At 42.5% G+C, this 72,089-nt stretch overlaps 1 protein-coding gene, 1 long non-coding RNA gene and 1 pseudogene across 2 annotated transcripts in view; 1 reads left to right on the top strand and 2 right to left on the bottom strand.

Annotated features, from left to right (window-relative positions):
* The first annotated feature begins 19,512 nt into the window (after window positions 1-19,512).
* Window positions 19,513-34,286, top strand: LOC130602682 (uncharacterized). Its single transcript, XR_008972959.1, has 3 exons — window positions 19,513-19,827; window positions 27,791-27,869; window positions 34,140-34,286. It is a non-coding gene; the product is annotated as an uncharacterized LOC130602682 (long non-coding RNA).
* Window positions 34,287-43,892: 9,606 nt separating this feature from the next.
* Window positions 43,893-45,238, bottom strand: LOC130602691 (hyaluronidase-4-like; annotated as a pseudogene).
* Window positions 45,239-65,698: 20,460 nt separating this feature from the next.
* LOC130602680 (hyaluronidase-1-like) overlaps window positions 65,699-72,089 on the bottom strand; it is a 9,765-nt gene continuing 3,374 nt past the window's right edge. The window contains exons 2-3 of the mRNA XM_057415815.1: window positions 67,349-67,438; window positions 65,699-66,321 (exon numbers count right to left, since the gene is read on the bottom strand). Of these exons, the coding sequence (XP_057271798.1) occupies window positions 65,893-66,321; window positions 67,349-67,438 (519 nt within the window). The 3' untranslated portion in view covers window positions 65,699-65,892. The remainder of the gene's footprint in view (window positions 66,322-67,348; window positions 67,439-72,089) is intronic.

Here is a 72,089-nt window from a genome sequence, read left to right on the forward strand (position 1 = left end):
GTGAATGAAAACAGCTACTCAAAGACATAAGCATGCACAGCTGAAAAACTGGCAAATAGGCACCTATAGCAAGGGTTCTTGGAAGATGGTTTGGCAGCAGAGAAAGACTTTTTCTTTAAAAGCAGAACCTTATAGTCCTGGAGTAGGAAGTGCAAGTAGAAGGAGCAGAAAGTACGTCCATGCAGTATCTTCAAGCATCACTTCAGAACTCACTAGCAGATACACAAAAGACAGGTAAGGAAGGGAAATAAAATGTAGCATAGGTGGCGAGGTGCAAAGTACACCAGACCTATAACTGCAACAGCTTCCTCCTACAAGCCATGGTAGCAGCTCCATCTTCCCAGTAGCACTGCTAGTCTCTAGAGCCCAATTTCTGACCATAAATCAAGCAACGTAAAGCACATTCTACATTCTCTAGCAGGAGTGTCATCAGCACTTCTCTTCCACAGACCTGCACAAACTTTCAGCTAGGATTTTGGCCCAGTCATCCTCTTTCCCCAGTGTTCACAGTGCTATGTGCATATCTGCAGAGAACTCCATATCTTTTCACAAAGAGCTGAGCTCTGCTCCAGTGTAGTTCTGCACTTCTTTATTTAGCTTAGCTTTTATTTTCTCCCTTACAGGAAAGCTTTTTGTTCATCTTCAATGGTCAAATTTTCATCAACATTTTGGAAGAAATGGAAACAAGTGCCTTGAAAGCTAGACTACCAGTCAAGAAGGCCAAGAGCTGTAAAGGAAAAGTGAAACAACAGATACTTCAGACCCTATGATCAAGAGGTATGTATGGTGACTGCTTATTGCTTTCAACAAGCTTGAATCCTCCTTCATGGTCAAGCTCTTTTGTTCTCTTGGGACGATGAATAAGCAGCAGTAGACAGGAGTTCTCACAGTTGTGTTTGCATTCCTTCACCTAGTCTTCAATTGTCCACTTCTTTTATCTTAAAAAGCCTTATCAATCACAGGAGGCAAACAAGTTCTTGGTATAGAAATAGCAGATGCATTGAAGTCTAAACATTCATACAGATACTTCATCATTCTGCACCTGCTGATGTGATAACTAAAGAAATCCTGCCAAGAAGCAGTTTCATAAGATAGGCTTATATTACAGATCTGATCACCAGGAAACAACGTATGGCTGTGTTTAAATTGCTCCAAGAGCAGCACTTCATTTACATGGCATCTGCTTGATGAGTCTTGTAGAAAACAAGGCTTCATGCACTTCCCCCAACTGCCCAGACATGACAACAGGAAAAAGCCATCTCTCCTCTGATCTAAACTCTTTGAGCCTCTCCTCATATGACAACTGTTATAATCCCTTATTCATTTTTGTAGCAATTTGCTGGACTTGCTCCAGTATGTCCATTTCCTTCTTGTACTGGGGAAACAACACCAGGGGTGGAGACAATACTACAGTGTGGTATCACCACTGCTAAATAGACAGATGAAGCACATTCCTCGTCAGATTATTCCTCGCCAGGTGCAGGACTTTGCTTTTGTTGAACTTCATGAGGTTCCCATCAGCCTGTTTCTCCAGCCTGTGAAGGCCCCTCTAAGCAGCAGCATGATCCTCTAGTGCATCAGCCACTCCTCCCAAGTTTGCATTGTTTGCAAACTTGCCAAGGGAGCACTCTGTTCAGCTAATTAATCAAGATGTGAAATGGTATTGGACCCAGTATGAGCCCTTATTGTACATCATTTGAAATGGGCCTCCAGCTGGACTTCCTGGCACTGATCACAACCCTTTGAGCTTGGCAGTTCAGCAACTTTTCAGTTTCACCATCCATTTATCTAGCTTGTACTTCATCATTGAAAATATCACAGGAGACAGTGTTGAAAGTCTTGCTAAAATCAAAAGAATCTGCAATAAAGACAATATCATCTGCTCTTCCTTTGTTCATCAAGCCAGTCATCTCTTTGTAGAAGGCTGTTGGGTTAGGCAGGAATGATTTCCTCTTTCTTAATACATGCTGACTACTTCAATCACATTTTGTGCTTAATGTTCAGGAATGTTTTCCAGAATTATTTGCTCTGTCAGCCTCCCAGGGATTGAGGTGGGGCTGGGCTGACCAGCCTATGGTTCTTTGGATCTCCTTTTTTTTGGCTTTTTTGAAGACAAGTGAAATTTGTTTTCATCCAGTTCTCAGAACCCTCACTCAATAACCATGACCTTTCAAAGATTATCACGAATGGCCTTCCAATGACATCAGCCAGCCAATTCAACACATACAGCTTCTCACGGACACATGAAGTCATGCCCCATAGACTTGCGTATGTCCAGTCTATTCAAGTGTTCCCTAACCTGATCCTTCTCCACTGAAGGCAAGTCTTCCCTCCACCACTCTTTTTTTCATTCCAGAAATGACTGAGGTGGTAAAGCCATTGAGTACCTCTGCCTCTTCCACGTCCTTTGCCACTGGACCTCCTGCCTGCCGCATTCCGCATTGGGCCCACATTTTCCCACATCTTCTACTGCTGACAGACGTGTAGAGCCCTTCATGTTGCCCTTAACATCTCTTTCCAGATTTAACTCCAAGTGGGCTTAGGCTTTCTTAATCCAATCCTTACACCTCAGGCAGTGTCTCTATTCCTCCCAGTTCACTTGTCCTTGCTTACCATTCACGTGTTCTTCCTTCTTATGTCTGAGTTTTGTTAGGAGATCCTCCTGCTTTTTCTTGATTTCCTACATGTGGACCATTTTTGAGCTTGGAAAAGGTGATTCTTGAAAGTCAATCAGCTCCTGTATCCATCTTTCTAGGGCTGTCTCCCAGGCAGTTCTTCCAAGCTGATGCCTAAAGACATCAGTGTGCTCTCCTGAAATCAGTGGTTGCCATTTGCCTCTTTTGGGGACCTTGAACTTCACCATTGCATAATCACTGCAGCCAAGACTGCCTCCAACCTTCACCCTCCCTGTTTGTAAGGTTCAACAGAGCATTTCCCCTTGCTCACTCTTTGCTGTATTATCCAAAGTGACATTTCCCAAGATGGTACAGACTGATACTTCAATGACAAACTAAAAGAAATCCATACTGAAATTCTGAGGGAAAGTATTTTCCACTTATGCAAGTACATCTTATTAAAATGGAATAAAACTATCACACATAGAGAGCTGAGATATACTGGTATTTGCCAGGACAGCAATCCTTCATGGGACTGGTTTTGTCCTAACAAAGTGGGATAACCTCAGAAAGGAGCTGTGGGACTGGTTCAGCTTTTACTGTGCCCCTGTCTCTGGTTGTATAAGATTTCTTGCACCCAAAGTCAGAAAACTGCAGGACACAAATTTTTTTCTTTGTTCCTACAGGCTTTTTTTTTTATGAGTGGATTTCAGCAATATGCTGGTTTGATGTAGAGGAAAAGAGGAAAGCATTGTTTTGAATCCTGTATTTGCTGGTTTAGCTAGAACATATTTATTTTTGGCTAATGTTGCAAAGTTTGATTTAACTGATTGTTGGGAAACGATGCTCCTCCAAATCTTGCTGTAATGTGCTCTGCTGGGTATAAATTAATACATTATTTTATGCAATAATTTCCAGTTAAAAGGATTGCCTGTAGCCCCACCTAACAATGACAGCTCTGATAAATGTTGCTCTTTTCGGTCTTCTTGAGCATCCTCCTGAATGAGCTGAGTCATAAAGCCACCCTTGTCTTTGTCAAAAAGTCAATATCTTTACAATATATTAACACTAATTGCTCTGGGGCTACCTGACCAGGAGTACATACTGATGGATCTAAATGCCCTTTGTCTAAGGAAATAGCTTCTGCTTTATTTTCCCAAATTTGGCATTTGTAAAAGTTAACTATTAGAGGGAATCATCTTAATTTTCATGGTTTAATTATTTCATCATTTTTCACAGCATGAACTGCACTGCAGAAACACACAGTTGAAAGTACAGCAAATGTGCTCCTGTATTTTGGTAGCTAGTCAGTCATAGATGCCAGGGGAGCCTGAAAAAAAATGCCTCACTTGGCCACAGACAGAAAATAAAAGGGAGGAATACTATACATACCTTTGGACTTCACACAAATATTATGCACCACAACCAGATGATGTATCCCATCAAATAAGCATTATGTTATTTGGCTTATATTCAAGAAGTGCCACTAAATATTAGAAGAATTCAGGTTTGGGCTTTTTTAATGAAAATTAGACATGAAAGTCCATGTTTAGCCTTGAAATGATTAGACATTGCTTAGTGAAGTCAGACCTGCTAACATTAAAAATAAACTTAAGCCAATAAGTACAACCAGTATCTGACATTGTGATTTTAGTAAATCTTAACCATGTTTCTCAGATTTCAAGAACAAAAAAAAAAACAAACCAAAAAAAAAAACCCCATGGAATCTCACTTTCCCTGGTTTAGTTTGAATGCTGAGGAAGCAGTGGTGCTCCTCATGACTTCTGAGGGAGAAGCTGGGTGTTACTGAGCTGCGGTATCTGGTTGAACAATAGCATGTAGAAATACTTTTAAGCCCTAGTTATCAATATAATTTTAGGTTATAAATGACATAGTTTAAATGTTTATTGACTGTTTCTTGCATTGCACACAATGTGTTGCTGCCTATTAATTAGTAATATAAAACAGTAACAGAAAATACCAATGTAAAAATTGGTTGGGCTTTTCTCCTGTGCCAAGGAAAATATGAATTCAGAAGTTGGCATGTGGAACTGTTTTGTTTTTGGTTTTTTTTTTGATAGGGCAGAGGAATCCAAGTCTTTAAATCCTTCTAAAGCTGTGGTGCAAGTCACATGGTCAAACATGCAGATGGGACCAGAATATTGAGGATTTAGTCCCTATTCTTTCATTTCCATATAAACACTATGTTAGTGTAAAAATAATTCCCAACAATAGAGACAAAACATGGTATTAGACAGTGTAACTTTATAAGTTCTTTGGTCAAGTTGCTTTATATCCTCCTTCATCTTGAAGGCTATGAAAACAAAGTTGTGAAAGATGTCTGAAGACTTCTGTGAACAGATCAGCACTGATCAAATCCTAAGGAGAAATAGAATAGACTCCTAGGATCTGAGAAACAGACTAAGGATATGTTAAATTGGTGTTAACAAACTTGGAACTTGAAGCAGAATCCTTCTGGATGAAGGGAACAGTATCACTGCTGGGACTTCAGCTTAGAGAGGGTTTAAACCCTGCTATATATTTGTTTATTTTAAGAGGCGCAGTCCTTGGGCTAGAGGCTGTTTGTTCCTTACAAAGAGGTTTCATAGTCATGACACAACCACAGAGGAAATGCAGAATAACCCTGCAGTTATATTGCATTCCCTACTTGGGTCATTTTGGCATTTCTAAAAGATAAGTCAATGATATTCGAACACACATTGATGTTGCGATGATAACATTAATATCTGGGAGGAATAGGATGCTCCTCAGAATGAAGGTCCTCCTCTAGGAGTATGAGCCATCAGTGCTGCACACCTGATGGCAAGTTTAACCCGGTGAGACATTAAGTGTGAAGGATGGTCTTTGTATAGCAAGATGTAACCGCATTGTTATGAAGTAACCTCATTGTTATGAATGCATTTAAGCTGCACTTACCTGTGAAGTCAGAATTTGCTAAGCACTTACGTTTGACAGTGGTTCCTAAACTCCACCCTCATTTCAGTGTAATCTCAGTTGAGTTAGGGCAACTGTTTCTGAGGCCACATAATGAATTGTTCAGATTAAAAATACCTCAGCCAAAAGAAGAGAAAGGAAGGGGGTTTTATGACTAAGTACACAAACCAGCAAAACTGGCTAGTTTAGCCAGCATGTCTGATTTAAGACATGGTTGTCAAACTACACCCCAGTGCTGTGGCTGTCTTTATCATCAAGAACTGCCAAACCACCTCTTTCATCATTGCTTACTCCCATTCTTGAGTTGTTTCCTAGTACAGGGCAATGAGTGTGTGAGGACCTGAAGTCTCAGAAAACTTCTAAACAGATTTCTGTGATGGCATGCCTGACCGTTGCCTGTGGAAGACAAAGCCAATGATGTAAAGGTCAGGAGATAAGCATTCAGGTTATAGACAGCCCCCCTTTAAAGATGTATATACAAAAGATTTAGTCAAACTGCCATTCAATTATTTAAACGAGTCCATGATATGTTTTTACTAATGTATCCCAATTATTTCTGTTTTATAGTCTTACAATGACTGCTGCAGCGTTCCATGACTAGTTTCAAATGTTAGGAAATACTATCCTCTCCATTCTTGGTTTCTTTTTCTTTTGCAAGTTCTAATTCTCAATTTCATAAAAATTCTTAATACCCTAATGACTTGTTTACTGATGTTCTAATTTTTAGCAAGTTAGCCAAATAAACTGTCTGAACACATTTCCAAGAGTATTTGGAAAATTTCCTGTGCTTTATTGTGCATACTTAGGTTTGTCATTACAGAGTCTGAGTTCTGCCAGTTCCATTGCACAGAAATAGCGGACAAGATAAAGAGTCCATCACTGTCACTTTGCAGAGTATTCCATCTCATGAAGGTTATTCTGCAAAATATTCACTGTCTGCTGAATCTCTACTGCTTTATGTCAAAACAAGTCCAAACATTTTTTGTAGCAAGAAATATGCATTACTAGACAAATTTTAAAATCATATCTACCGTTAATATCAATTAGCTTATTAGAGTACAGATTGACCTGGGGGTATATTTGTAACACATTTCTGCACTACACCGCTACAACTCTAATGTAGAATAGAGCAAATCACAGACCCATTTTTAAAAAGCAACTAGTGGTTTTCTTTGGTTTGTAATTAGTCAAATATTTTTCACTGTATTACACTGAACCCTCTTGAATAATTTTAATTAGAAGCATTCAAAAAAAGCCCCAAACCAACCAAACAAAAAACCCAATCCTGATTTCCTTTGGTTGAGCCTTTATGTTCAACCTGTTCTTCATCTGAGAACTTGACAAAGCTGTAGACAAATTTTCATAGAAGCATACAATGGTCTGGGTTAGAAGGGACCTTTAAAGGTTATCTGGTCCAACTCCCACTGGGGACATCGACTGAGTAAATCAAATAATCTTTGAATAATTGCATCAAGCAAGATAATGCTTTGAAATTTGACCCAAGATGTCCAGTGTCAGGGTTTTTTTTTTTTTCGCAGCAATATCTGAATTCCAGTATTATTTAAAACTCTATTGGACAGCAATTTTTACAAAGGGCTGTCATGCAGAACACTGTGCACTTGGAGTTACAGTACAAGAACAAGCTTCCTTTACTAGATCTTCTCAGTGCTCTCTTCCAAACATGACAATATTATACCTGCAAATGCATAGGCAATATCACAGGGAGCTCATACTATGGAGGATTATAATATGCTATTAACATGTATGATCATTAGCTCCCATAGGAATATTATTTTGAAAACCAGAAGTCTGAACTGAACATATACAGTGTTCTTTTCTTCTAAGCCTTCATGCAGCACAGAAATAACTTCAACACGTTTGGACAAAGCAGATTGCATTTCACATCTGTGTTAAAAATATATTTTCCCCCAACCTAACCATTACCCTGGTCTAGGGATTAATATGGTAAAATGATCTACATTATACAAAAGCAGCTGTGCCTTTGGAAGAGGTAAGATTGCTCTGGAGAACATCTGAGGAAAAGAGAGCAGGCTTTTGCTTAATTCTCGGAAGTAATGCAGAATTAAAATTAACACAGCGGCCAGTTCTGAATGTGAAACTGGTTCGGTTCTTTCAAGAAAAGATTATAATGGCGTTCCCTTTTAAAAGCACGGGAGCAGATATACCCCTGGAGTAAGCCCAGCCTGCATGGATGAACTTGTTCCTGGGTTTTCAGCAGCAACGCTTCATAGCTAGAGCAACAGGAGGTGGCAGGGGGGTTTGGGGGTGTCCTCAAAGGGAATTATCCTTGGAAATAAATATGTATTATTAACCTCAGTACCAGTTTGCACAGTAACATCTGTCTTCACAGTATGTGTTTCAAGTTCCGTAGTGCTATGCCTGAATGCTCTCTCTTTTTAAACTTCCTCTCCTGGGACTGTAATTCATTCCATATTCCTTTCTTCCACACACCTATATATAAATAACTACAATCCGAGGAAAATATGAAACCGCAGTAAAGAAATGCACCTTCTCTCAAAGATAATTTCTCTTTCCTACTGTGTCCCTTTTCACCTGCTGTTTCTTCACAATCCTCATTGCCTTTTGTTATTTTGATAAGCCTACTAATACCGAGGAGCCAGTGTAATTACCACCCATCCCTGGAGATAAGCGAGAGAGATGGGTAAGCAGATGTCAAAGGCTCAAAGCAAAGGTGAGTACAAAGCTATGCAGAACACTGGTGATTTATAAAGGAGGCATTAGCATTATCTAGCACTGTTTTCGGAGACAGTTATGCAGAGAATTAACAGTTTCAATTGAAAAGAAGAAAGGAGCTCAGCTGGACCTGCCAGAGCAAGCACATTAACATAACCCTTGGAGAAAGCCTAAGGAAAAGGATTTACAGGGAGGGAGCTGAACGCAGAGGCTTGTGGCTCTGAGCCAACACCAATTTCTTTTTCTTTGGACCTACCACTGCTAGGGAGGCCAAGCTGGTGCAGTCCTTATGAACAGCAGCGATACCTGACCTCCTCACCGGGTCTTCTTCTACCTGAAGTAACCTACAAACCTTTATACATTTTGACTAAACAGCAAGGTCGAGAGCCACAATGAAGTCTAGAGGGTAAGAGATCTCAACATCTATGGTGTTGAGAGAGTGACTGTAGACCACTTGCCAGGGGAGCTGGGACAATGTGTGCCATTCAGGCCTGGCGCTTACCCTCTCTCAGATTTCTCCTTGGCTTCAGCAGAGACCCATGCCAACCTGCAGCTGTGCAAGCTGTGCCCAGTGTGCGCTCCATTGCTTATGAGCAACTCTGACTCTTACCTCAGATATTTTGTGGATTGCCTTAGCCACCTGCGGCTCCACATAGAAAATAACTATTACACTGCAACATATCATTTCCCTGAGTTGTTGAAAGGCTGAAAAAAATCAGGTGTATTTTCTTTCACCCCTGACTAGAAGCATTCACTAGAGACAAATAACTTCTTATTAAACTTCCCCAGGCAGAATTTTATACCAATAGACTCCTAAAACCCAAAAAATCCCTACTTTTACTTCTAAGTGAACACCATTCCCACCCGCTGTAGACTAACAATCTTATTTGAAATAAGACCTGTTTCAAGTTTTTAGGTTGGTTTAAGCAATTTTGTTGGTATGGAGACACAGATTTTACTCAATACCTCCAAGAGCTACATATCTGCAGCTTATAGGTAATCTGTTGTGTGTGCAATGGTTCCGTGTATCGTTTGCTATGAAAAAAAGTTAAAACAGGCTGAAAGATAATGGGGTGGTAGCATCATACATGGTTCAGAATAGTGATTGTTACACCTCACAATTCCTGACAATCTTCCTGGTAAGTCCTACTGAAATTTACCTTCCCTGGCTGAGATTTACATTTCCAAACAGTAAAAATGTAAGCAATATAAAAATAAGCAATAAATACTCACCCACATGGTTCTACAGGTCAGGACTTGCTGGAGTGAATAATCGAGTGAGTGGACAAAATAATTATTCCTGTCTGGAAAGGCAGGGCTCTTGGCCCAGCCAATTGGGATTTGTATCTGGTGAAAGCCTTAGCATAATTATAGGGTAGTTGATTAAAGGTGTCTCCTGTCACAGCTGATTGCAGTAAGTAGTACAACAACACATTACCTGTCAGAGGTTTTACACTGTGTTTTATAGTCCACTGAAAAAAGCTTTGAATGAGTTCTTTTTTCCTAAAGTAAGAAATGTTTTATAGCTTGACTTAATTTTGCTTTTTGATGCAGCAGTGCTTTGAGTAATGGCTATGCAGAAATGGGGTAAGGAGTAAGCAAAACTGTATCCTGCATGGCCGGAGCATTGAGTACCCCCAGGCAGTGCATCCACGCTGGGCGGGAAACGCGATCGTAGGAGGAGATCCTTCACTAGTAAGCAAGTGGCAAGGCTGCTGTGCCTGGAGATCACTGAACTGAGACACACTGGGCCAGCTTCCTGCTCCCACAGAGATTCGGGCAGGACCACCAGAGCATCCCTTGCAGGTGTTGATGAGTTTGTTAACACCCAGATAAAGATAATTAAACAACCATCCGCTGTTTGTTGTTAAACTCCTAGCTCTGACTATGCTCATGTTGTAGTTTGTGTTGAGGGGTTCCCAGAGCAGTGGGATGGCAGGCAGTACCACAGGTTAGAGCCGATTTGAGCTGTGGCCCCTCTGTTATAATTGTAATATAGCAACTTAAAAAATGTTCCTTTTCTTCCTCAATATAAAACCAGTTTTGTCTTTGGAATTGGTTTCAGTCTCAAGACTTTCAGTTCAGTTCATTCCAGCAACATCTCCTCTGGCTTCTATCATCAAACTATTTCTTCCAAAACAAGACTTGCAGTCACTGATACAGAAGGCTCCCATCCCCGGAACACCCCCAGCAGGTGGGTGATCTGCAGATTGTTCACCCAGTCCTCTCAGTCTTCTCTGTGGGCATTGCTCAGCGTTAAGAACAGCCTCAGTGCCCCTGCTAAGCCTGCCACCAAAGGCGTTAGTTTTATTTGCATTTTTATGATGTGGATATCTGTCCATTAGCAACTGGAGAAAAGCCACCAGTATCACGCCCCACAGCTGCCAGCCCATCAGCAGGCACTGACAATATTTAGTTGCTACTGAATGAGCTGGATTCAACCCAATAACCTGGTGCTAAATGTTACTGTGCTCCTCTAAATCATTATAGTATGGCTGTTGGGTGGCTCCTCATTTCCATTTGATATAATACAAATTGGAAGGTGCTCCTGGGCAGCAGGAGGTGAAAAATTACAGAAGCCACAGCTGGCAGCTGAAAAGAGAGGCGGTGTCATCCCAGATGGGAAGAGAAGCTGATAAAAAGATGAAAATACCACCCCGTTGATACCATTGAATGCTACAAATAATAATAATAAAAAAAACTAGTGGTAATGTGCAAAGGCAGAGATGGTCCAAAGGTTCTAAGCAGTGTAGGCAAAATTGAACTCTGCTGCCCCAAAAACAAAGCATTGAGGAATTGATCCCATTATTAATCAGTAGCAAAACTCAACACTGTGATTTGTGTAAGGCTAAGGGAATGGAGTGAAAGGAGGCAGGGGGCTCAGCTGAAGATGTGGTATCTCCCTTCCCCTCTCCCCTCACATCACCTGCTCTCCTGCCAGTCTGGTTCCACTGAGATGAATCCTGCCTCCCTACACTTCTTCATCTCTCAGCAAAACAAGGTATTAAGGCAGCTGTAACCTGTTTCTCTGCAGCTATCCTGTGAACCTCAGTCACGCCTGTCAGATCCTTCTCTGCACACCCCATATCCCCTTCTTCTAAGCCCACCCTCCACGGAGGTCCTGTTCTTTTTCTCTGCCCCAGTACAGTTTGGTATATCCCCACCTCCAACCTCATTTCTCCAAAGTGCCCATCTTAACCTCCACATCCCCAAGGCAGAGGGACCTACTCCATAGTATGCTCATCCACCATGCCCATGGGACAGAGCCTGCCTTCCAATTCACATCGCTCAGGATGCTCTTTTCCTTCACCCCTTCACAATACGGGGCTGACTTCCCTAACTCACTCCCAGGATTCTTGATGTTGCTGTGCATTGCCCTCAGCCAGACCCAGGCAGCGTTACACCCCTTGCAGTTAAGCTGTGAGAGCTGAAGTCACACCAGTAGTTTTGACAGCACCACGTATGTTTGGCATGCCCTGTGCGCACCTGAGATTTGCTTTCACCATTTTGATATGACTCTATTACAATTTACCACCTCTTTAGCCAAGATTTTCTATATATTTGTCAACTCCAGCCTAAAGATTCAAACTGCTTTTTGGAGAACCATGGCTTAACTTGACCAAGATCCCCCATTTGGTAGAAGGTTCAGCTACCCCCAGAGGTGAACCTTCATAAGCAACTAACACCTCTGTTCTCTTTTGTTTGAAGGAGCCACTTTAGTGCTAGAGAATCTGTAAATCTTTTTTTTTTTTTTAATTATTATTGTTATTTTTCCTGCCCTGGCACAGTTGCATATGCAAGGCTACCTCTGACTTGTGCTCCTCTGTGCCAGCTAAAGGAAACTGGCGATGGGCAGCATAGTTCTCCCCTGGGAGGCCTCCTGCCAAATGGCTTGTACTCAGTGCCTTCCAGGATTCAGATCTAGGCTTTTAAAGGCAACACAGAAGGCTCTTTTGCCTTTATTTTTTTCCCCTACAATTCTGAATAACAAACTCAGTTTTGAGAATGACAGATCTAATTTACATTTAAATCTTTCTAATCCCTTGCTGAGCTGCCATGACAATAGGCCCTGTAAAAATTAGTAAATAAGAATTTTCTTATTTACCTGATTGCCTTTCATTTCTCCTTTTTATGTCAATCTACGCCAAGGCACTTTCAAGTTATATCTTCAAATAGGAAAGCTAAAAGCAATCTGAGTGAAATGGTTTTGTGTTAAGAAAGATGCATTTCTGTGTGTCCTGTGTTCATATTGAAAGCAGCAGTTTCAATCAAGGAGTAAAGAGACACCCTCCCTCACCCAGCCCAAGTGCAAAAAGGTTTGTAAAACTAAGTTCCAGCTTAAACCAACAGCGGTAGCACAGGATGCTTCTGAAGCTTATATAGTCCCATATTCTCAACTGTGAAAATCCATGCAGTGAACATAGCTCTGGTGCATCTGTGCGGATCTATACCAATGAGCCCACATTCACTAATACAATGATATTTGGGATTGCACCTTTAGCAAGAGTAAGCCCACCGCCCTATTCATGTGCGCTGATGTGGATGTCTAGAAAAGGTTCCTTTCCACATAGGTTCAAATTACATGTGGGGAGAAGAGAGAGAAGCACACATTGTCACCACAACAGCATAGAAAAGGAACTGCACCACCCTACATCCTTGCCATTGTAAATGCTGGATAGTACAAGGAGCACTTACCAGTCTTCCCCGTACTCCGAAATTCGTGCCATTTAGGATACCAGGACCACTGGATCACAGGAAATCCTGCTTCTTGTTCTCAGCCAGCCTTCACTTTTGTGCGCAGAATGTGTCTTGTGGGCCAGAACCTTTCTTTTCTGTTATGGCAATGTAATCCACCTGGATTTCATTGATGTAGTAGACATGCAAAATCCATGTTAATGCTCTCCACCCATATTTTCCTAACATACTAATGTTTGTATTAACCATAGTCCATGAGAGAACAATGAAAATATGACATACGATACTGTCCAGGAATAAACCAGCTTTGGTATATAACCTTGACCTTCACCCCAAACTCAGTGACATAACACTGCCCCAAGCAAAGACAAATGCCAGGCTCACAAGAGACAAGGCTTGGTTTCCTGGCTATTGCTTTGCAACAGGTTATGTAAAAGGAGGCAGACAAGAGAGAAGGAAGGAGAGGGCCTAGAAATGAGCTCTGGCTGGGGTGACTGAAGGTGCTGCAGTCCCCTCTTGCCCTCCCAACTCTCAGCTGTAAGCTCTCTGCATGTGCAGGAGAAACAGGTAACACAGACACAAGCAGCATTCTGCAGCCAAAATCACCTTCAGCTGGCTGTTACCTGAACCCAGCAGGCTCTAGACTGCAGCAGTGCCTCTTCTGCTGCAAGTACATGTTTCCTACTATGCAAAATACTGTTTTTCTATTTCACAGTCAATGTCAATAGAACTCACATGAGTTGGAGAACCCTGTATTCCCTGCTGGTTTCTGTTGGTCCTCTGGTTTCTTGGAACTAGAAGATCTTAAGGTCCTTTCCAACCCTAACTATTCTATGATTCTATAATTCTTTTTTTTTCTATTTTATTTTTTAACAGACTGGCATTTTCTGAAAAAAAAAAAAGGATAGTTTTATCAAACAGCTCCCATTCAGCAGTAATTTACAGTGTGTTTGATTGGGAGGTTTTTGTTCTTTTCACCTTTGCATGTATTGAACTTGATTTGGACTTTGATCTCAAGGATTTTTTACTTCTGAGACCTTGCAGTTAAATTAGCTCTTTCTCCTGAGCATTCAAAACTTCTCTGCTGAGTCTGCTTGTTTTTTTTTCCTGCCATCAACTCTGCTTGTGAAGTCAAGGAGAGTAAAAACTCATTACAGCTTTGCTGTAACCGTGTGTGCACTGGAGGGAAGTTCTGAAGTGTAAAGCAGTAAAAGGCTATGATCAATCTGTGCCCTGTTTTACCAGAAGTTCAAGGGCTCCAGAGGCCTCTCTCAATTCTATTTGTTTATTTACCTATTGCTAGCTCACATACCACTTCTGCAGAAATCAGAAATAGATTAGTCCCCATTTCTAACTAGATCTACCTAGAAATAGTCTGTCCATCTTGCATAAAAAACAGAGGCTGTTCCTTACTTGTTTCCGTCAGTGACAGAGCCAGGGAACTTTCTTTGTGATTTCCATATTAAGAACAATAATACAAAAAATTCTAAATCCGGTCTGACAAAGACATTATTCACTTCTAAAGTAATTTTGAAAAAATGAATTATTGAAATAAATCAGTATCTCAGTTTATTATAATGCTTGAAAAAACAGATCCCACTGTCTCTTACCTACAAAAAGTCCAATTTACTAAGCCTGCTGAGAAAAGTGCTCATTAAAGTAGGTTATAAATGTTCTGTGTGAAGACGACTACCTGAATTTGAATTGAAAACAAAGCCAAGGGTTTTCACAGGGGCTAGGGTAGGAGGTTGCTTACTAGCTTGCTCCCACACCTAACACAGCTGGAATGCGGCCTGAAAGAAAGTCTGTGTTACAGACTGCCTCTGAACTGCCTCACCTGCTTGTGAAACGAATTCAAATAACTTCTGAAAGCTGCAGAAGTAGCAGTTCATTTGGATTGCAAAGTAGCAGAGTTAACAGTCATTTGGATTGCAAAGTAGCATAGAAAAGGTAAGTGTCTTCCCAGGCTAGCAATCTACATATTAAAGACATAAAAAGAACTACCTGGAGTCATTAAGACTAGTGCCAAAATAAACTCAGGGAGACCCATGGCAAGTGAAATGGTGGTTCTGGGCAGGACTGTCAGTGTTCATGGGTTTATAGAGTCTTAAAATGTTTTTGTACATTATAAAAATTATACTACACTTCAGGATGGCACTGCCCAGTATTGTTAGTGCCATTTCCTAAAGGAACAGCTTTAGGAAATGGTGCTTTCCATGAGAATTTCATGTCTAGACCGCATTTAATTTTCATTAGTTTAATTCTCTGCAATATAGAAATAGAATTTCTGGGGGATTTTTTTTATACTTTTCAACTAGTCATTTGAGAACCATCAGGGTTTCTTCTATGCTTGACTGTAGCCGGAAACTGTTTCTGTAAAGATGATATGTGAACTTCTGGAATGCCTGCGAGTGTGAATCATTTATTTCCGATTCTGTCTCTCAGACCCCAAGTACAGGTGTTTGAACTTGCTAACAAAACCACATGTAATCAGGTCATTGTGAAACCAACAGAATGTGAGAGCGAGATGAAGATTAACAAGTTCAAAAGCTTTATGTAGGACTGTTTTAGATGGTGGGTTTTTGCTATTTTCTTACTTCTTCATTGAGCAAACAGAGTAAATCACCCAGGACAGATGTTTCTCTCAATATAAAGGAAATTATCAATTTACTGAAAAAAGGGAAAGATCTTGCAAGCTCGGAAAATCCTAAAAATGTGGGAATTCTACTCTAAGTATTGTATCAGCAATGAAAACATCTTAAGAAGAGTCTCTTTCTCTCCTCTTTTATTACAGCTGAGTTCACATGCTCCCAGATAAAAGAGGAACTTAATAATGGATTAGACAATAACTAGTCTATTTCTTAAACTGGGATTTTATCATACTATTTTTTTAAGAAAAGTTTAGGGAAATATTCATTCATTTTCAAAAGCCATTTTCAAAGAAGTCAATCACTTCCAATTACCACAGGATATGCAACCATTCTGCAGCCATGTTTAGTAGTTCACCTTTTATTTGCTACTTCAAACAGTTTTATAACATGTAATTATCTATAAAACACTGCTGAATATCTCGGGAATAGATTTACAGTCAGGCAATGTACATCTTGCTCTGATCCTGCCTTAAATACCTGATGCAGCTTTGCACAGGAGGAATTGTTTACGTGATTAATGGTAAAGCGTGCAGCACCTACCCATAGCAGAGGAAGAAATCTGAGTCTTACCTCATGGGCATTTTATAAGAACTTGTCCAGAGCTATTGATTCACGTTTTTTTAGACTCAGTTTCTGTCTCCTTCTTTGGGCCAGAGAATTAATTGCCACGAATCCAAAACATGCAACTCCCTTGAATTACAAGATTAATTTACAGCTTTCCTTTGGCATAAAACAGCTGCTTCTTGCTTGTTAATGTTTTCATAGTGGTTAGATGTGAGAAAAAAAATATCACGCTGAAGTAATTTGTTACCAAGAAAATAGAGAAAAATGATCAGGAAAATACACTAGTGTAAAAAAAAAGATGTAGAAAAGCCCCCAAATGGAAATGCCCAGTTGCCCGATTAGTCCACCCAGTTTCTAGCGCTACGTATTTGTGTTCATAAGCATTAAAAGCTCCTCAGTCAGTGTAAGGCTAATTCAGAAATTTTAACTAGTAGACTCTCAAGATAGGTACTTACACATTGCACCACCCACAGTTACTGACTGTGTTTAAAAATATGAGCCCATATTTTATCAGTTGCCCAGATGAAAACATCAAGTTTGGGCTCATCTATGTCATTAGGTGCATCATTTATGTCCTCACACCAAAAGTGTGAATTTCTGCACACTGCAGCCAGTAACTAGAATGAGTTAAACTCATATTTGATCTTGCTTCTGCACTGCAGAGCTCATACAAGACTGCACAAGCCAATGTTGAGCAACTTGTCCATAGCTGGTCTTCGTAGCCTTGTGAGCACTTTTGCAGTATAGCAGCCACTTGTTCACTCTTGCATGCAGTATGATTATTGAATTATTAGGACTTTTAAAGGATTTTAAACTCTAGAAATATAACAGTCTACTAAAAATTCATTGCAGGCGTAGTTATCAAATCATGATCATCATGACGTGAGAACATTAACATCTTCCTGAAACCCATACTTGAAAAAATAGTGGTCTGTTCTCCATCCCTTCTCTTAATGGATTCAAAGTATCTACAGTTAAATCTACTTTATTTTTCTGCTATTATGCCATCACAACTAAGTTGAAAGTTCAGTTTCAGCCTACCCAGTTAGTATCTTGGCTACCTGCTGCGTCACATAAAATTGGTAAAATGACTTCAGCTCTCTGTCATAAAATCTGATGTACAGCTGAAAGTAACTGAGTTAATGACAATGAAGGCTGAGCTATTTTCTAACTCTTCAGGCAAATCAGAGCTTAATAACTTTGAATGATACTCACAGAACATTACAGGGAAGCTTGCATCCTGCTGCCTGTTTTATCCTACCGGATAAGATAAAAGATGACTATTAAGCTGCTGGGATGATACTTTCCTTTAACACTGTTGTGGTTTAAACCCAGTCAGACATACAGTTGCATGACTGCTACTGCTGAACCCAGGACAGACACTAACAATGAGACTTTTTCAGCCATCTAAAAGTTAGGCTCCTGCTCCAAGGTAGTTATTCAAGACACTCTTTATCTTTGGCAGAAAGAGACAGAAACCCCTAGAGCATGACTCTTCCCATCTATGTACAACATCTGTCCAGTATATTTATTCTTGCCAGGAAATACCTTCTCCCTCTAATGACTGAGTAAATTACAGGCACATACCTGGGTCCACAGTCCTAACACATAAATGGTTAAAGTCATAAGGACTGAATGTCACAGTGCAGTTTACCCAGGCAACTTCATGCACGTAGCTGCAGTGCCTACTTTAGGAATGCAGTTGTCATAGACTCGCTCTGCAGGAACCTCTCGAGTTTATCTCAGATCCTGAATGGTGGGTGAGGGGGGGAGGAATCACCCTGCACACGTGCCTGTCTCTCTCCGTTGCCTGCAGATGGTACCTAACAAGAACAGGTATCTAACTGGTTCATCAAATGTATGTAGATGAATTCAAGACCTAAATAGTCAGTTATTCACACAGAAAATGAAAAGCAATTTGTCTCCATAGGAGATGGATGCACTTTCTGCACTATATTGCACTACTCAGGATGTGATAAAGGACAACGTGAATATCATCACACAAAAGTATTCAACCTGGAAGTTAGTGCACAGGCTGAAGGCATGCTAAGGACCCACTAGGCCATCAACCTCTAGTTTACAGGCTCATCTACATTTTCTTCAAGATACTGTGTAACTAAATACTGGATGTGTAGCCTAGTTTTTAATAAAATTATACAAAGTCTAATAATTACCTACTTAAAAGGAAAAGAGAGAAAGGAAAATGAAAATGTGGGTATTGGTAACTTTTCCAAAGAGCATACAGCATTAGACAGTTTAATCAAAGCATTGCCTGTACCAAATTAGCTCTAAAGATGTCCACTACATAAACAATTATTATCAAATTGCTGCAGCAATAAACTGGACAAGTTCTTTTTATAAAGAACAAATATAGGACATCATCATGGTCATCAATAGGGTTTGAGCAGCAACCAGGGTAGATTTAATAATGGTGACTCAAAGAGAACAAATGCAGATACCAGTAGCTTGAGGAGTTCATACATACAAGCACACACACATTCAAACCCTTTGGCTTTTTGAGTTACAGCGGTGGGGCTAGAAATCTAGTTTTAGAAAATGAGGAATGCTAACAGATCCTGAGGGTTTCATGAGTGCTTTCACCAACCGCTCATTCATCTCCCCATAACATAAAGACACAGTTCAAAAGTAGTTTCTGTTATAGACTGACTACCCAAAGATTGACTCAAAATACTTCACAAGCAAAGGAGTCACCCTTTTAAATTAATTTACTTTCAAAAACAGATGCTAAAGAAAACCAAAGTAAAGGAACTGCCCCATAGAAACCCACTAACAGATACTGTCCTGGTCTGCCTGGGATGGCTGCCCTTCCACCAGCCACATGAATGAACACATGGTGTATCAGCCAGTCATGTAGCAGGAGAGGGAAAAAAACAGCTGGTATTCCTTCAGTCTCTTCTCTGCACCACCATAAGTAAAAGTGTGCTTGGGAAAAATCAGCCTAGTGTGCTGCCCGTGCTCTTTCAGCAGCACACAGTATACATTTGCGGTGATACACATTGTTTATCACAATTATAGAATGTATCTGCAAAACAGGGAGAAAAATTACCTTTATTATTATTATTCAGCTAAGATATAAATTGCCATCTGGAAGCAGGAGTCATAAAATGTAGCAAAATAGGTAATGACAACAGACAAGCTCAGAAAGAAAAATAGCTTGGCACCATCCTCACCATTGCTCCCAGACTGGGTTCCATATCCCAGCAAGGTGCAATCCATCTAGGAGCTGTGGGAGCATGTATGACTCTCTCATGGCAAGTTCTTCCTTTAAAAATTAACTCATTACCCTGGATTAACAGCTGGCACTTAGCAAATACTGTCCATGCTCTACTGATTTTACCTCCTTTATAGCTTCCTCTGTGACTGCCCTTGAGTTAATGGTTACATCATGCATGAGTAGGGTAGCACTCCACATTCATTTCCCAACACAGCAAGCATTGTCATGCACTGGGTCATAAGCAGGTATAAACCAGCCTAAGTCCTGTGTAATTAACTTTGGCCCAGCACATTGAAGTGTCTTTGACAGTGAGCATCATTCTCCCCATCAGTTCTGGAAGGGGAACATGGGAGGAATTCAGATGAATGATACGAAACAACCTGGCATCTCTCTGCAGGTAATGGTGCTAGGGCTGCAAGTGAAGGTCCCTGCATGCAGGGATTAGAAAACTGCAGGATGAGTTATGATGGCCCAAAATGCTTCAGTTCTTTTAGTTCTTATCCAAAATAATTCAGGCAATGATAATTTACATGTTAAATAAAATATTTCCTATTTTTCTAATACAAGAACAGGGTGTCAGACCAACTTATTTTATTGAAAGTATCAATGATACTGAGGTGAATGACGTTTCATTCTCTGAATATAGCTGTAAGAATCTTCCAGGTGAGATAAAGTTTAATAGGTCATTTGGTCTGTTATTTAAAAATGTATGTATATCCCCTGCTTCATGTACTCTTTTAGGATACTTCCCATAGAACAAGATAATCTTTCAACTTTCATTTTAACCTAATATTCACCAAACTTTCCTTCCTTCTGCAGGTTTAATCCACTATTTTTATTTATAAGCTTTGACAACATGCAAAAGAAATCCTTTCTTTTCTTGTATCCCCAGCAATTTTTATTATAGCCTATGATTTTGTCCTCATTTACCAGGAATCACTATGTAGTCAGTTGTTTTTATCTTTTTTTAATATATATAGTGGTCTCTTCAATTCCTGGTCATATTCTTTTAATCTAAGTTGCTTATAATACTTAGCATATTTTTGAGGTAGGGTCCCTGCAAATGCAGGGACACTGCTCGATGATGTCCCACCACTACATAAAATTTAATTGCTATTCTTTTGCTGTTAGATGAAGCTGCTAGTTTGAGACTTGTTATTCCCTCTCAGCATTGCTGTTCCTCTATACAGCTCTTTCACTGAACAACTCCTTTATATTATTTTTCTCCAAATATCTGTCTTTCCTTGAGGGAGAAAGATTTTTCCTTCTCTGATTGTTACCACTAAGTTACCCTATGCCCACTGGCCTGTGAAACTTGAACAATTTACTACAAATAATTTCCCGAGAACTGCTACTAATACAGAAAATGTACTCTGGTTCCCAGCAAATACAATTTATTTATTCAGTGGCTCTTCTTGTCTCCGAGGGAAAATCAAGCACAGGTAGATCTTTTCTTGCTTTCATTTGTGAATAACTCTGAGTTTGTTCATGCAAGGTAAAACTAACCCCCTGCAGAATGGAAATAGAGGTTAAAAAGAGTCAGCACCTTCTTATACCATGAGTTTTCTTAATAAAGGGGGGAAAGGAAGAGAATTTGGCCTTACTTGGGAGAATTAAAGAGCAAATCAGAAATAGGATGGGAGAGTAAAAAAGGCAACCAAATGCTAAGCAATTATAGGCTGCTGATGGGAAGGAACAAAGAAAATAGAATAAATGTATATTGATTGAGGAGGTCAAGCAAATGCATTTATTTACTGCATTCATTACCAGCTCTAAAAAAATCCTGAGAAAAAAGCTGATAAAACGCCTTGCCCAAGGATCCGATCCTGTGCCATCAAAATTAATGCACTTTTTTGGTTGACTGCTATGAGAAGAACCAGGCTCTTGAGTTACCTGAAGATTGAGAATGTAAAGAATTTAGTGGAATAGGGCTGTCAAATTGCCACGAGCTGAGGGAGAGGGTAGCTTTGCAAATGGGCCACAGGAACAACTGGTCTGCAGCGATGCTTTTTTATGGTGAAAACTTGCAGTGAAAATCTTTTCAGGAGCCACATGAAGGCAGTGTGTAACAACTTCATCGTAGGTTTGAAAGCTCCATGTCTGACATCCAAGGAAAGGATATAGGATGTCTGTCAGTCGTTCTACCTGAGCTCAGCTTAGAGTTGGTCGCGTTTTTCAGTGGCACATTATTTTCAGACACAAAATGCTGACTTTTGACCTCTTGCTTAATTCTGACCTTATCATTTTGATCACTATTATGTAAATGACTGATACAATGTATGTTTGCATGTAAATAATCATTGGGGTGTTTGACATTTATAACATTTCTGTCTTCAAAGTGGAGTCAGCCTTCCGTGAATGCCCTAAAGCAACTGCAAAATGTGAATCTAGGTCAGTAAAGGATGAGATGTGTCAGGCAGCAAAATGCCTAAAGCCACAAACATTCAGGTGTCATTCACAGTCAGTGCTGTTCCTGGGTGGGGAGACAGGATGCTCTTTGAAGTTTCTTTATTACAGTGAGGAGGCTACTCAGGACCCATGAGTACCAATTTCAGAGACAACTAATGTGGGCAGTAGGCAAAGAGCCACTTATTCTCCTTTTTGGCTGCCCTGTTTTAATGACCCAGATGCTTAGATGAGGTAGCCAGGGTATACGGTGTGACCTAACTTGTAGCTGCATTCCTTCCTATCCCTTCAGAGGAACAGGCAGGCAGAGGGGTTAAGCCCACACTTCCTCACATGTTCACATACAAAAGGGCTGCAGCCAAAATCCCTGCTCTTTGCTGCTTTTTCACGGCCCAAAGTGTAAGATATTTTGAAGGGAATCACTACAAACCTGCTTTAACTCCTCCTTTCTGGTTCCACTCCTCCTCTACTTTTGTCATTATTCCATCCTTGTCCTCCTGGACAATTGCAAGAGTAATAGCAACTATTAGTGCACTGGTGAAAGGTGTGTGATTTATATTTATGGAGGGAAGTGATGGTGCACTGGTGTGTAAGATCCCTCAAATATAGGTACTGAGTAGCTGGCATGTGTCCTGGTGCAAGGGATTAATTGTCCTGTCTCCAGCGCTCACTCTGTGCTACCTCCATCTTCAGAAAATCCAGCCTGCAGATGCAGGTACACTGAATTCCCTGCACAGTTGACAATCACGTCTCTGACATGTCTGTATGGAAAATAACAGTTTAAATATTTCTGCACAAAGAATTCACAGTACTATTGGACCATATAAAATTTTCCTAAGATTTGGCCTACATTTTTCTTTTGGATCACTGTGTTTTATAATAAATAAATATTATCTTTTCCCTCAACTTTAGACTGATACTCAGTCTTTTTGGCAATAAAGTGATCATATGAATTTTCCACATATTTTACTATTTTCCAAAGAGAAGAATACAGTTTCTTTCAAACACCATTTTTCCAATTTAGTTAAAATTAGTGTAGATTTTTCATTATGCAAATCAGCTTACAAGCCCATTAGCTATTGGAGCTGTTGTTGGTATTCTTAACTATCTTAGTCCTGCAGGACAATGTGGAACAGACTCACACAAAGGTTTTGTTACAAGAAAGAAAACCTTATTATCCTGCTCACCTCACAGGGGTACATTTCAGCCAAGGAGAATTTCAGAAGCAGCTGTTTGCCGATGGGTGAATGTCTAGCATTGAACTTGGCTGGATATAACATTTTGATACGGGATATAGAGAATTCCTGCAAAAGTAAAGCAGAAAATTGAGGGGGAAGAATAGTTTTGTAGCTTTGCAGTTTTGCTGAAGCAGTAGCAAATGCAACAGTAGCAGGGGATTGTGGTGTTTCGTTGAGTTTTGCAGTTTATATGTGGTAGAGGGAAACAGCTGGCTTGTGGCCCTGAGAGGGTAAGTTTTTTGATGTGTTTGCTCTTTGCAGTGCAGAAAACTAACAGCATTCAAGCCTCAAAAAGAAGAACCTTCAATTCTGGCCAAAGCCAGAAAAATCAGTGTCTGGTTTTGTGACCTTTTCACATTCTAGACATTCTGTATTGCCTCAGTTGTTGGGTAATGTATAGAATATGATTTTACACACATAAGGATAAATATTTAAAAAATTATTTCCATAAATAAGAGGAAATTCAGGGACCTGAATATTCAGCAGCTTTGTTCAGCTTGAAAAAAGCTGTCCAGCTGTAACAGCAACTCATTGAATTTTCCTGAACCAGGCAATTTTCCTAGGCAAGGTCTTCTAATGCAATTTCCAGTAATTTCTCAGTTCTTGATTTAGGTAGGATCAGAGCAGGATATCTTGTGCCATTTTCTTACTGTTTCTATTTCCAGTTTAAAAACCCTGAAATTATTGCAAGGAGCATGCACTGTGACAGCCGAAAGAAAACTCTCCTTTCTTTCCTAAGAGTTCAAACTTAGTTTTCTTTAGGCTTTTGCCAAGGATCACTGAAAGGTGCAGGTGACTGTTTCTCAACCTTCTTCTCTAGCTGTGATTCTTACTACAGTTTGGAAGGTATTTATCATACCATTTTCAGTGTTGTAATCCCTGAATCACCATTATCAATACCCATTAGACTGGAGAGAGTAAGGTTTAGGCCCACAGAGCCACTTAAGTATTTAAAGCATTTCAAAGCCTGAACTCTATTTAAATCAGTTGGAACTAGTTGGTAAAATACATTCTTAAACACAGATTGTAGTCTGCACTCTAAATGTTAGAAAAAATATCTCCATCGCCTGTTTATTTGCATTCTAAATGTCTCAGGCTTTGAGATGTTAAACACCCTTTGCCCAGGTGGAAATGAACAAATGACACCCAGCATTCTGCAGAATGCATCCAGCAAATGTTTTAAAGAGTAGTTTGACTTTAGTATTTGACATGCAGGAGGTAGAGCTGCTAGAAAAACTGGTTTGCATTAAAAAAGGGCACTACTTTTAATTAAACATATATCTGAGATGTATGAAATTGTTTACTTTTTCTCCAACACAAAATCTCAGTGAAAAGGGAAAGTTGCAACAATATAAAAAAAAATTTGGAAGTTTGCTTGCCATTTGAAGTGATGCTTTCATTTTCATTTTGTATTTAGTTAGAAGTTACAAAGCTGAAGGCAAAATCGTTTGTTGAAACGAAACTGGTATAAAAGGATTTTTTCATTTCCTGACTCAAAAAAATCTTTGGAGTCTTTAAAGTGATAGCCAGAGAAGCATCTGGGTTGCATTATCCGGATCCCTTGGAAATAAGAGGACACGACTGCTGGAAAATGCAGCTGAAAATAAAGATCTCTCACAGTTGTTACAAATATTTTCCTGCTTTCCCCCAGGGTTTGCCTGTGGGTTTCTTTCAGAACTCCTGGTGCTGCCCAGTCTCTGAAGGTCAAACCTGGCCCAGGGCACCCACACCTCAACCCGCAGCAGGAACAAGGTTTGCATCTTTGTAGCTGGTGGGTACCATGCCGTGAGCTGGGTTTATGCCATGGCCAGAGCCTTACCCTTCAGGGCATTAGTCCTGGAGAAAAGCAACTGAATTCCTAACCCTGCATTTCTACCCTACCTGCTGTGCTTTTCTCCTTTTGCTTCTCATCTCTTTATGAAAAGGAGGGAGGTGTCTCTTGACAGATGAAATTATGATTTAATGAAAAAAACCTTTTCCATTCTCACGTCTATAATCTTGCTTTATATTACCTACCAGTTGAACTAATGGTAAACACAAATTTATCGTAACATGTGGCCCCTCAGTGTGCAGATAAACAGGGATACAGCAAGCCCTGCTCAGGCTGCAAGATGTTCTCTTACCTCAAAAATAGGTGGTGTAGTAACAGCCCAAAACCCAGTCTTATTTCATTTATAGCTCAACTGCATAAAAGATGGTTGTAGTACCTTGATAAACACTTCTAAGTGACAGCAAATGCTTTATTGCCATTAGCATGAGCTGGCAAAGATTAACAGGCTCCATCATTTTGTACCAATAGTTTGTCTAACTGCCAGCACAACGTTCCTTCCCCATGTCTCTTTAACAGAAGAATGTGACTTTCTGAAATACCACTACCTTTACTGTTGCCATTAATTTAGCAGGAAGGCAACATCTTGAGCACGTGTCGATTCTGAGAGTTATTTTTGATACTGAATCCCAAATTTATGTCTGTTAAGTGCATATTTTCCCATATACAATGCCAGACCAGTGGGAATTACTGTGTACAATAAAATTCAAACACAGTCTTGTTATCAACACTGACACTGTTCAGAGCAGTAACCAGTGCTGTAATGTTTATAGCAAGCCTGTCTGTGTACATGTAAATAAATTTGACAGATTGAGCAATATATTTATAAAATGATGCTCAGTATCTTCCAAGAACAGCTTTTAGTAGATACTTCCCACAGAATTCAACTATATTTTTCCCAAAGGAAGCCATGTGAATTTTAAGTTACTTGCTATTCCTGTGCATAAAGCTCTTGCTTCTTTTTTTTTCTGGCTAGTTAGAAGCTTTGTGCTAAAATGTGCTAAAAAGGGGGTGGACTGTGCATTTTAGATGCTAAGTGATGTGGAGGATTTTCCAAGCTTGTCAGCAGAGAATCTGAGTGGTAGAGCTAATCTTTTGCTTAATGTAGCTTGCTGCTAAAAAAGATTCCCTCAAATCTGTTTTCATTTTCCTTATATTTCTATTACTGTATATTCCTGACCTGTTTCTATTCAATCCTAAGGTTGAATGAGGCAGACAATGCTTTAATAAATATGTACATTCCAGTCACAAAAAGAAATTGTATTAGGAGCAATTGGTGCTAGTATTTCCACAGCACATCACATGAAGATGATGAATTAAGAAACCTTTTGAAGGTGAAAAACAATCATAGACTTTCATATGGCCATAAAGGATGGTAAAGACAAAAGCCAGAGCATTTCCAAGAGGTCTTAATCCAGCACTTCATCCACAGCCTGCAGTGCCCTCACTTTACAGGGATTTGTTTTTAAATGTATTACTTGTTCACTTCAAGAAACTCTTTTGCCCTGCCTTTCTCAAGATAAACACCCAGCTAGGGCACATTGCTGGGAGTTTAGGGAACCTGAGCCTTCTACCTGCTGCACCAAGATGTTACAAGAAGTACTTATGTCACAGAGTCCAAAGACTGTGTGTCATAGATACGCTTAATATCATGCATGGAGTCCTTATCTTTGCTGTCTTGGTAACTGTTCAAGGGGTTCAAATACTTCTCTGCCGCAGCCCCCAAAGGCACTGATGGTCTTTCTGTCCCTGCCCAGCCTTCCCTGGGGCCTCCCTCCAGCTCAGCCCATGGCACTGGAGTCCCATTTCAGCTTAGCCTGGGGCTGTTGGTCCTTGCCGCAGCAATGCAGGAGGGGTGCCTGTCTCCAGCCCCATCTCTGGCCCTATTTCCTGGGTGAATGCCTTGGGCCCACACTGTTGTCTCATCTCTGGCTCCATCTCCTGCTGCTCTTGACTGGGCTGGACAGCCCTTGCACCTGGGTCATCACTTGCCTCCTCTGGCTCTGTCAGTGGGCCCATTACCAGCACCTGGCTATAGGGGCTGTGCCTTTTGAAGAGGGCAAGGCCCATGCTGGGGTCACCCATGGCTGCCCATCCCTCCCTGGAGCAGCTAGTACTCAGCCCCAGAACCCTCATCTTTAGCTTACTGCTCTGAGAAAACAGTCATATTGTATCTGCAAGGAACAAAAGCTCACTGTTTTTTCCACTCTAATGTTTCACCAAAAGTAGATCTTATTTTTTGCATTACCTCAGGATTCACCAATCTTAGTCAGAAGTGCAGGAGGCCTGGGCTTAAGCCTCTGCTCCCAAACAAAGGCAGCAAACAAGTCTTTCAAATCCATTTCCTACAATACCAGGCTGTTGACTAAAATGCAGTAGAGTTGTTGTTCATCAGTATCTCCCTTAGATATCCAGGAGATATGCTTTATAGATGCTTGGCAAGTCACTCTCAGCTGGTCACATAGATGAGACTTCCAAAGAATCCCACCGAACTGTAGATGTGAAATAGGTCTCTACATAGCCAGCTGGCAAGAGGGGTTGGGTGAAGCAGAGACATTACTGGGAAAGCCTGACATGCTAAAGGAGTGTAACAGTCTGGAGGGCTGGGTAATACCTGAGCAGAAGTCTTTTAGAGGGCTGGTAACATCTGCATGTTAGGTGTAAGCATCGTGGTTCACCATGGTTACTACCAGTCCACATCTATCAGGAAGCACAGAAAACAATCTTTGTGAGTGTCCCCCTGCACTAGGACACAGCCGTTTCTTTTCTAAAAGCAAATTTATGCAGACTCAAAAGCCTCAAAGCCTCAGTGCAAAGAGTTGTAAAAACACTTGGTGAGATTTAGCTGTCTATATACAGTACATTATAACTACCCTGTTCTATTCCAGGTATCTCCATGGGCTTGGCAGGTATGACACAGGATGCACAGGAGTCCTATATCCCTTTGGGACTGCAGCTGGAGGTCAGGTGGGATATACCTGAATCCCGCCCTTTGCTCAGGAATGACCCAGGTCAAACAGTAGCAAGCTTAAACCAAAATAAACAAATTCATGCAGAGGTTTTTTACCTGGTTCTGATGAGATCTGCTGCTTACAAGGCTCTGCAGGAGAGAGCTACCAGAACTGCCTGTTCCCAGCCTACCCTACCTTTATACTGGCTGGCAGAAATCCAGTTCTTCCAGTCCTTCCCTAAGTGGCACAGAGTGAGGTTTGTGGCACACCACTTATGCCCACATTCACTTGTTACAGCATGTACTCCTTGGCACAGCAAACAAAGCGATCCCAACCTCCTCCAGTGTTTGAAATCAGGAGGGGTGAAGGCTCTCGGTACGCAGACGGAAGCACCCTGTGCTATGTAAAAACTGTAGTTCCTGATCAGAGATGTAAATAGAATGAAACCCACCACTGGAAAATCTACACGCTTCTGAAACATCATCACGAGTCAGAAGTGCAATGGACAGAGGCTTGCAGTGAGTGTGTTTGTACTTTTCACTGGACTCTTGAACTAGTGCACCAGGCCTCCCTAGTCAAACTAGACACAGCTCACCGGCAAGCAATGCTACAGCTTGGGCAGCTCTAGCACATCTACAAAGGCTCTGCCCATACACCAGTATGCTGCTGCAGACCCAGGAACGGCCTCTTCTGATTACTCTGAAACCCCATCCAGTAGAAGTAGCTGTCAAGGAGCTGTACAAATCCTGCTCCTCATGAGCAGGAGTGAAGCAGTGTAACATCTGCTAGTATAAATGGGCTGCATTTCTGATTCCCTCTCCTTGCATGGCCAGGCTAATCATATGGAGGAGTTTGGTTTGTTGTTCCTGTTGCTGTGCTGCTTCACCAGCTGCCCAGGCTCCTGCTCACAGCACAGGAAGGGACTTGGAACCATTCAGAACATGGAGCCCTGGAAGCCAGCAATGGGATGCACAGTTACCAAGGCAAACAGCAGGAAAACATCTTTTTTTTTTCCTATCTCTTGAGTCATCCTGGAAAAAGATTTGGATTGTGTTGTGTAAAAATATACACTCAATAGTGAAGTCTGGAATAAGTAAAGGTGATGTCGCTCTTCTATTTTCAATTACCAGAAAGGTTTTCCTTACTTTAGAAGTGGTCTTTTCCCAGGAAATAATACAAAAAAGTCGTAACTCTCACTTTAGTTGTTCATTTCTACACCACCAAACCTTCTGCTGAGCAAAGAGAAGATTAGGAAGGTTATCTTGCCATGTTTTTCAATGCAATGAAATCAGTGCTACAATCAGTGTTACAGTCTATTTGAGAAACTAGATAATCACATTCCTCTAGGCAGATTTCAACAGATACATGACTTTGTTCGTGACCCTTTTCTGCCTGTTTCCAATTAATATTTTAATGAGCAAGTTTTCTTGAAAGAACCTCTTGAGGAAACAGCACATTTTATTTGAGAGAAAATTTCTAAAAGACAAATTTTACATTTTTCCCCATTAACACTTGCCTTGAAGCTTGCTTGAGAGAATTTGATTGATCTGGGCAGAGAGATCAGGTCACTCAGATAACTCAGTAAAATTGTGGGTATTATTCATTAACCTAGCCCTAAAAAATACAGAGCATAAAAATCTAAAGATTTTAATTCAAGTACTGCATTGTGTTCAAGAAGTAGGCAAACCATGTGAATAAAGTTAAAGAAGGTTCTATTTCATAGGTTTGGTGGCAACATAATGAAATACCTTTTCACAGAATGTGGTTCCTTTATGTTGAGTTCTGTATATGCAATAACATTTTCATCAAGTAGACAAGACAGTTCTCATAGTGCTTATGTATCTATACCTCAGGTTTAATACTGTGAACTAAATAAACACTAACCACACACGGGAGGCACATGGGAGGTTCACAGCTTTTCTCCCAGTGGTACCATACGCCTGAATGCGAGTACCAAGGGAGGCTTTGTTTCCACCACTGCAGCGTGGGCTGTACAGGAGCAGCACCGGTGAATTAAAGCTACCGTTACCAGTTTAAAAGCATCCAAGAAAGGACATGAAGTAGTTTAACTAAACCAGTTAAGCCAGTTAAACTGCTCAGAGCTTCACTTGGCAAACTCTGACAAACCCTGCTGATTGCAGTACACAGTGTTAGTTCTTTTTATGCAATTCTGACTGTGATTTTTGTTTTGCTCATTTATTTGAATGAATGGAAGATATAGGCCATAGGTCCCAGTAAAGATAGACCATAGGTCTGGTATCATTCTTCATGTTTAGCTGCATTGCTGAGAACAGATCACATCAGGAGTTCAACAGACATACGCTGCCATAACTACACTGACTTGACAAGAACTGTGCCGGTGCTTTTAACCTCAAGCACTGAAAAAAGCATGAGAAAGACCCCAGAGGAAATGTTATAGATTTCTGAGGCAAAGAAAGGACCATTTGCCATTGGGCCCTCCCTGTGCTGTGCTTGGGAATGTCTTCCTTTGCAGGCAGTGTTCAAGGCCGGGTTGGACAGAGCCTTGGGTGACGTGGTTTAGTGTGAGGTGTCCCTGCCCGTGGCAGGGGGGTTGGAACTAGATGATCTTAAGGTGCTTTCCAACCCTAACTATTCTATGATTCTATGTACAGTTGCAATACTTTGTGGTAAGGTGGGATACTGTTCATCCTTTGTCTTTGGGGGTAGCACCCTCATCTGGGGTCCAGAGGCTCTTGTCCCGTTCTTGGCTCAGCCATCAGGCAGATGCAAGACTGTCTTTTTGGACTACAATTTGACTATTGTAAAATTGTTGTTTATGGCCTTTGTATAGCATTTCAAGATTCACAGGCTGGACAGGCTATAAAAGAACAGGTATTTATTTGAATCATTATGTGAGAGACTTAAAAGCCACTAACTATTAAAAACAACAGGCATTAAGCTCTATGAGTTTTATATATTAAGCTTTATGAGTTTTCAGTCATACCACATAGATTAAACCTAGTGTGGCTTGAGCAGTGGTCCAGCACCTTCTGGGAAGTGCTGGCTTTCTGTGGCAGAAGTGTTATGGCTGATCTGCAGGGAACATCTGCTGTGTCTGAAGTACACTGAATCTGTAGCATGTACAAAATAGACATGCCATTTCTTGAAATGGTCATATCCAGTGTTCAAATATCATTTATCTGATCCCATCTGTAGCCATGAACATGAATGGAAATGCCAGACAAAATTTCCAGCCAGAAAAAGTGAGCATGCTTGGAGAAGCCCATTTGCAAACTAACCCCAGCCAAATGCTCTCCTTCAGAAATGAAAACTATTATTTCTTCTGTACTCCATATTCTGCCAGCCAGCACTGGAGGAAATCCTCCAAGTATGGAAAAGCAATGGTAATTGTGTGGGAACTAGCAAAGCTAGCTGCCAATAAACCAGCCAAGGAGTTATCTAATGGCAGCCACCAAGTAGCCCAGCCACTCACCTGTCAGTGCTTCAACCCACTGCAGAGCAGACTGGGTCACATCTCACCCTTACCTTCCTCTTTTCTCCAGAGCTTTGCACTGTTCAGACACTCCATCTGGACACAGCTCAGGTGCATGTCATGGCCATTCCTTTCCCTGTCCCAGAGCTCACTGGCATGTGGAGGGTGGCAGTGCTGCAGCCCAGGGTGCAGATAGACCACAGCGCAAGCAGCCGAGGGTGCAGGCAGTCCGAGAGAGCACAGCCTGCTTGCAGCACTATGCCCGAGGCCTGGCTTCACACGATGCTCTTGCTCTCTGCCTTCAAATCCCACCACAGAGTACAGTGCTGGCACTACAAAGCTGGGAAGTGAACGTGTTCCTCTAAATTGCCTGCCAAGACTGCATGGAACCAGTCATGCTGATAGTTCATTATAAAGCCCTAATACGTATTTAATGACACCATATTTTCTACAATGCCAATTCTATTTTAATAGCCTTAATAATAGCACATATTAGTGACATTATCAGTTGATTGTGTAATGCTCTCCACCTTCACTGTGCTATGCCAGTAGTAACTAATGAATGCACATTCTAGGATATTCATCCACCTGGAGCTGATTTCTCTGAGTAAAGCTTTAATTTCAGGGAAATGGGATGTGAGCTTAGTGTGGGAGTGGATTTGACAGAGATTTGATGCTCTTTTGGAGTTATATATCAGCTTCCAATTTCTGCTGATACAGAAATAAGCTTAAAAATAGCTAATTCCACCTGGGCCATTTGTGTGCCTGCTGCTCCAGACCCAGCCAAGAACAGCAGACCTGCTGCACAAGCCAAGCTGCTGAGAGGTAGGAATCCAAGATGGGGAGATGCCAATGTCCCATCTTTTAAATGGCCTTTTCCATCCATTCTTCATATGACTAAAAAAAATATTAGCAAGAACAGGTGAACAACATTACTGTATGTCCTGGGTTCAGCAGTAGCAGTCATTTTTCTCTTTCTTAGTAGCCGGTGCTGTGCTGTGTTTTTGACTTTCAGCCTGGGAACAGTGCTGATAACACCGATGTTTTTAGTTGCTGCTCAGTAATGTTTACTCTGACCAAGGACTTTATGAGTCTCAGGCTCTATCAGGGAGGAGGGATACAAGAAACCAGGAGAAAGCAGAGACAGGACACCTGACCCAAAGTAGCCAAAGAGGTATTCCATACCACAGCACGTCATGCCCACTATATAAACTGGGGGCAGTTACCCAGAAGGGCTAGATCACTGTTCAGTTGGCTGGGTATTGGTCGGCAGGTGGTGAGCAGTTGTATTCTCTCCCCTTGTTATTTCCCTTATCATTATTATTATTGGTGGTAGCAGCAGTGGTTTGTGTTCTACCTTAGTTACTGGACTGCTCTTATCTCAACCCATGAGAGTTGCATTCTTTCGATTCTCCCCATCCCTCCAGGAGCGGGGGGGAAGTGGGGGGGAGTGAGCAAGTGGCTGCATGGTTCTGAGTTACCGGCTGGGCTTAAACCATGACACTGTTACTATATCAGTTTTGGGCTGTCTGATAGGAGCAGTTTACCAGCCGCCTCATAAATGCAGACACTGGAAAAGTAGAAAACTAGGCCTAAGATTAGTTTAGGTCTTCTCTTTGGCCTTGAACATTCTGTTTTACCCCCAAAAATACCATGTAATCATGCACCTAATCCATCAATCAGCAAGACAAAATGTTAGGACTACAGGCAGCAGAAGCAAATGGGCGAATGTTATTACCGCTTACAGCAAATGTTATAAAAGCCCTTGAAGCTGTTACTCAGAAGATTATTGTCAACACCTCCAATAATGCTGTGGACCCTCAGTGGGGGCAGACATTGTCCAGACTCATGCTGAGCACTTGTTCAGGTTGGGTGTTTGACTTTTGCTATCTATTTGTTATATACTTGGTCAACACACTGAGTGAGCATCAATACCTCAACAACATATGCAGATCATCCTTTTCTGTACCGCCCTTCTTCCTATGCATATTTAGAGATCTGGTTAGAATCAGAGAGCCGGTCCTACTTTTAGGCACACTGTTGTTGTAAGACCTGTTTTGACTAATGGTGGTTCCCAGGATGACGTGTGGGATATCAATTTGACACAGTCAATCAGGCTCCTTCCTTTGGCTCCATGTTGACAGTCAGTCATTTGCCTTTCCCTACTCATCTGCTGAGAGAAATGATCCCAGCATACAAGTCCCATATGTCTGTATTCCCATTTCTCCCCCTTATACATACATCCAGGCTCCTTCCTCTTTGTCCCCAAAAACACGTGAAGCCATAGCAGCTGCTTTAAGCAGAACCTGTAACTGCTACCTCGGCAGCCACTAAAAATGTTGAGGCAATTTTCTTCGCAAACATTCCACCAGGAAAGCCAGGGAATGAACTGGCAGAGGAGTGCTACTTTTCACATACCGACTGAAATGTTTTCTTATTGATTGGCTATTACCCTGTTCTAAAAGACTCAGGGTGAAATTCCCAGCTGGTGTAAATCAGGGAAGTCCTACTGGAGTCTCTGATATATTTTCCAAATGGCTTAAAAATTCAGCAGGAGCCTTAAACTGCCAATGTTATATATCAAACAGCTGGCTAAAATTCAGAAAGGTAGCACATTTGCTGTAATGCTCTTTGACTTTTAAGTATTCCTTATGGACCAGATTCCTTATGGACCAATCCAAGTCCTAGAGCAAGCATTCTGAAAATTAAAAATAACCAACCAAAACTAACCACAAAACCCCACACGGACCTGATCAACATCATAAGTTTTAGGAATAAGAGTCAAACTGTGGAAGTAAATTTTACATTTTAAGCCTTTGTTTTCCTTTACAGATGTGTGTTAGTTATCGCATGAATCAAAATTGAGTTTTAAGAGTCCTGCACTTCTCTTGGATGGAAGTTTGCGTGTCAAAGTGACTGGAAGGATTTTCCTAGCTCTCAGTGGGACTGGACTGCATCCCTTGTGAAGCCCAGTTCCCCAGCCGGTGTGGATATGACCTATGTGCACAGCACAGTCATTGCGTTTTTTTTTCCTTTTTCTTTCCAGTTCTGCTTCCCAAACATTCAGCATGCTGGTGTCCCAGACAAATGTGCTAATGAAACTAAAGGCCCAGGACCTGAATGGCCTTGGGAGAATTAGCATGGCAAAGGAAGGCAAGTCAAGCTCCAGAATCTGTCTTTTCTTTGGTAACAATGACTTTGTCTTAGGAGACAAACAAACATTGCCTGGACTTGTTTCATAACTTTAGGCAAGTCGGATGTATTGGTCTACTTTTAGCAGCTATGTATTTTAGAAAACTTTTGTGAACCTGATAATGTCACTGTAATGTTTCCTATGTTTCCTTCAGCTGCCTAATGAAGCAGGATGGGTTTGGGGCTGCTGCTCTTCAGTGTACACATCTTATTTCTGGAGATAAGTACAGCCATACTCCATTTTCTCCATCCTCTTCACTGCTGTGTAAGCAAGTCACTGCTACAGAATTCTATATTCTATCAAGATAAGACCATGATACATGTGTTACGGAGTGGTGATATTTCATTTTACCAATCAGAAACTCTAATAATCACTTAGATAAAGGCAAGACCACACTGTAAATGGCACATATTCTTTAATCCTGTATTCATTTAAAATACAACCAAAGACTTTTCTAACTTTAATAGAATTAGATCATTTTTTTATATTTGTAATATATCACAATGCAGAATATTAAAAAGGGTGAGAAAATTTCTATTATTAAAATAAAACCAGTATATTGAAAGTGAAGAAAAGGATTTTACCACCTATAGAAACATCCACTTCTTCCCTCCAAGGAGTTACAAGTAAATCATTTGTATTCATGTTGCCGTAACTGAATGCCAGTTAAGTCTGTGTTGATTTCTAATAGTGATTTTCCTGGAAACAGAGGCATGTAGTAGTTTTCATTTCAAAAATCCAGCTTTTAAACTACAGACTTTTCCCTAAATGCTCATCTGCAATCCCTCCTCCCACTTTCTCAGAGAAACAAGCCAGTGTTCAATCTGCTTAACACAGATGGCTCTTGCAGAATCAGTGATGACTAGGAAAGACTTCACCTTTTGTACTGTGATCATTTCAATGACCTGTGCCTGAAGATTTGGAAAAAGGCCAGGTTGTTCTATGCTGAAGAGCAAAGTCCACATACAGCAGGAAGCTGCAGAGCTGCTCCAGATCTAAACAAATTCTCCAGAGAATCAATGCTCAAGTCTTCGACAGCCACATCCAGTGAAAGTTAAAGAGAGAGCCACTTTTTCACAGACACATCTAAGATGTAACTGCAGCCAGTCCCAGAAGAGTTCAACATCATCTTCCTTGTCTGCTGAGAGAGAATCCTTACAGAAACACAGATTTCAGGAAGAGCTTTCTAAAATGACCCAGAATACTAGCAGAAAATAGATTCATTGCCATCATGAAGACACAGTTTTACTACCCTTCAAATAGCGGAATAGTCAGTTTCTGTTTGGGAGGCTTATCTTTCCTTTAGAGAGAGGCATGGGCTGAACTACAAATCTTGTTTGAATAAGCATCTGAAACATCTTTTTTGGATAGGATGATGATTTGACACTTCTGTCAAAACAAGGAAAGAACTTGAATCCAAATCTTCTGACACATATATTAATAGGTGATTATAAGCTGTTCTAGCTCATGCTGTATTTTTCCTTTCTCACTCTCTCAAAACATGTTTGTAGGCAAAACACATACAGAAATTCCCCAAGAATCAGAAGAACAGAAGTCTGTAACAACACTTAATATCTCATTTCTAAATACTGAGCAATTCACATGGAGCTGAGACTTCATTCATTGTAGGGAGTTCATAGTATACCAGTCCATGAAGAGTCATCTGAATAAGCAACCCCACTGGCTAAGTTCACATAGCAGAGGAAAGCCACAATACCTCTGAATATATTCAGAGGTATTGTATTTTGTAATATGTATTTTTTTTTTATTTAAGACAGGCTTGTTCAGAAAATCCTGAATTAAGTGGGAGCCCAATAGAAAATTCTATGTTGATTCATCAGGTTAGGGTTTGATAAATAATGATTTAAATGTAATTATGTAATTTTCAGAACATTACATACCCCAGACTTCTACCAGTCGACCACAAGGTGAAAGTATATGCAGATGGATACAAGAGATCTGTAATTTGTTCCACTATTCTCAATACAATGACAGTGGTGATTAAATTATTCATTATAAACATAATGTCATAACTGAAAGTACTAGAACTCAGGTAGGTAGTTACTCTTAAATCCCCTACATGAAAATGAGAGTAATACAAACAAACTCCTATTAATCTGACTCATTAAGCGTACTTAGGAGACCTAAGTACATCCATTTCAATACAGCATACAATTAAAATGAATGTGCAATTCAATCTGTACAGTGTTTAACAATGTTATTGCTGAGTTTAACCATCATTTTACCCAAATTATTCCAGGGCAAATCTGTTTTGCAGTTGGCTGTCAAACTGATTTGCAGCAAAGACCCAGTCTGGGATTCAGAACAACATCCAGACATCTGGAACTAGATGAGTGATAAAGAAAAATCCTTGTCTGTAAGATCAAGTAGCAGTAATGAGCACAATGGTGCAGCATTACCTTTCAGCTGCCTCGAGGCTAATGGGAGGATAATAGTTTAGTGCTGAATAAGTTAAGGTGACTGGGACAAGGGCTGCCTGCACCAGGTCAGAATTTCTGATTTCAATTGAAACACTGACTTAACCTTGCTGCCACTTGTATCTGTACCTCCTAACTGGCTACACATGCAGATGGGTTTTGCCTGATTAGGTCTAGATGAAGAAACAAGGCCATGAATTGCACAGACACTTCACGGTATGACTGCAAGTAGGTGCCAGCTTCAAACATCTGTTGTTTGCTAGGGTGGAAGCAAAAAGAGAAGATACCTTTGTCAACATAAAGCCAGCAGGAAATGTGGTACAACATGTCAATACCACAAAATTGCTGCAAATCAAAGTTCCATATAACCTGAAATTCAGAATTAGTATAAGATTTTCCATTTCAAAGTGACTTACAGAAGAGCCTAGGAGGGTGACCAGCAGGTAGTAATGTCAGAGCAGTTTTTCTTATGTCCTGCTCTCATTCAGCGCTACAGCTACATTTCAATAACCTTGGTTGCCTCTGCTAAAAGACTAGATGTACTGAAAATTGTACATGGTTTCAATTATTAGCAAGATACATGCAGATTTTTAGCTGACTTTGTTAATCTTTTGGCTAGGTGAAAGAACATTTAAGGTTATTCTCATACCTTACACCAATAAATATTCTTAAACATCAAATCACATAGACTATTTATTGGCTATCTGAATGCTTATATTTATTGGCTATCTGAATGCTTAATAGCTTATCAAAACCTTTAACAACTTAGATAATAAGGTCTTTTAGATGCTTTTTAGTCATCTTTTGTGTTTAGGTAAACACAAAAGCTAAACAAACTGCTTCAAAACTTGTTTTTGCTTGTAATGAATGCCTTCTGATCCATTTTAGGAATGTTCTAGCATGGAAGAGGCACCCTATCAAGGTCTCAAGACCCTTGTGGTGTAATTTCCCAGGAGGCACCCCAGCTTGACTCAAGGCCTATTGAAACCAAGGGAAGCTTACCATTGACTTCATATGGCTTTGGTAGGACCATCAAAAGCAATGAGTAAAATATTTTTATGCTTATCATGTCCTCCGATTTTTAGTTTCATATTTTATTATTTTCACATGACATTACTATAAAATATTTAGACTCACAAAACATGAAAAGAAGAATCACAAATTGCACTATAATAAGAGAATGTATGTTTGTTATACTTAAAAACATCCATTCTCATGGATGTACAGAGATTACTTAATTTTATCACCACCATTTAGCAGGTATAACAACATAAATTGAACTTTAATTTTCTGCAGGGAAACCACCTACAGCTAGAATATTTATTTGCACTAACAGTTTTGTTATGAAATGCTGCATTATGTTCTACATATCATGTGAGACAGTTTTAACCATGCAGCTGCTGAGAGCCCAGGTGCAGATTTTCAGGCCTGTTTAGGTTTCTAACTCCTACAGAAATCAATAAATTTATTTGGTCACCATAATGCTCAGTTTTAGCATGCCTAAATCTTAAGGATATGGCTACTGAGAGGAACCAACAGTCTGAAGTTTAAGCAGCCTGATTCTTTATAGGATGCTCTATCATAGTTAGATCCCTGGAAAGAAATCTGAAAATGCCAGCACACCAGCTGAGGATCACAAAATGTAGCCAACAGGAAAAATGAAGAGAAGAAAATAGAAATCCAAAAAGTTATAAAACTGGAAATCAGAAATGCTGCTCATAGGAGAACAGAAGAGAGGCGGTTGATCTTAGCGGAGCAGCTGACACAAATTCATACCAGATTTCACATAGCCTGGGTGTCCAGCCTCAAAATGAAAGGGATGCTAGCATAGGAGTCAGAAGGAGCACCTGGTTCAGCTTTCCCCATGAGAACAGACTCTGCATGCAGGGTACCCTGCTGTGGGAGGGTAACCTGCCGTGGCTTGGGAAGCATCTCCTCATTCTATCACCTCGCAAGTCATCTCTGCCAAACCACAGATCTTGGCTCCTTGAACCTTACAAAATCATCTGGCCTACCAATACTGTTGAATAGATTCTTCTGAAACATCTGAAAGCTCAGTTTCATTGCACTGGCCTGTGCTTTGTTGTTTGCTTACCTGGGCTGTAATACTTAAAAATTACAATTCTCAGTGTAACCTGGATTTTGAGCTCTTCCTCTGAATGCAGAACACTCAAAAAAAAAGCCTGAGCCACTGCAAAAAAAACCACAGCCTTATATCTCTCAATGAAAGGAAGCAATATGACAGAGCTTGTTTGTGCTTTGATAAAAAGGCACTGCACCTCTGCCTAAAGAGGAAATGTGACCCAGATTCAAACCAAGGCTTATGTGCATGGGTTGATAATGAGGTGGGATATAGGAACTGCCATCTCCAACAGAATCTGCCCAAGGGCTATTTATCTCAAAACCAGCTAACCCCTACTGCACTTGAAGTGGTCCTCAGGAGCTGCTCTCAGGAGCTACTCCATTAGAAGCCCACTAACACATTAGCTTTTGATTTAGTTGTCCCACTTCAATGGATATACTGGGTGGGAGAAATTAGGGCCTGAGTACCTAGATGCATGTTTGAGCACGAAGGAATATCATTTATGTAAGATACGTTATATTTATATATAAGAAACATTTATACAAGATACATTAATGTATTACAGACAGCTCCTAATTTAACATAGTCATGGAAGAGTCTGAAATTTGATCTTATGTTTTATTGGTTCTCTTTTCCATTGTTTAGTTACTACAGGCATTAAGATGTGACAGTAACAAAGACAGCAAGAAGACTCAAAACTAACATCTAATCCAGTGCTGCTCAGAAGAAATTAAGAGATATTTTGTTTGATATTAGCTTGTACTTCAGTCCTACAGTATGAGCAGAATGTCAAATGAATCATTTTTACACGTTTCCCTTGAAAAATCCACCACAATCTGCACTTTGCCTTTAACAAATTGCATCTTCCTGAGAAAGCCATTCCACCAAAAAAAAATTCAAACAAAATATCTCTCGTTTTCTTCCCCATAAAAATGTGCATTCGAATGTATTCAGTGGATCTCCTACATCTAATTTTTGAGAGAAATAGCATGAATTAAATTTATTTTTTTTTCTGTTAAAGAAGGATCATTCTAAATTCAATTTATTTCTTATTGACTGGCTGTGGTGTAGTCACAGTCTCCCCACCTTAAATGGAATTTAAAATATTTGTTTCTACAATGGAGTTTTGTCAAAAAAATAATGAAAGTTTTTCTCACTTCCCTTCCAGAACTCTAGTAACATGATGTTTTTTCACCTTACAATTGTTTATCTAAAATGATTTTTATGGCAATAACTCACTGAGGATAGATATGAGGATAACAGGATGTATTTGAAGAGTAAATAGCACATATTTGAAGAGTGAAGCATATTTTGAATACACTATATGAATAGCATATATTTGAAGAATGCACCTCTTAGCAGTCAGTTAAAGAGCTGGCTGCTCTTTAATATGGCTAGGTCTGATATCATGTAATACAAAGCCTGTCCACCCGATCTCAACAGCCTGCTTCATTTTACTTTCCCACACAGAGGCACAAACAGAGCTCCCAGAACCTGTCAAATTGCTGGGCATCACTGGGTCACCTAATCTGGCCTGCTGATGTGCTAATTAGGCTTTAGATGACTTTCTAGTTTCCTAGCAGTTAAAGAGCTGGCTGCTAAAAGGTGTGAAATCACAAATGTCTAAGCCTGATGAGATCTTTAAGGTTCTGGCACAAAAGGAATAATGGAGGCCAGTGGGAGCTGGATGGTATGTTTCAAATCTTTGCTGGGGTCACATAGAAAAAAAGCAGGGAGACCAGCACAGGTCTTAAACATGCCTTATTTGTCTTATGGCTACTTGTTTATTCCTTTTCTAGATACAGACATCAAACTTTGCCATGAGAAAAGACTTTGACCTTAAAGCTGTGTGGAATGGGTGTTCTAGGCTGCATTTCTCCTGGCAGGTAGTACAGAAAACCCAGCCAGCATGAGAATGAATGGCTGAAAGTAAGTGCTCAATTGTCTTCAGCAAATTCAATTACTTCAGCCAATTTTTGTAAATATTCGGCTGCGGTTTCTGTCAGAGTCAATGTGAATAGGGGAGTAAACTTCCTTCCAACTCAGTCAGGTCACAAATGCAAGTCCCTGAAGCATCTGCATCAGCTCTGGACCCACACAGTCTTACACACAGCCATGCCATCATTACCTGTGTTTATAGGATACTACATGGCTTCTTTGTAGGTCCACAGACTGTGGTGTTTTCTGGGGACCGCAAGTTGCTAAAGCCCTTTGCACCTCAATTGGGTGTCTGAAAGCTCCAGGACATGACGGAGCCTCAGAAATCAGTCACTAATTTTAATATGTCTAGGTCTGATACCATGTAATACAAAGCCTGTCCATCTGATCTCAGCATCCTGCTTTATTTTAGATGCCCACACAGAGCCACAAACACAGAGCTCCCATAACCTGACAAATGGCTCAGCACCACTGGTTCACCTAATCTGGTCTGCTGATATGCTAATCAGGCTCTAGATGATTTCCTCGTGTTTTATTCAGCTGGAAAGGAATCTGACCAGGATGATAAGTATTGAGGATCTGTCTTCCAAAATCCCTGTTATTAGCCATTGGTTTCCTATCCTGCCACTGGTTGCCTGTGAGCCTCAAAAGACCTTGTTGAGCCAGGAAGAACTGACCATGCTCCATGGTCATCCTGACTGCAGGACAGCAAGGACTGGTTAAGTAGTCAGCTCTGCTGGTACCAAGTATTCATCACTGGTGCAGTCCATCAGTGTCTATTCATAGGATAAAATGAGGATCTTACACATTGCATTTAAATCAAGCACAGGCTTAATCTGAAGAAATTAAATACATAACTCATCAAGTAACAATGCCTTCAGTTCCCAGGGTACTCTGCCCAATAGTGTTAAGAAAATCTGGGTACAGTGAAAAGAGTAAAGGCATCACTGTCAAGCTAATTCAGCATTTCAGTCTTTCTAAAGTAATCCAATGGTTTGCTATGTGGCTGTCCCTCAGACTACATTTTCTTTTCATTCTTGTCCATATGAACTATATTTTATTGTGGTTAAAGATTTGTTGTCTAGAGCACAGAGATTATTAAACAAAAGTTGCAAACTTAGGTACTGCTTTAGGTGTTGGTAATAAGCAAGTGAACAAACACTGGGGAAAAAAAACCAACTGTTTTCATTTACTTTGGTGCAAAGTTTAATTAAAATTATTTCATATCAATTACCAGAAGCAACTAAAATCTTTTCATTAAAGAAGAATTTTTAACATGAGAATTCCCCTCAGCATTCCCTCAGTTCTGTTTTTGCTGATAAGGGGAAGGAAAGAGCCATTCTACTATGTCAATCAGCTGTTTTCCAGTCCCTCTCTGTTTGAAAGCTGTGATACCAAAGGCATGCATTTTTCCCATTGCTTTCCCTGGGACATTCTTACAAACACCTTAGAAAAAGTGACTGTAAATAGGCACACACTATAGGAGAGAGAATGTTGGCATTGTACAGCCTTACATGAAAGGGAAAATGCAACACTTGGTGAATCTTAAGAAATTCAGTTTTAACTTTTGTGCTCTTCCTAGGTTTGTTTCAGAGACACGTCTTTCACTGTACGTTTTTATCATATTGCAAGATGTAAGGAGAGGGTATTTGGTGCTTGGATGTTTATCCTTAACTAAACAGTGATTAAGGCTCAGCAACAATTAAATTACTATGCCCAAGCACTGGAGATGAAAGACCATTGATGTGCAAGTGACTCCCTAGATATCATCATTGATTTAAGAGAGACTGAGGATGTCAAGGTTTAACCCCAGGTGGCAACTCACTCAGCCTAAGGCTCTGTCCCCTCTTCCCAACCCCAGTGAGATGGGGAGAACTGGAAAAAGGTTAAAGCGATAGGTTGAGATAAGAACAATTTAATAATAATATAATAAAGAGTGGGAAGAGTGAGGTCTAAAACTTAAAGGGAAAACCCCCAAGTGATGCACAATACAACTGCTCACCACCTACTGGCTGATACCCAGCCTGACCTGAGCAGTGATCTGGGCTTTCCAGGTAACTCCCCCCAGTTTATATACTGGGCATGACATGCTGTGGTATGGAATACCCCTTTGGCTGGTTTGGGTCAGGTGTCCTGTCTCTGCTTCCTCCTGGTTTCTTGTATCCCTCCGCACTGGTAGAGCATGAGAGACTGCAAAGTCTTTGATCAGGGTACATACTGCTTAGCAACAACTAAAACATTGGTGTATTATCAGCATTATTCTCATGCTAAAGCCAAAACACAGCACTGCACCAGCTACTAGGAAGAAAATTAACTATCCCAGCTGAAACCAGGACAAAGGGCCTCCACACATCAAGAATCAAAGCAGAAAAACTTTACAGGAACTAGCTGCCTGAAGGGGAAAAGATATGGAAACTGGGCATAAAATGTCAAAGGGGATGCACACCAGCCTGAAGCAGTTATTTATGTCCATATATCCTCTTCTTACAGGGCTAAGGAAGGGTAACATGGATAACAACAGGTGTCTGTACTTCCTTTAATACCTAAAAATAAGCATTTGCCTTCAAGACAGAGAGAAGGGCAGTCCCTTTGTGGGCAGCGTAGTGGGTGATGGCAGTGCTAACAGAGTAGTGGGACCTAATAGGAGAGAGAGCTAATGCTCTTTCCCAGACAAGGTGCCAGCTTCAGACTCTGTATGTGGTCTGAAAGACTTAACATAGCCTTTAAAATGGCAATACAGCTCACTTGCTAAACTCTGAAACACAGAAATTGAGACTTGCTGGTAGTGCAGTCTACAGTGGAAGATGAAGCCAGGGCTGTGACAGATAGGGTATGCTGCTTTTTCACTACTGTCTTCACCCAGTTTCTGTGAGGATGTCCAAAATGACATGAAGAAGGACTAAGGTAAGGTACTTCTTGAAAATACTTGTGCGTTCAGCTGATGTGAGCAGAGCTCCGTGGTTCTGGTCCACCATTTGCCTGCTTCAGGTAGGTATGGGACTAAACTAAATGTGTTTAAGATGGAGGCATGCAGAAAGACTGCTGGTTTCAACTTCTCATTCTGATGTAACACTGAGCAAGCTGCTAACATCTCTGCCTCATTTTCCCTTCTATAAAAGGGGCAGCTATCTGAGGATTAGTTAAGTGAATGCATACCTGAGCTGAAGAAAGTACATCAGGGAGGATTAATGTATTAACTGTCTTCTACATACTACATCAAAATGCTGAAATCCTTTTAATTCATTCAAATGCATGATGGAGTATAGCATAGGGATGAATCAAAGCAAAACAAGAAAAAAAAACACCAGTTTTTGAGGCTGTATTTTTTCTTCAGAACATTGAGCTCTTTAAAGCATGTGGACAATTAACATGAACCAGCAGAGCTGGCCCGAGTAGGAGGTTTTCCATCCTGATGCACCATCTGCAAGAACGGGTAAAGCATAAATGCAGCCCACATTGTTCCAGCAAAAGCTTACCATAGAGAGAAATAATAAAGGTTCATCTCTATAACCGGTCAAGTGTACACAAATACAAGCAAAGCACAATCTTGGGATGTCACAAAGGAAATTTTTATGGATTCATCCAGCCTAAACTGAGAAAAGTGTAAAATATTTCGACTGTTTCCAAGGGGTTTCTTGATGTTAATGGAAGGATACAGGGCTGTACTGCTATCCCAGAGCCAGGAAAGTTCATTGCTCCTCGTAACTTCACTCTCTGGACAGGAACTCATGTAGTTCTGATCATGGAAATTGTAATTATGACAGTCAGGGCATAAATAGTATCCCCAAAGGCCCTCTGCTCTGCTTTCATTCCTTATGCAATTGTTTCCCTCATAAAAGCTTTGCACTTTCTTCAAAGGAAACTGGCCAAATGTTCAACATCATTTCCTGAAATACTCCCATTTTGGTTATGAATTTCCTGGATTTTCTTCTACATACTTTTTTTTGCATCCCAGTTGCAGGCCCACTGAGGTCTCCAGTGTTCTCACTCTGTAATAACTTATACACTGAAGTCCTTGTCTGGGATGTAGTAGTTAAAGTCATGGCCGTTTTTTTCCAGATGAGTTTTCAAACTGAAGTTCTAGGGTAGGCCACCATTAACAGGGTCTTCCTGTGATATGTTTGCCCTCTTGCTTTAGCTAACGGGCTTCCAATCATATGGAACATTTGCAGGTTCAGTATGACATTGCACCTCAGGGAGCCCAGGTCTTTTGGCCATTCCAAGTGTGTAAGAAAGGCTTGCTCTCTTACACTGGTGGCTGGGCTGTTTTCACAGCAAGGGAAGTCCAGATGAGTGAAATGTGCAGTCATGCTGAAGGGTGAACAATGCAAAACCATGTCCCATTTTCAGGAAATACTTACATGACTTAACAGACAACATTAGGTGGATCTCCCAGTTTTTCTGTAGAACATAACAGAAGAGGCATTATTATTACCTTTCCATATACAGCTATATGAATTTGTATTAGCCACTTCTAAGGTATCTATCTTGCTAACACAAGTGAGCACAATCTAACCCAAAGAAAAGGGGAAGATTCCCAGATGAAGTAAATCAGTGTAAGTCTATGGAAGTCAGCAGAACCACAATTGTATGTCTCATCAATCCAGGTCTTACTGAAATCACCAAGGATACTGCCATCACTTCAGTGGGGGCCCAGGGTGTCTTAGAGGCCATGGCTGTTGCAGTTAACAGGATGATGAAGAAACAGTTTCCTTATTCTTTGAGCTTTTTCAAGAATAACAAAGGTAACAATAAAATCAAACCTTGGCTTTTATCACCATCTTCACAGCTTCATGAACATCCCTGACCTGTCTAGTACAGTGCCAGACAGAGATACTCCAAATAGCTCTAAACAAGCACACATATTTCATTGTCATTGTGCAGTACCATAAAGGGATACAAGTTCAAATCCCCAATAGCAATAAAGCAGGACCATGAGCTATTTATTAGCCTGGCTGCACTATCACACAGAGCTAGCACCTTCCAGACCAGCTCTGACAGCTCTGCATAGCACTGCACTGTCCAATGTGGACTTTGATGCTAAGGCTTGTGGCCACTGCTACAAGCAAATCACTAGTCACAAGATCCCTGCCATTATGTGTTTTTTAAGCAGAAAAGAAATCGGATACACAGCAAAACCTACATACTTACATTATTGGTAAGAGTCTTACACATCCTCCAACTCCAGGCTCAGCCCTGCATTCCAAACCCTGAGGAAATCCCACGCAATCAACCTGTGCAATCAACCTGTACAATCAACCATCAGGGATGATCATGGATTTGTATGTGAGTCCTGCTTGTTGTTCTTCTTCCTTAACCCTTGCCTACCTATTTATCATTCCTGGGGTAGTGAGCTGCTGGAGGTGAGGCTCATGCATGTCATATGGGCAGCCAGACTATTACATATACTAATGGGAATACAGCATCTATGTTATCCTTCCTTTCTCTCAAAACAGAAAAACAATCAGGAGTCTCTATACTCCTAAGGTACTTCTATGGACTCCCCACTCCCCCATTTCTTTGCTATTTTAGGGTAGGACTAGCATGACCTAATTTCAGGTACCTGCAGCAAAAACATCAACATTCAAGGTAGCCAACCTCAGTACATTTAATAAGACATGGATGCTTTTAGGATACAGTCATCTGACAGTTTGAGACTCATCAGAGTGCTCTGAAGTGCAAAATGTGCTTGTTCCTCCTGCTGACCAGGCAGTCAGTCCATGGGACTGATGTAGTATGGTGTAGGCACTGTAGAACTCAACATTTCCTCAGAGAAATCTCACCCCAAGAGATTCACAATACTTTGTGTTTAGTGAAGAGGAAACCCAGGTTTTCAAAACCACTACCCATATATCCACAAGTGCCATATCAGCATTAATGGGATTAATGAAAATTAGCCTGATTTGCTGAGTATCTTGGCATGGTATATGAAAGAATTCTTATCAAGAATTCAAACCAGCAAAGCCATTCAGGGCTTGTCAGAAAGAGGAATTTTCTTGCTAGAAGGCTGTACAAAGCTGGAAGACAGTGGGCTTGCTCTTGTGAGGAGACAAGCAATGAAAAAAACAGCTTTAGAGAGTCAGGCTTGCTTCCCCATCACCCCAAAGGGATAGAGAGAAGGGACAGGGTGCTCCTGCCAGCCCAGCAGCTCTGCCGTTTACACCAGCCCTTGCATGTGCTTCTGGCTTTCCAGAAGGGTTCCAGGGAGGCAGCAGCAGTGGTGCCCAGCTGTTTGCTCTACTCTGCTGACAATCAGCTGGGAAATGCAGAGACCTTTCTGAGCTGGAGCATCATCACTGAGCACTGCTCTCACAGTTTACAGAGAACCAGAGCTGTAAGAAAATCCTGCCAGAGGGCAGCAAATTCCTACAATTATTTTTTTCTTTCATACTGCAGCATGTGATTTTAAATTGCAGCTTCTTAAGCATGCGCCTGCTGTAAGAGGTGTACCACCCACCCTGCCCCTCTGCTCCCACGCCTGTCACAGTCTGGTTCAAGGAGCTGTCACTAGCTGGGCTGGGGATATCCCGCAGGTGATTTACATCAGGTTTCAGGGAGCACTGTACCAGTGGCCCACCTGTGCCCTGGCACACCTCATGGCATTGCACCCTGGGGCAGGCAGAGCCAGTGCTGCCCAGCCAGGCTGTGCCAAAACCTAAGGAACTCACCAGAGCTTGCTCCTGCTGGGGTCTGCCTGCTGGTGGGAAGTGGGGTGGGTCAGCACTGCCCTGTGCTATGGGTCTGCACATCCCTCCTCAGCCAGGGCTCTGGTGTAATTAGCCCTATGCTTTACTGATCGCCGGATATATTGATTTGCTGCCCCAAGACTCTCTGAGCTCACACATGGGAAATGCAGTATCAGCAAGCTAATAATAGTAATAATAATAACAAGGACAATAATAATATCACTATAGGTTACTGAAGACTCCAGGGAAGCTGCAGACTGCCCTGCCCCCTGAGAAAAACCTGTCATGAACGACTTTACATGGAAACATATTTGTCGTTTCTCTATTGTTAAGGAGGAAACAGTTACTGGTTTATATACTGTGTGAGGGCAAATCACTGAGATTTGCTGACTTCTGATTTTATTCCATTTGACGCATTTAGTCACCACGTAAGCACACCCATGCTCCAGCTGGGAACAGGCTCTGAATTCACTTGTCTGCAGCATGCAGAAAGGACGTCCTGTGCCCAAGCTCTGCTCAGTATTTTGCGTTTCCTCCAGACCTTTTAAATTGTTTCCCCTGTTTTGCTAGGTATTTCTTTCATATATATCTGTCATAGTTGACAAATGAAAGAATGTGGGTGCCCAGTTATACCCCTACGGCTAATTTTATTTTTCTCTGAAAACCAAGGCAACACAGAGACAGCCAATGTTGATGTCCAGCTGACAGTGAAAATGCACAGTGGGCAGCAACTTCCAACAGAGAGAAAGCAGAAACTATTTGTCTTTATTAGACATCAGCTTTAACTAAGACTAAGCAAAACTGGCTTAAAACAAGCAGTTCTGAGTTGAACAGACACAAGGGAAGTACTTAAACCAGATCACAGTATACTGCTAAAAAAAAAAAAAAAAGAAGCAGCTGTGTAAAGGATAAGAAAACGACTAAGCAATCATCAGATAATATAAACCCTGTGTCCCTCTCCCCCAGTTAATCTAGAACTGAGGAATGTGCCTTCAAGCTTTGGCATTTATTTTGTAACAAAAATCCTACTGCAGTGATGTTACACTACTGATATCAAGGGATTAGAAAAATTACAAATGATTAATAAAGACAATGATCTTTTCTCCATTCTGGTTAACACTGTAACAACGTGAAATTGATGCAGTGACACCCTTATGGGCTTAAACCAAGCTGTCTCAACAGGCAAGCTGATCACCAAACACCTTATGAAAGACATGTGTGGTTTTTGAAAAAAACAAACAACAAACCAGACTTTTCACACCCACAGAAATCAAATAAAATCCCTGGATTCTTACAGAATAATCTTTTTGCTGACTTTTTATCAGCAAAACCAAAGCTGATACATTCAGAAGTCTGACGGGCTGGAACAAGTTTTGTCCAGTCGAAGTCATGCTGTCAGCAGCATACCTTGCTCTCTGTGATGGATCTGGATTTGGAAACAATATGCTTGGAGGCTGGTGACAAAGGAGAGGAGAGCTGCAGAGCTTGCAGCAGCCCCAAGGGGGATGATAAAGGAGGATGCATGCTACATTGCTACCATTCTCTACCTACCCTCACATGGATGGTGACTTACTAGACCAGGGCATCCTTTACAGATTTGCCTGGATAAGATTCTGCAGAATATCTGTTATTAAATGAAGGAGACTGAATGTGCAGCATAATGAACAATAAAAATAGAGCAGGACCTCACCTCACAATTATCTGACTGACCCAGGGGTACTGACAGCTCGTCAGAACCAAGATTCAAACCGCTTTAGTACAGTGCTTTCCTGATCCTGCTGATGAAGGTGTGAGGAACCCTGTGCAGCCTGGCCCCCTAACCACCACCCCAAGGCCACGTCCTTCGCACGCACCGCGGAGGATGCCGTCAGGACCCGCCGGGTAGCGGGCGCTGCGCACCCCCTCACGTGCCCGCTCACTGCGCACGCGCGAGGACGCTTCCAGTGCCCCCGCCCCCCCCCCTCCTCCGCCCAGCTGCCAGCTGCCAGCCTTCGGATGCGACGGGCTGACCGGCGCGCTGTGGGTGCTGTTCACCCTTTTGTATCACACACACGTAGTGCTGAGCTGCGCCCTGTGGGTGCTGTTCACCCCTTTGTATCACACACACGTAGTGCTGAGCTGCGCGCTGTGGGTGCTGGTCACCCCTTTGTATCACACACACGTAGTGCTGAGCTGCACGCTGTGGGTGCTGTTCACCCTTTTGTATCACACACACGTAGTGCTGAGCTGCGCCCTGTTGGTGCTGTTCACCCTTTTGTATCACACACATGTAGTGCTGAGCTGCGCCCTGTGGGTGCTGTTCACCCTTTTGTATCACACACACGTAGTGCTGAGCTGCGTCCTGTGGGTGCTGTTCACCCCTTTGTATCACACACACGTAGTGCTGAGCTGCGCGCTGTGGGTGCTGTTCACCCCCTTGTATCACACACACGTAGTGCTGAGCTGCGCCCTGTGGGTGCTGGTCACCCCTTCGTGTCACACACACGTAGTGCTGAGCTGCGCGCTGTGGGTGCTGGTCACCCCATTGTGTCACACACACGTAGTGCTGAGCCGCGCGCTGTGGGTGCTGTTCACCCCTTTGTATCACACTCACGTAGTGCTGAGCTGCGCCCTATGGGTGCTGGTCACCCCTTTGTATCACACACACATAGTGCTGAGCTGCACGCTGTGGGTGCTGTTCACCCCTTTGTATCACACACACATAGTGCTGAGCTGCACCCTGTGGGTGCTGGTCACCCCTTCGTGTCACACACACGTAGTGCTGAGCTGCGCCCTGTGGGTACTGTTCACCCCTTTGTGTCACACACACGTAGTGCTGAGCTGCGCCCTGTAGGTGCTGTTCACCCCTTTGTGTCACACACACGTAGTGCTGAGCTGCGCGCTGTGGGTGCTGTTCACCCCTTTGTGTCACACATACGTAGTGCTGAGCGGCGCCCTGTGGGTGCTGTTCACCCTTTTGTATCACACACACGTAGTGCTGAGCGGCGCCCTGTGGGTGCTGTTCACCCTTTTGTATCACACACACGTAGTGCTGACCGGCGCGCTGTGGGTGCTGTTCACCCTTTTGTATCACACACACGTAGTGCTGAGCTGCGCCCTGTGGGTGCTGTTCACCCCCTTGTATCACACACACGTAGTGCTGAGCTGCGCGCTGTGGGTGCTGTTCACCCCCTTGTATCACACACACGTAGTGCTGAGCTGCGCGCTGTGGGTGCTGTTCACCCCTTTGTATCACACACACGTAGTGCTGAGCTGCGCGCTGTGGGTGCTGTTCACCCCCTTGTATCACACACACGTAGTGCTGAGCTGCGCGCTGTGGGTGCTGGTCACCCCTTTGTGTCACACACACGTAGTGCTGAGCCGCGCGCTGTGGGTGCTGTTCACCCCTTTGTATCACACTCACGTAGTGCTGAGCTGCGCCCTGTGGGTGCTGTTCACCCCTTTGTATCACACACACATAGTGCTGAGCTGCACGCTGTGGGTGCTGTTCACCCCTTTGTATCACACACACATAGTGCTGAGCTGCGCCCTGTGGGTGCTGGTCACCCCTTCGTGTCACACACACGTAGTGCTGAGCTGCGCCCTGTAGGTGCTGTTCACCCCTTTGTGTCACACACACGTAGTGCTGAGCTGCGCGCTGTGGGTGCTGTTCACCCCTTTGTGTCACACATATGTAGTGCTGAGCGGCGCCCTGTGGGTGCTGTTCACCCTTTTGTATCACACACACGTAGTGCTGAGCGGCGCACTGTGGGTGCTGTTCACCCTTTTGTATCACACACACGTAGTGCTGAGCTGCGCGCTGTGGGTGCTGTTCACCCCTTTGTGTCACACACACGTAGTGCTGAGCGGCGCGCTGTGGGTGCTGTTCACCCCTTTGTATCACACACATGTAGTGCTGAGCTGCGCCCTGTGGGTGCTGTTCACCCCTTTGTATCACACACACGTAGTGCTGAGCTGCGCGCTGTGGGTGCTGTTCACCCTTTTGTATCACACACACGTAGTGCTGAGCTGCGTCCTGTGGGTGCTGTTCACCCCTTTGTATCACACACATGTAGTGCTGAGCTGCGCCCTGTGGGTGCTGTTCACCCCTTTGTATCACACACACGTAGTGCTGAGCTGCGCCCTGTGTGTGCTGTTCACCCCTTTGTGTCACACACACGTAGTGCTGAGCTGCGCCCTGTGGGTGCTGTTCACCCCTTCGTGTCATACACACGTGCTGAGCTGTGCGCTGTGGGTGCTGTTCACCCCTTTGTATCACACACACATGTAGTGCTGGTAGCCACGTCCCTCTCTGCCCAGACTGCTCCTCATCGGCCTTTCCCTCCGCCTGTCAGTAGCTGTTTGGTGTTCAGCTGCCCCAGAGCTACACTCAGCCCAGTTACAAGCCTGTAAATGCCACATACGAGAACTGTGGAAATGAAACCTTAGACTCCTGCCATGACACAGTGGCATCTGAAACACAGAGCAATGTGACCTCACTGTGGTATTGTAGGGTAGACCTATATCAAGATCAACCCAACAACATCTTTACAGCGCACCTAAAGAAACCACGTGCTTTCCAGACAGTGGTTGCCCAGGCACAGCACATAGCTGAGAGATGAGAGACTGCTGGAGGCACCTGAAAGCTAAATAAAAATGCACTTAAAACATTGCTAAGAGATGGAGTGCAGTGATAGCTGGAACAGCAGCATTACGCAGTGCCATATTGCAATGTTTTTATTTTCTAAAGTCAGCCAACAAAAGTATCACTGGGGAATTGAGAATGTTAAAGCCTGAAAGCAGAATGATTCTAATAAGATGTGCATTTGCATTAACCACTGGGTTAAAGGTGAAACCCTGCCCTTGAGTATACCCAACAGGTCAGTTTGTTACTTCTTTGCCCATATGTATTATTCCTCATCTGGAAAGTTATGGAGCTGGTCCTGGCTTGATAGTTCTATCAGAGCTACTATTGCTGCAAATGCTGAGGAGACAGCACCTGCTTCCTAAACCTTCCTCATGTAAACAGCCAGAAATTTATACCAAGTCCTCCACCCTTTCCTCCCTAGAGTTACCAACTGATAACTCTTTCTAGCCATAGGAAAACATACATACTACTCAGACTTAACCTGCAGAGGAAATGGTTTCATAAGCTCTGCAGGTTTCCCCTGCAAGTAGCATCCTACATGTGGCCATGACAGAACCTGCCTCCTGGTTGATGGAGGTAGGCAGACTGTGGCTGCCCTGCCCTTTGAGCCTTTCCAGGTGTTGTTCCTCCCTGCATCCCGCCTTCCCTCTCCCAGGTGCCTCAGGCACCTTGAAGCCATCTGAGGCCAGCAGAGCAGGATGGGAAGGGCGGCCATTTCAGAAGCAGCTGAGGAAATGGCTGCAGTCTGGTGGGAGCACCATGCTCACCCATGTGCCCTCCAGGTGCCAAACATGAGCTGCATCTATGAGAACATGAAGCACATCAGTGCAGCGTCAGCCTGGCACAGCCTGGCCTTGCCGCGCCTCCGTATGACAGAGCAGTGCCCAGGGAAGTGGTCACAAGCCTGCTGAAGCTCTCTCCATCATGTGACTCACCCCAACAGCCCTCATGGGCTTGTCCCATGTGGGGATAGGGGTCTGGAGACACACAGAAAACTGCAGGACACCCCCAGAGAGTAGGGCCCTGCACCCCCACACACTCTCCAGCCCTTCTGGGTTGGCCAGGCCTGCAGTAGCCAAAGCTGGCCAAGCCAGCCCTGAGCCCCACCATGAGGTTCCTCCCTGCTCCACAGAGAACACTATCCCAGCCCCCTCCTGCCTGCCCAGGCAGGGCCCCAGACACTCCAAGCAAGGGGTTGGGATGGGCCAAGGCTTTAGGAGAGGCTGGCTGCTGCAGGTCTGGCCCACGTACTGTGTGGGGGCCAAGGCACCCCTGCTGACAGAGCACTCTGGGCCTGCAGTGCTGCTCTGGCCATGTGGGATGGGCTGCTGTCCCAGCCCCACACCTTGGAGGTGGCCTTGAGGGACCTGAGCGGCAAGGTCTAGGACCTGCAGTTGCACAGGACATTCAGCTCCAGCACAGAGGAGGCCTGCACCCAGCACTTGGCTGCAAGTAACCAGAGCAGTCCTTGCTTGTGCAAGGACATAGGCACACAACCCCTTAGGGCCAGCCCAGCACCAGGTTCCCCTGCACAAGCCATGGGGGGCCATGCCACACTGCTTGGGAGTGGGTGCAAAAAGCCCAGGCAGCCCGTCTGCCCAGGCAGTCCTGTGCTTGCCCCTTGCCTGCATCCTCTTGCCCCACTCTGCAGACTGGAGACCTGTGGCAGGGCAAGGGCTGGGACAAGGTCACAGACCCCAGTGGCCTCTTCACAGGCTGAGCAGGCTGCAAGGTTGGGCACAGGAAGCATAGACACTTCCTTTGTGCTCTTTCTCTTGGATGGCTCCTCATAGGGGTGCGAGCAAGATGCTGCCTATCTCAGAGCACATGCGGAGCCAGCACAGACACAAGCGTGTGGTGTGCGGCAACTGTCCCCCAGGACATCCTCTCTGTCCCCGATGATCTTGCTCTGAGCTGCCAGTGGGACCCAGGAGCTGCACAGGGCAAGGAGCCCTGCAGGCTCTCCAGGTCTCTCGCTGCCGTCTGTTTCGGCTGCTGGCCTCCGGTGACGTGACAGCAGAGAAGTTTGCTGGGGTGTACAGAGTTCAGAGGACCCTGATGCACACAAGGCCGGTGCTGCTTGCACTGATGCTCAGAGGCCTTGTCACACTGTCCCAGAGACCTGACATGGTGAGCAGGGCATAGTCAAGTGAAGCTGTGTTGGCAGCCTGGGGCTGGGCAGTGGGTGACACAGTGGCTTGACCAGTGCTGGCAGTCAGAAGCTGTGGCCTCAAATGCCCCCAGCATCCCCTCACACGCCCTGGCCCCATCAGTGCACCTATGGGTGCTGCTTGCCAGGAGGCTGCTGCAGGGATTCCTGTGCCACCGGCCAGGCAGTCGGATGGGAGACTGGTGCTTAGTGGCCAGAGCATTTTTGCCAGGGTGGTCTTTCACCACTTCACAAAAAATTCTGTGCTTCATACAGGCAAGGAAAATGCTGGTCCTGCTGCTGGACATGATGGAGACCCTGCAGAGTGCCCACACTGACAACAAGGTGTAGCCCCTGCCTGTGTTCAGAAATGTGATGGGTCGTATGAAGAAGGAAGAGCTGGCCAAGAAGCTCCAGCAACTCTTTGATGATATAAGGCTGCTGTGGGACCCTGAGCCCCTGATGGGCCCTCTGCCAGGACAACTGCCCACAAGCACAGCGCAGTGGCAGCACTTAGGCAGGGCTGTCCCCCTCTTCCAGTCCCTGCGCTCTCATGGGGATGGCTTCTGGGCTCTGCAGCCCAGCATAGCTTCTCCCTGACTCACTGATGCCTCTGGAGACCTGAGCCCCCTCCCCTCAGACATGCTGAGGCCCTTGCTCAGGAAGTGGCTGTTGCTGAAGTCCTCCTGTCCTCCTCCCTACCAGGAATCTGGCCAGGTGCAAGAGTTCTTCATCCCCCTCTTCAAAGAGTTGATTCACACGGTGGTTTGGAAGCACAAGTGGCAAACATATAAGGAGGTGTGGAGGAGCCTGGTCCCACTTGTGTTGAACATGAGTGATGAGACTGAGAGCATGGCCCAGGTAGATTCCAAACCTGAGCGGTGGTGCAGGGAAGGGCATGCTAAGCCCGCAGGGGTGGCCTGGGCATCAGGGAGGGACGGAGAAGCTGGCAGGGACGTTTCCCACACCTACCCTTTGCAGTTCAGGAGGGATCAGGAGCAGCCCATGGCCACCAAGGCATAAACACCAGAGTCCCCAGAGGCTTCTCAGCTGTCCCTGCAGGTGCTGGGGGCCAGACCTTTGGGCACCAAGCCCTGTCCACAACTCCCCTGTGGCAGTGGAGGCATGGACTTTAGTTGTGGTGCAACCAAAATCATTTATTGAGAGAACTTACAGGCTTTTTATAGAGCCCTTGCCTAGTGGTTAGTAATTGTTAGTATCAGTTAAGTTCTTTTCGGTACTTTTCACAACATCATACGCTTTTCCCAGCCAATGACATTACTGATGACACACCTTTTCAATCAATCACATTGTTGTCATAGAATCATAGAATCATAGAATCACAGAATAGTTAGGGTTGGAAAGGACCTTAAGATCATCTAGTTCCAACCGCCCTGCCATGGGCAGGGACACCTCACACTAAACCATCTTGTGAAATACGAACTCACTCCTCTAAACAAGATAACAAGGTTTTATTTAGGGACAAAGTCAATAAAGCAAAAGCAACAACGCTGGCAAAAAGCCAGAGGTGCGGATGATTAGTATTTGTTACAGGTTTATATACTTTTACTATTGCATTAGTCACATATATATTCATAATTCCCACATATAGGCGGGGGATATTATAACTAGCTCCAAGAATTTATTATCATAAGTCTCCTCCTCTTGGTGTCTGCGCACTGCTCTGTGGTGATTGTGAGCAGGGGTTTTGAGGATGAAGTAAACAGTCTTCCTCTTGTGTGTAGGGGTCTTCAAGATGAAGTAAGCCGTCTTCCTCACAGTGTACTTTTCACCTTTGGCACAGTTGGACCCCCCAGTAATCACTCAACCAGCTATATCTGTAATTCTTCTGATAACTAGCAAAGATTTAAAACAGTGTGATCTACCTGCAAAATTTTTTGCAGGATGGGCAGACAAGGAGTATTCCAAGCTAGCAGATGTTTGGGAGTCTGTCTCTAAACTAACTGATAAGTAGAAGGATGGTGCAAAATAACTCATTCATGTTTAGTGGAGCCACTAAATCCTGTTATCTCACCACAGACTTACAACACAAACATTGTTCTTTTAAAAAACTAAAGGTACTTCAGAAGACTAGTGTGAAACAATTAACTCATGTTTAGTGGGGCCACTACATTCCACAGACTTACAACATAAACATTGTTCTCTTTCTACAATCTAAGTTAAGCTAAAAAGTACTTTAACTCTGTTTTCCAGGCACCAGCTTTCCTTATATCAATCCCCCTCCCCCTTCTTTCTTTTATCTTTACAAATCCTTTTGCTATGTGACTCCATTTTGATCAAGAGATCTGAATCTTTTTAACTTGTTGTCTAGTCTTGTGTCTTTAGTGAGTTTTGTTTCTGTTATTATAAACTCTTACAGTTATATCCACATAACCACACCTATGATTTGCAAAAGCCAATACATTTATGTGTTTATCACAATTCCCGCCTTTTTACTTAATCCATTTGGCTTGAGCCATAATTTTCATTTCTGACTTTTCTCAATCACTCATTTTTTTTCGAAGATCAGTTTTGCCTCCTTCAACGGCTCATCACGAGGCCGAATTTTTAGCATTCTAATTTTTGATTCTGTTCCCTCAGGAGTAATTATTTCAAGCTGTAATTACTCTATGGTTCTACAGACCATTCTGCTCATCAGGGGAACAACACAGGTACAACAAGAAAACTAGTTATTAGCAAAACAAAACCCAGCAGAATTCCTCTTAACTCCCCCAAGTTCCACTATTTTTCCATATCCAAGTTAAGCCCTTTCCAGGTTTGAACGGGAACATGTGCAACCTTTTTCATTTCAGTAATTATCTTCTCAATAGCTTTTCCTTCATCATCTATCTGTAAACAACAGTTAGCTAGATTGATTTCCCCCCACACACACTCTTCCTGGGCCAAGGGGTAATCCAGGGCTAAGCAATTTTGATATACCACTGTAGGAATTTTGCTGTTCTGTTTGGCTAATATGGTTAATGCATCACCAGTTTTGTAAGTCACAATTTCCAGGACTGCTTGCAGTCTAATTATGCAATTTAACATATATGTAGGAGGCCGGTATCCCCAGGATCCATCCTCAGCCCAGGAGGCAGGATCGTAATATGCAATAATACTCTCTGGGGGCCACTGATTATCTTTCCAGTTTCCAATCTGTAGGGCCCTTTTTGCCTGGGAGATTTCAAATACATCAAAATAGACTGGCACCCCTAATCGTCCCCCCCCTACGTATTGGTAACAAAAAGAAATTTGGCCGGATGGTTCCCAAAATACATGTTTCAGTCCAACTCCCAGGTAATTCAGAGTAAGCATATTTACCACAGGTCCAATATAGTCCTTCTGGAGCTTCCCACTTATCCCCAGGATACTTATCTAAAGTCCAACTTTTCCCCCCTTCTGCAGTGTCCGAAGGATGGCCCCAAGTTGCCCATTTTTTTACTGTTTCATTCCAAATTCTACTGTTTTCATAAGTTAAATCCCCCACTGGCTTTTTCCCTTGTCTCCCAGGGGGCTTTTGCCAACAATTTTGGCCAATGATACTTGTCTGTAGTGCCCATTGTTTCGCTCTCCGGACTTTGCTTGAGTTCCAGATACTATTATCAGTGACATTAATTTCCTTCAATTCCCAAGGCCATTGTTCCCCCATATTTGTACCTCCACAAATAATTACTTATATTGAGTACTTTTGCTATACTTTCTGCCAAGTTCACAAACAAATTTCTGGCAATTGTGGGAATTTCATATTTGGCCCCAGTTTCCATTTCATGATAGAAAGAATGGAACAGTAGGTACTCCTCCTTGTCGGTGTGTACAACTTCCTGGATCTTAATACGGATTAGAGTTCCTGGGTCTGAGCCAGTGGTGTCAGTCTGCAGGCCGAAATTGTGTTCGGCCATTTTCCAATCCCCTTTCCAGGTTCTGGGTTTATTTATGTTTAAGTTCAGGGGGTTACACTGGTTTATCCTGCATTCATTTGGGGCGGTCAGTCTCTCTAGCTTAACTACTCAATATCCTAGCTCCTCTAGTCTCTTGGAACACTTCCCTGGAGTATAATCTGTGGTCCAAAGAACACGAGTCCAAGAGGTACAATAATTCCAGTTCCTTGTACAATCAGTACTTGCCCATTTAGATTTGTACCTCCAAGAGGGGCACATATATTTCCATTCGCAGGAGTAGGTTCGTACCCATTCCATACTTCCACATCCCCCTGACCACTTACCACTGTCTACTGCTTCACAAGCATCAAAAATAACGCTTGCTGGATTATTTAGGTTGGTAATTTCAGTTCGCCCTACTACTACTAAGTTTTTCCCCAGGGATCGCACTTCCAACCACCATTCCTTTACTTTCATTTTAGGATCATAACATTATCTTGCCTTTAACATTACATCTGGCGTACTCTGTATTGTCATGGGTACACATCCCGAGCAGGGTTCCACTGCATTAATAATGGGTATGATAGATTAAAGTTTGCATGGTCAAGTGCCCACTCAATGTGGTTTTTATACATTCCGTGCAATCAGAGGAGGCTTGTACTCGTGATAGGGACAGGAGCCATAAGGTGATCAGAGGTCCAGTATGACATATGCCTCCACCCCTCTGGCCTGTGGGGCTGCTGCCCACAGCAGAGGTATGTTTGTGCTTCTTGGTGGCAGGCATAGAGGCCAACCTGGGCTTGCCCTTGGATATCTTATTTCCTCCTATTCGATTTTCATGGAAACTCTGTTCACAAGCCCTGATAGTGGGTTTCCAATTATCTTCAGTTACCTCCCACTCCGATGGTACCAATAACTCCCAGCCACAGAGTAGAGTAAGTACATCAGTGCCCTGTAATAGCTGTCTATATGAATCTGCTTATCTTACAGTGACAAACACCCCCAGTCATATAAACTCGCACTTCACCTTTTGTCTCGTACCTTGGTGTAGACTCTGTTCCTCTATTACAGGATCACAAGCCTGAGCCAGTTCCCCATGTATATCTGAATAATATGATCCAGATCCCCCAATTTGAGGAATATTACCTCCCCAGGAAGAGAACCTGAGTTTCCTCAAGTATTCCTCAAAAAATTTGAGACCCTGTATATGAGAGTTATTATCTATATATATTACTACATAGTCCTCTTCTTGAGAGTCAGTTTGGTGTCACCTGGCACAGATATGACAGTCCACTCCGTAGGTTCTTCCACAGGTCCTTTAATCCTGCTGGCATAGGTCCATCCTCTTTCTCTGGTCTGGACTGCAGTTTCTGTTGTCAGCAATACCTGAAAGGGACTTTCCTATTTTGGAGTTAAAGATTGCTCTCTCCAAGTCTTAATTAGTACCCACTCCCAGGGATTAATGTTACGAATTTTAAAGTCTAGAGGCATCGACTGGGGAAATTATCACATCCTTGATTACAGGAGCTTTAAAACTTTCACCTTTTGCCCCCACCACTCTTATATTGTCCTGGCTCACATTACATCCTCTTGGAATGCTAGAGACACAAGTTCCTTCAGCCCCTCTATCAACTAAAAACTCCAACGTCTCCCTCTGGGGTCCTACTTTTAAATTTATCAAGGGCTCTAGATGGTATTTATTCCCCAGGAGGTAGAGCCCCTGACACCCCTAGTCTTGTATCTCCTTCTGTTGAATTTCCTTGAAAACCTTTAGGTCCCTAATCCTCTTCGGACAGTCCTTCTTAAAGTGTCCCTCTTTTCCATAGTAAAAACACATGCTATTCGGTGCCTCACTGTTATAGTAGGGTCCTCTATTCGTGGCTCCTGCCAGTGGTCCGGCTCTTCCCCTTCCCCTGTTCCCTAAGGTATGGTATTTAGGCATCTCGGTATTCAGAGGACCCACAGACTTGGGGGGGTTAACCCCCTGCACTGTGGTCATCATAATTTTTGCTTTAGCCTTTGCCTTCATCTCTTCGCACATAAACTGTCTGTGCTTCTCGTAGCAGCTCCTGCAATCCTCTGTCCTACCAATCATCTAAATTCTCTAGTTTCTTCCTTGTATCTGGTCAAGTGTGTGTAACAAAATTAACTCTCGACAACGCCTGGCCAGCTGGGCTATTGGGGTCTATACCAGAGTATTGTTGTATGTTTCTCCAGAGCCTCTCCAGCCATTCCATAGGGGTTTCCTCTTTTCCCTGCTGGCTATCAAATGCCTTGCTCACATTCTGTCCTCGGCGAGTGGATTCCTTTATTCCTCTAATTATTAAACTATGATAATCACTCAGGTTCCGCCTGTCTGCCGCATCATTGTGATTCCAATTAGGGGTAGCTATTGGCATTTTCTGGTCTCCTGGCGAACCCTGTTGGTTTTCTCTTTCCCAAATTCTGATTCCCGCTACTCTAATCATTTGTCTTTCCTCTGGTGAAAACAAAATGCCTGTTATGGATTGCATTTCTTCCCAGGTATAAATACTGGGCTCCAGGAACTGGTCAAATTGTTCTGAGAGACCTGTGGGGTCCTCCAGTAGTCTCTTAATCTCCTTCTTAAATTCCTAACTTCTGTTGAAGGGGGCATTTACAAACCCTATTCCCCCTTGAGCCCCCCCTCAGGGTTCCTCCCAAAGAGGGAACAAACTAGTTCCCTCAGTAAGATTTTCCAGTTCTTTTGAGCATTTATCACAATCTCATCAAAGGCTTCATCCAACCTGGCACTGAACACTGCCAGGGATGGAGCATTCACAGCCTCCCTGGGCAACCCATTCCAGTGCCTCACCACCCTAACAGGAAAGAATTTCCTCCTATAGCCAACCTAAACTTCTCCTGTTTAAGTTTGAACCAATTACCCCTTGTCCTGTCACTACAGTCCCTAATGAAAAGTCCCTCCCCAGCATCCCTATAGGCCCCCTTCAGATACTGGAAGGCTGCTATGAGGTCTCCACGCAGCCTTCTCTTCTCCAGGCTGAACAGCCCCAACTTTCTCAGCCTATCTTCATACAGGAGGTGCTCCAGTCCTCTGATCATCCTTGTGGCCCTCCTCTGGACTTGTTCCAACAGTTTCATGTCCTTTTTATGTTGAGGATACCAGAACTGCACACAATACTCCAAGTGAGGTCTCACAAGACTAGAGTAGAGGAGCAGGATCACCTCCTTCAACCTGCTGGTCACCATCCTTTTGATGCAGCCCAGGCTGCAAGCAGACACTGAAGCCGGCTCATGTTCATTTTCCCATCGACCAGCACCCCCAAGTCCTTCTCCGCAGGGCTGCTCTGAATCTCTTCTCTGCCCAACCTGTAGCTGTGCCTGGGATTGCTCCGACCCAGGTGGACGACCTTGCACTTGGCATGGTTAAACTTCATGAGGTTGGCATCAGCCCACCTCACAAGTGTGTCAAGGTCCCTCTGGATGGCATTCCTTCCCTCCAGTGTATCAACCGAACCACAAGCTCAGTGTCATCGGCAAACTTGCTGAGGGCACACTCAATCCCACTGTCCATGTCACCGACAAAGATGTTAAACAAGACTGGTCCCAACACTGATCCCTGAGGGACACCACTCATTACTGGTCTCCAGCTGGACATTGAGCCATTGACCACAACTCTTTGTGTGCGGCCATCCAGCCAGTTCTTTATCCACCGAGTGGTCCACCTATCAAATTGATGTCTCTCCAATTTAGAGCCAAGGATGTCGTGTGGGACAGTATCTGTGCACCTTTGCTTGAACAACTTATTTGTTCCCAGATGTATAAGCACATTTTTTGTTACTACTTTCTGCTACATTATTACTTTCCATTTTCCTTGAACACATTCTTTTGTCCCCTCAGTCCGCATTGGAGACTTTCATTAGCTCCTGGGAAAGTCCCTGGTACAACATTATATCTTTGTCTTCAGTAACTTCTTTGTTTCAATATCTACAGTTCTTGGAGATAATCATCTCGGTGTTTTAACTTTGATTCCTCTTGATTCCCCTGGTTTGCAGCTGATGAGGGTCAGGATGTTTGTGCTCCCATTCAGGTCTGCTGGCGCAGCTTCTTGTGCAGCATTCCCCACACTCTCCCAAGTCCTTGTCCCCCTCTGCAGGCCTCTCAGGAAGCCCTCCTTGTTGCTGTGAAGCTGTTGAAGTGTAAACAGCCACCAGCCTGTCCTCCCCAAGTAGGGGAGTCCTGTATCAAACAGTCCCTGCTGGCACCTTGGTCCTCCTCAGCCCTGCGGAGCCAAGGGAGCCCAATATGGGGGAGGCAATACTTGGCATGAGCCTATTCTAACACCCCTTTTGGGACCCCTGTGCAGAGGTGGAGAGATGGATTCCCTGGGCATTAAAATGCTTGTATTGAAGCTCACTTCCACTCCCTATGGGGAGAGGCATGAGCAGCCATACACAGTAAGCAAGGTAACAACACAAGGTTGTGTTGTTAAGCACAGTTGTTAAGCAAGTGTCGGCTTATGAAAACCCAGCTGCCCTCTATGTACATGACCCCCTGACTGTACTGCAGTTGAGGACCGAGGGTTTCCGTAGCACATAGGGTGAGTGGATGCAAAGCCAAGGGAAGGAGCAAGGTCAGTAAAGGGAAAAAAAACTAGATGCTTTTTGTTCTACCCTGAAAAGCCAGCACCTCAAGGAACAATATAGAAAGTGCTGTTAATAATCTGCTGTCGAATTGACTGAGAAGGTTATTGCTAGCATGGAAACAAACATTGTTTTTCCAAAAGCTGCCCACAGATGTCAGACTGCTTGGCTGTCTGAGGAGAAAAAGCAGGACTAATACTCTGGGCTGCTTTGCTTCTCAGAAATTGGAGAGCACCTTAAACAAAAGTAAGGAGAATTCTTGCTGTAATGGAAAAATGAGAAAGGAGCTCTGACTCTCTGAGAAAACAGGCTGCCAGCATGTTAAAATACCAGCCTAGTCAAAAAAGAAATATCTGAAGAGGACTCATTTATTGGTGAAATAGGAGCAGCTGCATGAGTGAAGTTTAATATATTGTCCTTTGAAATCATAGAAGTCTGCTTATTTTTAGCTTGCGAGATGTTGTTAGCTTCCTGTATAAGCACGGTTACGTAAGGAACATAATCCACATGGCAGCAGGGCCCATACATGCCAAGCTATAAGATTACACAACTGCCCCCAAGCTTGCTCCTTCCAGGCAGAAAACAAAGCCTCACACCTCTCCTAACTGTTCTGCTGCTGCTGGGTCAGATTTACAGACACATATATTGAAACATGCAAATGAATGCACTCATTCATATGCACCTGTACGTGTAGATATCTATGTATATTAACACACACACTTTTTCTTATCACAGCTTAAGCAAGGTACTCATTGACCCAGAAAAATACTACCTTGGAATTATTCTGGTGACATTAAACAAGGAATAAACGGTGTGCTTTAACTCTTAAAACCAGCACAGTTAAACATCAAACACACACACTTTGGGAAGCTACCAAAAGAGCTCTCCCCTCTTCTCGAATGTGACTTCTAACTGCTCCTTACTGCTGCGTGCTGTGGTATGTGGAAAGCACACTGTGCCCTTGCTGAATGAGAACAAATTAGGGGCTTTAATCTCATTAAGCAGTATGTGACAGCATTGTTTTAACTTGTGTTTTTTTTTGGAGGATCAGACTTGAGTCTCTGAGAATCTGTACTGTTCCCAGCCAGTATCATCTGCTGAAGTGTACAGAACTATCATTTCCAACTTATTTTTAGAGCAACCTGTGTTTGCAAATACTCCCGCTATCTGAGTCTGGCCCAGATTGACAGGAAATTACTTTTCCTGAAACATAAACAAACAAAAAGTGGCTATCAAAGCATCTTAAAGGTATCAAAGTTTCTTTGGCAAAAAAAACATTCATGTGTTCTTATTACGCATGATGTGCAATTTTAATTTACTGTCTACATCAAACACTTTCAGTGCAAAACCAAGATAACTTTTAACTTAAGCAACATTTTTTTATCTTAGCAAGGAATTTTAACAGGAGAAACGTACACGTGCATAGTTGTGCATGATGTTACAAATCCAAACTGCTCTGAAATTTCATCTTTTTGGTTTTGCCTGTGAGGGCTGTTAGCACGTTTTTCTATAACAATATCATTTCCATTTTTAGAAAGTGACTGACTCTGGCAGAGAACATAGTGTTTGGAAAAAGCTGATGAAACCCCAAATGCTCGCATGATTATGTTCAGCCAGCAAGCCTTTCTTATCTGTTTTCATCTTAAAGAATCAGTGGCAGAAGAGGACTTCAGAAAGCACGTTAAATATCCACATTCTTGAGCTGAGCCACTTCAGGCTAGCTTTACCCACTCCAGCTTTGGCTTCTGGTGAGGCACCGAGGGCTGGGCTGGTCACTGCAAGGAGCTTCAGCTCACGTGGCAGTACCCCACATCCTTGAATGGATATGTTCCCCTGTCATATCTTGTTTAGATACTTGGTTCCTTCAATAATTATTAAGAAGCCCAGACCAAATTCTGATTTTAGTCTTCTACTTCAGACAACTTGGCAATGAGGATGCAGAACTGGGCTTTCAGTTCTTCACAGAAATATCCAGGTAGATATACTACCAGAAACACTCATGCTCTTCTGTGTGAAGTGGTAACCTAGACTAAAGAAGAGCTGTTGGGCAAATTTACACCTGACGTAACTGACAGACTTTAACTACGGACTTTATAATAAAGCTCTGCCAATGTACCCTAATAGAGAATATACACCACAGACTGAATCAGGAATACTACCCCTTTACCCATAGCATTTTTGTCGCTTGTATAAACTTCCTACAGAGTTGCAGAACTTTAGCTGATGAAGACCTTATGTCAGTTTAATTGAATTTATGCTATCTAAATAAATTGTGTATGTAAGTCACAAGTTTATTCTTATACGCCTACAGAAATAATGCAAACACTGTAAAAAGTGACACACAACATTTTAAAAACACATTTCACTGACACAGTGCATGAGCATTACAGCATTTTCACATTGCTTCTTGTTTCAGAACACAGGACACCATAATACAAATCAGGAGCATCCAGTTTGAATACAGACCTACACTGGTGACAAGTACTTAGCAAAACTGGGCTAATAATTTCTATGCTCTCAGTACACTAAAGTATGTGTAAGTTCCCCTTGAAGTTTAGCAAACTCTGAACTGAATAAAAGATCTAAAGTAGAATGTATACAATCAAAAAGTATTCGTAAAGGTAAAACATCCTAGCTTTAGTTTAAAGGAAGAGTTCTTAACAACTGTCAGTTTTTCTCAACTTTAATATTTTATTTAACTTTTTTACTGATGTAAAGCTTTCACTGCCAGAGCAGAAGCTTTCTCTATTGAACATATGAGTAAAACATGAGTTAAAAGTAAAGGAGCTAGTAAAAAAGAGGGGGCTGCTTTCAAAATGCTTAATGTCTGAAGCAATTTCAGGAATGGCAGATGATGAAAACAGCAATAACTGTTTAATCAACAATGCCTTTTCCCCATGCAATAAAAATTGGCTAAGAAACAGAACCCTTAGTGGCACCATTTCTTATTTCCTTGCACTGCCTCAGAAGACTAGTGTGTGGTACAGAGCAGAATAAGCTGCATGACGGCTAAGAGGAAGACATAAGGCTTTTGTTTTCTTGATCTACTGAACACAATGTGAACCCACCGTTCCATTAGCCTTTGTTCAGGCAGTTCACAAAATATTCCTGTCCAGCCCTGGTAACACTGGCAGATAAATCTCTGCCTCATGGCTTCAATACTCTCCAGGCTGGGTTCACCAGTCACCTGAAACTTGAGGCCTCTCTCTGAGTGACGGGCTTGGATCTTGAAATTAGTGGGTGACAAATGGAGGTAAGCAGAAGATTCACTGGTTTTGCGGATACATCTTCCATTCTTCTTGCAAAGGACTTTGCTACAGAGTTTGGCTGCTGATGTCACATTAATAACATAATGTCCTAAGGGTCCATCAATGTACCGTTTCACAGTTGAACAGCTCTCCTGTAGATAATAAAAGACCATGACACATTTCTCAGTAGCTAGCATTATGTCCAAATTTATTATATTTAAGAAGATGCTAGTAAAAAACTGTTCTTGGCTAAAGTAACCTGTTGAGATAAATCTCGTTGGATTTATGTACTGGAGTTTAAACAAGCTTACTTCCATGGGTAAGATTAACAAAGTAAAGTATTAACCTTTACTACCTTGTCTACTTGGATGCTTGGTAGAAACATCCAATATTAGACTAGGGAGGAGTCCTAGTAAGCAGAAAGAGAGTTTATATGCTAATCTGAGACTACTTAATTCCTTAAGTAGAGATTTCTGGTAATTGCTAACAAGGAACAGTGCCTGGGACCAATAGGTTTTAAAGCACATATAGAACCACCACTTTGGTGTTCATCTCTCCAACTCCTTCAGTTTACAAGGAGCCACGGCATTTTCAGAAACCAACACAGAAGTTGCTGCAATTGCAGCTACAAAGTCCCAGTTCATATTTTCCCCTTGTTCTGCCCAAGTCAGCAGTGCTTTTCCAGGGACTCCAGCAGGAAGAGAGCAGACTGCATGAAAAGTGGAGTAGGCACCAAAGCCCAGCCCAGGTTTAGAAGCAGGGGCTTGTCTGTCGTTTCTTCTGCAGAACCCCAGTGCAGCCTCCTGCCACCTCCATCACTTCAAGAAGGATTATTTATGAAAGCTTGAAGAACCTGGGAGGAGGAGATAGTCCTTGCAGAACAAGGTAAAACAAACTGTGCTTATGTTCATATGTTATTGTTTCAAAATATGTCTTTCCTCTAACCTGGACTCGTTATTCCATGATGCTACAAATGACCTGCCCAAAGCAATGTTCTCTGAAGCAATGGGATTTCTCAGTCTGACAAAAGTATAGGACTAATGAGACCTGAAGGTAGCACTAAACCATGATCCTCAGCTGATGACTTTAATAAAGATAGGTAGGTGCTGTGGTGTGCATGGTGGCAGGGAAGAGGTATTGAGGTGATTCCTAAATACTAATAAACTGATACAGACCTACCTTTGAGCTGGCGTATTGCATACTGCCCCAGAGAACAACTCCAGCTGCTCCCAAAGCTGCACTTTCACCAATGGTATTTACCAGATCCCTCTGAAAAAAAAAGGCCAAAACCGGACATCAGAAAACCAAAGATACAAAAATAAAAGTAAAAATGAACAAGGATATGGGTATCAGTTCCCACCCCACCATGAGGAGACATTGGTCGTGTGGTATATTCTTCACAATAAAATCACTATTTAGTTTAGCGAGCTCCTCTGTGTGTCTCACAGGTTTGCATAGGTTGCATTCATGAATGTGACTAGTAAATAATTATTCACAAGGGGTCCTCCAACAAACCTGGTGGAGTAAGAATTTAATGATCTATTTTGTCTACCAGCCTTTGAATGATTGCCATACCTACATAGGCACCATTTTTGGCAAATGATGACAAGTATGATCACACATCATTGGAGTACCCTTATAGCGTCTAGTTGCAGTTGATAGGCTCTAGGCAGGAGTCTAACTTCTGCTGCTTTAGCCATACCGATAGAGTTAAAGAGCTGCTGTTACTACCAGCATGAATGCCATTATTCCAGGAAACATATATTTGAAAAATAAGCCTCTTCCAGTGCTACACAGTGCCAATACTTGCACACTGACTTAACCATGTCCAGTTTTAGAGCTGCACCAATAAGCAGTGGAGTTGTAACAATAGCAGTAACACAGCTTTACCAGCTACAGACTGTGTAGAACAGGAGTCACTGGTGCCTTGCCAACAACCTAGCAACATACCTTATAAGTGTCTTAAAGACATTCCACGAGACTGTGACTGTTGTGTCTAGAGAAATGCAATTAAGTCTCAGAAAATATGGTGGAAGGATCTTCTTCCACCCTCAAATTTCAAAGCGTGATCAATTACATCCAAAACCATTTCTGTCTACAAGTAGTGATAACAAAGTAGTTCCTGATCAGTGTTTGTAATGACAGATATTACAGTATTTGATGAAGAAAGAGCAACTTCCTTTAAAAAGATACTGATGGTCTTTGATATAGTCTTTTTACCTGTTTTTAGAAGAATACAATCCAAAAGACCAGACAAATTATCACAGTTTGGTGCTGGCAGATCAGAAATGCAAAATGGCAAAGTGGAAGACCCATGTTATTATTGTTAATTACTACTAAATAATTTATTTCACTATGTAAGTGGGCCTGTTGTTTTTCCAGTGCATAGTTAAGGAGTCCCCATTCCTGAAGCATTTATGGCCTGAGAGATAAAAAATGACCCTGGACACTTGACCCTCAACTAAAGGTTGGAGAAACCAGTACCCCAAAACTTGCAGAAGTATGAAAAAGCAGAGCTTCCCTCTTGGCTCTTAGTGTAAGATTCAGAGTGCTATAATTGGCCTTGCCTGAAATTCATGTTGCTGCTGATCATCCAAGCTGATTTTTAGAGAATGTCATTACTCTTAGAAGTATACAGTCTGATGTTAGTTTTATAAAAGGATAGTGGTGAGGGCTGCAGGTGTTACTTTTATGTGTGAGGGTTTTTTCCTATGGGAATTTAATTTATCAATTAAAAAAAAAATTTGAATTAAGGATCAAAATATTAAATGCTAAGAGAATGAGAAATACAGCCTGACCTCTTGGTAATGAGGATCCTCAGGCTTTCCTCATCTGTAAGCATTTTATGAAGATTACCCAGATACAAAGGCTGATCTGTGATTCTACATTTGTCACATGATGGTTGAATGATTTAGCACTAACATGGTTCATATCTCAGTAACAAATTAATGAAACCTTTTCAGACAGACAAAATAAATAATCAATAGATATTTAGCACCGATGTATGAGCTAAGACCTGAGCAAGCCCCAAAATAAAGATTTTATAAGTAAGCAATATGCTATAAGAGTTAGGGTGCTTGACCTAAGTCAGTAAATCCAGTTTTTATGCCCTCATGTTCCACCTCTTTCTTTTGTTACTTTCTAGAAATAGTTTAGACTGAGATCCACAAAGGAATTTCAGCACTTCATGTCTAATTCATATGGATATAAAATAATCAAAAAAGAGCATGACACTTAAAGTTCACCTAGTCCTCTGAGTGTGTGAAGCCCAGTGGTACTGGTAATTTCACAACTGAAGCTCTCAAGACACCTACACTTCCACTTTCATCCCACACCTTGAATCACCACTTTGCCAATGCTGAGAAACTCAGCACTTTTCTCAGGTTAAGGCCAAAATCTGGCATTTGATTGGAATTCATGTTCCCCTAGGGATGCTTAAACGATTCTTGTAGCACCTACACAGGTGTTGATGCTGGTAAGAACAGGAGCTCACTGAAAAACAAAAATTGTACGAGCCCTCATATAAACACTTTTCTTTCACCTTACATTTCTACTTTTTGTATCCTTTAAGACAAAGGCTGAGTGCTAAGAGTCTTCCACAGGAGGAAAGAGAATTAGAAAGACATGGGCTGAATTTTTCTTTCTTCTCCTATGTTTAAAAGGTACATCATTTCCAGCTAACCCTCCAGCATGGGTTACACTCACAGTGAGGTTACACAGTGTTCAGAGGGGTGCCGTTTCTTTTTCTGATTCCATTTAACTTTACTCCAATTCAATACAGGTTTAGTGGAGAGCAAAAGAAACAAAAGGGAACCTGAATGCAACTTATGATGAATTCAGCTTAATAATTAGGTGTCCTGGGTTCAGCAGTAGCAGTCATTTTTCTCCTCCTTGGTAGCTGGTGCAGTGCTGTGTTTTGACTTTCAGCTTGGGAACAGAGCTGATAACAATGATGTTTTGGTTTGGCCAAGGACTTTGTGAACCTCATGCTCTGCCAGGGAGGAGGGGAAGCCGGGAGGAAGCAGAGACAGGACACCTGACCCAAACTGACCAAAGAGGTATTCCATAACACAGCACATCATGTCCAGGAGGTAACAGAGAGTTACCCGGAAGGGCTGGTAGACTGCAGGGTTGGAGGAGGTATCAGTCAGTGCTTGGTCGGGCTGAGGGGGCAAGTTATCAGTCATCTGGTGGTGAGGCGCTGTATGCTCTTCCCTTGTTATTTCCTTTATCATTATTATTATTGGTGGTAGCAGCAGTGATTTGTGTTATACCTTAGTTACTAAACTGTTCTTATTTTAACCTGTGGGAGTTGCATTCTTTTCGATTCTCCTCTCCATCCCTCCAGGAGTAGGGGGAGAGCAAGAAGCAGAGGGGAGTGAGTGAACAAGCCCTCTGACTGGTTTTAAACCACAACATTAGGTAACTTGCCCAAAAGGAAAGAAGTAAGAATTCTGACTGTAACTTCTAGACCTGGTTATGTCTTTTACTGAATGAGTGACTCTCATTCGGTACCTCAAAAGCCATTATCACAGAAAGGCTTTTCTCTGAATAATCTATAAACAGGAGGTTGCACCAAATTCTTTATTTTTGCTTTCTCATACACTTGTTACTTTTGGTCTGGTGATTTCTTAACTCTTTCCTGGTGTCTAACACTGGGTGCTGGATTCATCCTGACGAGCCTGGGAAGAGAACGGAGCCAAGAGCTCCCACACCAGATGTGGGCAGCAGTCACCCAAAAAGGGTGACACCACCACCACCCTCCCCTGCCACAGACAGGGTTAGAAAATGAAAGTTTCACCCACATTTGTGTATTTTTAGGAAAGGAAAGCTATGTGCCTCTCATAATGGATGAGAGTGGGAGCAGAGATAGGGAGGTACCACTGTGAAGCCCCAAGAGAGGCACACGAGTTCTACCAGCAGCCTCAGACACAGCAGTCCTGATTTTGGGATTGAACCTAGCACCGCTTATCATGCAGCACAGCTTGGCATTAGTGGGAGCTCATTGGCACAGCTCTTCTGTCTGAGATTAAGAAGTACCTCATACGGAAGAATACATGCAAGTTTAAAAAATGTTAGCTATCATTTTAAATATGAGCATCTTGACATTTTTCTAGGTGGAGAATCCTATTTCACTCCTTGTACCAGACCTTCATCCATCCATGTTAGAGTACTGTCCTGGGGAGGCAATTTTATGGGTCAGCTGCTACTGAAGTGTCTGATATTTCTCCAAGTGATAAACAAGTCAACAAAGCCTCTTCCCTTCTGATGCTCATTCTCGTTCAAGCTTTTGGGGGCAGTATGCAACAACCAAAGATCCTCAAGATTATGCTGGGCTATCTCCAAGCAGAGAGTTGATTTGGCAGGGAGAAAGAAGCTTTAGTTTCTATCAGTGCTTCTCCATATTCTGATCAGCCAACTGACTGCATCAGACAGTAAAAAAATAGGAGGTGCACTAAGACATTTCAGTTTTAGAGCCTTAGAGGAAGCAGGACAGTCAGTTCTACCTGCATGCTGAGGAAAGATAAATAAATCTGTAATCTTTCCTTTAAATTTTGACCAGTCTTAGTTACAGATGTGATTTTTCTGTATTCAGGAATGGCTGCACAAGCCTAGGGCGGTCGCAGGGAATGGCCTCTGTACACATGCACACCTGTTAATCGGAGAACACTATCTGTAGGTGAACGAGAGAACTGTTATTCATTATTCACCATTTGTGAGTTGTCATCCTGCTCTATTAATGACTTCAGCCATCTACTCAGGAAGCACAGATGTTACTGTATTATCTTCCCTCTCCCACACACTTAAGTGGATTGTCAAGGCAGATAGTTTCTAAATACTCTACAGATGGCAAACTGCTTCTAGGTAGTTCATAATGATCAGGATCCCAATTCAGAATTTATGAATTGTTTCCCAGAAA

Source organism: Pezoporus wallicus, unplaced genomic scaffold (genome assembly GCF_028554395.1).
Source record: "Pezoporus wallicus isolate ANWC-B61680 ecotype Strahan unplaced genomic scaffold, APGP_CSIRO_Pwel_v1 contig_6966, whole genome shotgun sequence".
Classification (NCBI taxonomy): Eukaryota; Metazoa; Chordata; class Aves; order Psittaciformes; family Psittacidae; genus Pezoporus; species Pezoporus wallicus.